This window comes from Rhipicephalus microplus, chromosome 1, assembly GCF_043290135.1.
Source record: "Rhipicephalus microplus isolate Deutch F79 chromosome 1, USDA_Rmic, whole genome shotgun sequence".
NCBI lineage: Eukaryota > Metazoa > Arthropoda > Arachnida > Ixodida > Ixodidae > Rhipicephalus > Rhipicephalus microplus.
In genome coordinates, this window is record NC_134700.1 from 160620564 (window position 1) to 160692652 (window position 72089).

The 72089-nt window shown below is 48.0% G+C and overlaps 1 protein-coding gene across 1 annotated transcript; it reads right to left on the reverse strand.

Moving 5' to 3' along the window:
• Positions 1 to 5809: 5809 nt before the first annotated feature.
• Positions 5810 to 53739, reverse strand: LOC142765906 (sodium- and chloride-dependent glycine transporter 2-like). Its single transcript, XM_075867713.1, has 10 exons — positions 53656 to 53739; positions 50764 to 50948; positions 41850 to 41982; positions 36725 to 36828; positions 31765 to 31850; positions 24421 to 24548; positions 20352 to 20451; positions 10821 to 10921; positions 8803 to 8961; positions 5810 to 6190 (listed from the first exon to the last, which is right to left on the reverse strand). The coding sequence occupies exons 1-10, from the start codon at positions 53737 to 53739 to the stop codon at positions 5810 to 5812; spliced, it is 1461 nt and encodes a 486-aa protein (XP_075723828.1).
• Between the last annotated feature and the right edge of the window lie 18350 nt (positions 53740 to 72089).

The following is a 72089-nucleotide window of genomic DNA, read 5'->3' on the forward strand; positions in this document are numbered from 1 at the left end:
ACAGACCCCAGCCTACCAACAAGGCTTGGTACATCTTACTGCTGGGATTCCACCCCGGACCTTACATTTGTAAGGAACATCAAGAAGGCCTAGTGGATGAACCTTACTGTAGGCCTAGGGAGTGACCACTGCATTCTTGCCACTATCTTCTCCGTGGAGCGTAAAAAGCACAGAGAATTTTACTTCAGAGACTGGGATAGGCTCAGGAAGATAAGGATGGAAAGGGAACAAGATGGCCACAGACAAGGCTAGGAGCAGTGGGTCAAACAGATTAAAGATGACATCAAATCCGTCTCCTGCATCATTACCATAGATTTTCCGGTTGAAAGAATGGATAGCCGGCTCGCTCATCTTCTTGAGGCAAAGGAAGCACTACTGAACCGTTGGAAGGGTCAGCGCATGAACCGAAGACTGAGGAAGAAGATAGCTGAGGTAAACAGATCAGTCGAGAAACATTGTCGCGCACTATCGAGGCAGCAATGGGACGAAATTTGCAACTCCGTCGATGGTCAGATGCGCAATGGCAAGACATGGAATATGTGAAAGCATCTCCTCAATGAAAACACCACCAAAACAAATCAAAAGCTTGTTATCGCTCGAATTTAGCATAAAGAGATAGGGTGCACTACAGAACAGCAAGTTGTGCAGCGGCTCGTGCATAAGTACCTCCCAATCAAAAGAGGATTGGCACCACCAAGTAGACAGTACCAGGGCAGGCCCAATCCAGGTCTTGAGGGCGACTTTAACATCGAGATCAGAAAAGCCTTGCATGATCTCAACGGCGGGTCGGCCCCTGGCCCGGACGGTATATCAAACAAGGCCCTTCGTAACCTTGATGACGATTCAATTGAAACCCTGAAGGATATGATCAATGCAGCATGGAAAGAAGGCAGGGTGCCAGAGCAGTGGAAGCTGGCCAGGACGATCCTTATTCCTAAGCAAGGAAAGCCCCCTAACTTGGACAACATGAGGACAATATCCTTGACATCATGTATCGGCAAGGTTTCAGAACATGCCATCCTGCACAGAATAAACAAGTACTTGGAATATAACGACATATATACACACAATATGGTTGAATTCAGGGCAGGGCTATCCACACAAGATGCATTGAAGCTTATCAAACACCAGGTCATCGACAACAAAACCAGAGACGTGAGAGCCATTCTGTGCCTAGATCTAGAAAAAGCGTTTGACAACATCCACCACTCATTCATACTCGAAGAAATTTCCAAGCTTGGTCTGGGGAAAGCTTTCTAGACTACGTATCGTCCTTTCTTACAGATCGGAAAGCCGTGATAAAGATTGCAGATATCGAGACCGCAGCAATCAAACTAGAAGCAAGGGGCACGCCGCAAGGGGCAGTGATTTCACCAATGCTGTTCAACATTGCCATGATTGGACTGTCAAAGAAATTATCGAGCATTCAAGGATTGAAGCACAGCATCTACGCAGATGACATTACCATCTGGTGCACAGGTGGAAGCGAGAGGCAGATTGAGAGAGCCCTGCAAGAGGCGATTGACACCGTAGAAGAGTACCTTCGTCCTTCTGGGCTCAAGTGCTCCTCGAGTAAGTCAGAACTTTTACTGTATCAGACTGCACGCCGGGGACCGAAGCCCAGGGGATGGAAGCCGTTAAACCAGATAGACATCCACCTCCGTACAAATGAAGGGGAAGCCATCCAGAGGGTCGACTTCATCAAAGTCCTGGGCATGCTGATAGAGTCTAGTGGCACCAACAGCAAATCTATAGCCAAGTTAACTTGGAAAACAGACAGTGCGGTGCACCTCATACGCAGAGTGGCCAACAAAAAAAAATGGGATCAAGGAAGACAACCTCATCAGGTTGATGCATGCGTTTGTTCTAAGCCACTTCACGTATGAGGCAGCAATGCACAACTGGTCAAGAGCAGAGTCCGAGACACTGAATGTGCTCCTCAGGAAAGTTATCAAGAAGGTCCTGGGCCTACCCATACATACCAGCACCGAGCGTCTGCATGAGCTTGGCATCCACAACATGCTTGAAGAAATTGCAGAAGCCCAAGAGAGAGCACAGTTTGCAAGGTTATCTACAACAAGGTCGGTGAGAATGATCCTGCAGGAGCTGGGCCAACACCCAATGGCAATCAGATGCAATTACAATGGTATCCCCGACAACATCAGGGAGAGTATCACGGTGTCTCCTATACCAAGAAACATGCATCCAGAACACAATGTCGGAAGAAGAGTAGCGAGGGCCAGGACTATAGTTCGTCAAGTCTCAAACGAGGAACGAGAGGTCGTATTTGTTGACGCGGCTTCCTACGCCAATGGGAAAGCGTTTGTGGCTGTGGTGGTTGATGGGGCTGGCCATGTAGTCAACTCAGCGACGGTCAGGACGAAAGACCCAGTCATTGCGGAACAGGTGACCATCGCCTTAGCACTCAAGATGGATAACATCGAAGTCGTCTACAGTGATTCCATGGCAGCACTACGGGCGTTCGCCAAGGGGACGGTCTCTGAACAAACGCTGAGAATACTGCAAGGCAAGAACATAACGTATCATCTTCTGTGTTGGTTCCCAGCTCACCTTGGGCAAATCAACGATTCCCCTCCCAATCTCAATGAAGCAGCACACGAGGCGGCGCGAGAACTCTCCAACCGTGCCTCCCCGGGGATGCGTTCTACCGGTGAAGGGTTTAACCGGGAAATTCTTACAACATATAACGAGCTCACTAAACATTTCTACCTGTCTAGCAGGATTTTCCCTCCACCTCACAAAAATCTAACCCAGCCGCAAGCACGTACATTAGGGCTTTTGCAAATGCGGATGTACCCTACTTTGAAAATGTTCACATCATGTACCATGACCTATACCCAAGTAATCTTTGTCCACATTGTGGGGAAATAGCCTAATTAGAACACATGCTTTGGCTGTGCACCAAATTCGCTCATATATCAAACATCACCTCTGCCAGATGGGAGGCGGCAATCTGCAGCTCGTCCTTGGCTGATCAGCTCTGGGCTGTCCACCAAGCCCGCGAGGCGGCTGAGGAGCTTGACATCTCAGTCCCCACGTGGGAGCTGCCCGCAACACAGTGATCTGTGTTTTGGAGGACCAAATAAAAGTTTATCCAATCCAATCTAATACGAAACAACTAAACGAGGTCGACGCGACCACAGAACACCTACCACGACGGAGACGAAGTCTGGTCTGCATTCTGCGCCCTCTCCGAGTAACAAGTGGAAGAATAAAAAAATGACGTGACCTCCGAAATGGTTAGCGCGCGGCAAGCGTTTGCGTTCTCGGGAGCTTCAAGAAAAAAAAATAACTGTGGCAGTGGTCGAGAGACGAGGCGGAGTTCGGAATGTCACGGGCATTCCAAGCATGGCTTGGGGTAATCATTTTAGCAAAAACCAGATAAGCTTTAGTAATTATTTCGTTCATTATTGTGCAACCGTTAATAAACGTTCGTGTGTCTAAGCATCAGATACATCATATTTACGTGTGCGCATGGGCATGTTGAGGTAGTGCCAGAAAACGTAAAAAAAGTGTACAAAAACGTACTTTTAACTTGTGCCACTAACGTCAGTCGAAATTCATTGCTATATAAGCTTGTGCGTTTTCGGTGTAGGGTGTGAGTAAACACGTCGAAGTGTGTGCCGTTGTGGATAATGATTCATTGTGCTCTAGTTCATTGACTTCCCCTATATGCGTACTATGTGTCATTGTGTGCATGTGTGATTGTATGCATTGCATCAGCATATATTATTAGTCGTCCGGTGTCAGTGAGTAATCCTGAATGGGTTGAATTGTAAATTATCATTAAGAGAGCCGTGATGGTGGGTAGACAACGTACGTCGCCGCAGGCAACTTTTTTACTTCACGACTATGACGCTCTCAACCTCCAGCTACTTATATAACGTTGAGCATTTATCTATCAAAGCTGCACTACAGAGTCGGAATGGTTTCGCTGTGAACGAGTCTACAGTTTGGAGGCACATCTCGTGACCTGCGGCTCCGTAAACGCACGGATAACGTCGCTACAGCCATAGAGTTTCCCACACTACTTACTAGATGGAACTCTGGCGCTAGTGTCTATGGGAGCTGCAACGCACGGTGCTTCAGCGAGCATGGGAATGATGGGTAGTACACACATTTGTCTAATATTCGTACTTCTGGCCTGCCTTTGGCTCCGTGTGTGTTCGTGTGGCTTGTAGCTGTTTTCTTACGAAACAAGTATTACCGAATGTTCAGCGGTTGCGCTTCACCATTTCATTTTTAGACTTATTTTAATTGGCTTACGAAGTTCAAAAGCATTCAATCTTTCTTTCAAAACAAAACCGAAACACAGCAATAAACGAAGCCGCAAGTACGATTCGCCGCCCGCAAGTACGAAGACTAGGCAAATGTGTGTACTACCCATCATTACCATGGTCGCTGAACGATCGCACCGCCAGAGTGCCCTCTAGATAATTTTGAGAAACTCTATGGCTACAGCATGTGAATCTGCGAGAAATAAATACCGAAAGCCTAGCATGCACTCTTCGTGTGAGGACTCTGCAGTATTCGTGTCTTTCAGAGTGAACGTCGCCTCACCTGCCGAATGAAACCTACTTCCTCCATCGTTCTCTTTCGCGATGTTTTCATCACTACAGGTTCGTCTGCTTGTTCTTATTATCATTGTGTTCGATATCAAGCTTTTTGATATCAAGCCGTCGTTTGTAACTTTCAGTGCCATGTACTCCTTATCAGTCGAGAGTGGATGCATTTTCTAAGCCTACTCGCTTCACTAACCTGGGGTCAGCCATGTTGATTTTCATAGGGAGGAACACGATTCTCCGTGGATGAGGGAGCAGGGTTTCTCTATTTAAAGACGAACATTGGGGACATCGCCGTTCCTCCCTAAATGGAGAGAACGTCACTCCATTTTTTTAAGAGTGCACTGCTATCCGTCGTTGAGAGAATTGGGACTTCGCCGTTACCGGCCCCGAGGGACTCGGGAGGAAGACGCCGAGGAATTAGTTTTTTTTTCGTTAGAAATCAACCATTTTTATGCAAGAAGCGCGTTGAAACCAGACGAGTATCATAGGTTTCCGGGCTCTACGTGAACGATTCAAATCCGATTCAAGTTTGAATATCGCATATCCAAGCATTCTCATGCGTCCAATAGATCGCACCACCAGTTTACCCTTTAGGTAAGTGTACGAAACTCTATGCATTACCCCCCCCCTCCTTTTCCGCCTTTTCGCCCTCACATCTGTCCTTCCCTCGCACTTCCCTTGCTACACTATATGTATACCTGGCTATTCTCTATATGGCTGGGCGATGCTTAGTTGTACTTGCGTGACACCAAGCGATGACAAGAAATGGTGGCAAACGACATACGGCAGCCTGGACCTTAAAGCACTCCGCACATTGAAAAAGAACTCAACTGGTCAGCTTAACCCCATTACGGCTCCACCACTCGAGAATGCAGAAAAAAGTGGGGTGCACAGAAAAGTGATAAGCGGGAATGTTTTCCAAGGTGATCATTTCAATGGCGATTGCTGTCTATTGATGTACTTGCACAACATGAAGTAGCTAAAAATTAAAAGGCATTGAATACATTATATCAACAAAGCGTGCACAATTCTGAGCGGCGGCGTATCTTGGAAAACGCAATCGTTCACGGTATAGTGGTGCAAGAGTTATTGTTTCTTCTTATTAGTGCCACGTGTCGCAATATCATTGTGCAGTGATCCCGCAAAGCGTCACGCACAGCACACACACGTGTGTAGCACCTGAAAACAACGCCAGGGGGCGTAACGATGCACAAATGGCACACCTATTTGCACGTCCGGCTCTTCTTCTTGCTTTTTTTCAGCGGGCTACCGGCACCGCTTACGGCAGCGCTGTCGACCGCGACCGCACCGGCTCCGAGCACCGAGCTGCCACAGGCTTCGACGATGCCCGTCGAACTGACGACCACAATCTTGAGCTTGTCCGAGACCACGGTCTTCGATTCAGCGGTTGCGCCGCCCTGCGACGCTCGCAGCCTGCTGGAGGGCACTGGAGAGGCGCCGACCTTTAGCACGTCACGACGACTTTCGGGTGACGCTGAGCATGCCAGCGCATTCCGGTCGGCCAGGTACATGTGGTAGCGCATGAACTCCGCGCGGCCACGTGGCCCGTACGTCGTCTCGGGTTCGAGGGCAGCGTACAGGTCCTGGATCAATGAGTGATGACCGAGTGAGGGGTGAACGAGTGGTGACCCACCAGTGGTGACCCATGAAGTGTGCAGGTGTACTACCAACGACGACTTGCAGTGTAAGCGAATAGTCAAGCGCGCCAAGAAAGTTGTTCGCTTCACATTGCTTTACATGGACACTGATGTGAAACGTTACATCAGTTAGGCTTGCAAACGCCGAATAGCTATTTTGCGTGCATTCGTAAACTACTTGGACAATAAGGCATCGCCTTCGTGCGTTCTCCGTAAACGCCTCCTCTATTTTCTCAATGCACCCAGATGCGCCTGGTCTAGCCATTCACCACACTCTCATCTAGCCCTTTCTACTCTCGCCCATCACCTAGCCTTCTTGGGTGCTTTGCAGTCATGAGAGAAGGAACCCAGAGTTACTCTATATGCTACCTTTAGGTAGCATATACAGTAACTCTAAAAGAACCCATCATGTGGTGCCTCACGACGGAAATCATGTGACGTCCTTTTTAGTTCAGTTGTGTACAGATCCAAGGGGTGGCGTCTTGAATTCTTTGTGTTCACAATGTTGGTGGTCACGCTGACTCTGTAAGATGCACTATGGAGTACTAGAATGGGACAGTGTGCCGTCTTTACAATAAACCAATGGAAAAAAGGTAGCCGTCGCTTTGGCGACGACACAACCTGTAGGGCGCCAGGATGAAATGGTATACCGGCGCGTGTAATTTAAATCTTCGTTGTAAAACTTTCTGCTGTTTTCAAGTAAAATAGTCATATCACGCGATTGAAACTTAAAAGTATCTGCAAGACGAAAACGCATCCAACACATTCATTAATGACATAAAGGAAGCTGCCTCTGCATCTTCCAAACTTACATAATTTCTATCGCAGAACAGCGACCTAGATCATCTGCTTGCTGTTTTAATTGCAGAAGAGATAAAACAAACACCTCGATCTTCATTCCATGCATATGACCATGTAACACCAACTGAAAGTTATGCGACGAAACGAACGAGGAGCTCCAGAAGGACAATGGGATCATCAGGTGAGTTCTACGACCACCCCTCATCAGCATGAGCCAGGAGCGTAACGTAAACGTAAGAAAAGGTGTACGCTCGACGACGAATGCTGCTTCATTTGTTCAGGTATTTTACCGCTCATGGGCACGCCAAAGCACAGGAATGCAGCTAAATGCACCAGGTGTATTCGGGGTACTGTATTTACCCTATGAGAAAATGCCCTTAATTCCAATTAATCTGCAAAATTTAAAATGTATCAGACCTCCTCGCCGAGTGTGCCATGCAGACAAAGAAATTCGCAAACGCATCTTTAGACACAATAGGAAGCAATTAGAGTTTTCGAGGTACACGCACGGCCAGTGCGGCAACTAGAACTATTGATCTCGGGGGCTTTGTATCACATCTTTTTATAAAAGACTTTGGGGGCGGCATCAGGTGGCGACACAGTAGTACGGTGTGCTCTAGCAGCACTGGCCGTCATCGCAAAAAGAACCACGTTTTCGCAGCCACAGGGCACACTGCTCAATTCCAGCACACAATAGAGACATCGTGCTTTGAGATGGCACGTCTCCGTTTGTCGTGCTATGCGGGCAACCAATGGGGACGCGTCACTGTGATGCTGCTGCATCACGAGCGCTGTGAGATGGTGGTGAAATAGCTTCGATCAACAAAAAAAAGAGCCGGAAGAAACGAATTTCACAGACGTATGATTTTGGAGAGGGAAACTCGTCTATCGCATCTTCGTAGGAAAGCACTCCGACTCACGTGGGATGCAAGCAGCCCTACCTAAAGCCCTACCCAACATGTAGCGTCACATCACGACCACTCACCGAACTAAGGCAGACCGACGGCTGCAGTTGAAGAGCGCGCGTTTGCATTCGCATTTAATGAAATAAAAGAAGCATTTGCTTAGATCATGGGCTAGGAGCTCCAATACAAAATACTTTTTTGATTACGCACACAGAGAATTCATGCGAAGTAACAATTCACTGTATTCCTACGTACCAGTGACACTGGGATCTAGAAGACGAAAAAAAGACGACAAAAAATGGACTGGTGCTAGCTGTTCAGATGGGCAGCACTGCTCGCCAAACCAGCCGTAAATACACATGTACTCCCACCCAAAAAAAGGATCGAGACCATGAATCGAGTAAAAAGGGCGTCTTTTTGTCCCACAACAACACTCGTCATCTATCTTGCGTTCCTTTTCTTGCCTTATTAGCACGCTTCCAGTACTTGCATATCATGAATGACATGGGGGTTATCAGCTTGACATTGCGCGCTTGATAGTAAAGTGGGCAGCGCTAATTTCTCAAAAAAGGAAACTCAAGCAAGCCAGATGATTATTGCAGTGGGACAAAAAGACGCTCTTTTTACTTGATCTCTCTTTGGAGTGTACTCCTTCAAGTCTTTCAAACTTGTCTTTCACGTAACAATGTTCTCACACTAAGCATAAAATATAAGCATAGGATTATTCATTTATAATATGGAGTGTGTAACTGATTGGGCGGCCTGCTTTCAAGAGGCGCTTCGTACTGACACCCTTGTTTTAAGTCCACAGTTATCAGCAAGGAGAGAGGGAGAGGAGAAAGGTCCGCTCACGTATCTGTTCTGTGCGAGCGTGCTTATGACGCACGATCCCACGATAACCATTACGAAGGCCAAGATGACCAACTGTCCGATTCCGGTCCACGCTGAGAACGTATGCTGGTTGCGGTACTCGCGGCTGTCTGACATCGTGAACGTGTTCAGCCGGATCACCTGGATAACCAAGATGAAATCAGGGCAAGAATAAACTAGCCATATTGAAGACATACACATAACCCGGCAAACTTATTAATTAATCCCTATTCAGAATTACCCAGACTGAAGCCTAGCCGTGAGTCTGGGCCTGAGTGAGTGTGGGTGAGTAACAGTTTGGTGATTTTGGAACATTTTGGTTCGCTTGAGTCCGAGTGAATTCGGTTGAGTAAAATGTCAGCGAGCCTGAGTCCGAGTGAGCATTATAGGTGACATACATTTCATAAATTAATCTGAGAGAGCTGCACTTTATATTGCCAAACTCGAGTACTCACACATCAGAACGCTGCAGGGTTCATGCGCTACCCCTTGCAAGTTTCTTGCACAAGCAAGAGAGATAAACCACTGAAGCTACGCATTTTCACATAAATACGCAAAGACGTGCGAAAATTTGCAAGTATTGCCGAGCGTTCGTGACGATGAAGACAGTGGCTGTCGATATGTTCTAGACGAAACTCTTTACTGGGCGTAATTGCGCCCAGAAAAGTAAAGTACAAGCAACACACGGAGCGCACCGATAACAGTGATGACTGCATTCGGGAGTCAGTGATCTGATCTGCTGTACGGCAGCACGGCAGCTTTGTTCGCGTAGAATCAGAGATTCCAGCATTATCACTGATGGACACGTTAGTTCCAAACTCCACTGTTGACGTTATAAGTGTGACGAAGTCTGTAGAGCTTAAAACTATCAAGAAAGGTCCCAAAGATTCCGGCTCGACATAAACAAGGCAGTGGTTATGAGTGCGACTGGCATATAGAATCAAAAAAGAAGGGCCATCGCGCTATCGCAATCTGCCCTGTAGTCTGAACTATCGCAATCTGCTCTTGAAGCCGAAGCTCAAGCGTCCTTCAATTTTTATGATCTGAACATTAGATCTACGCTCTACAAGGAATGACGTTATTCCTAATATGTGCCTATTACAAGTAATGCAGTGCATTTACGAACTGGCAAAGTCTCAAGGAGGATTAGCTTTGTGATGACGCCTGTGGATGTAGGCCTTCCAGCCTCACTGGTTTGGCCTCCTTGCTATGGCGTTGCACTACAGTGCTTGAGGTAGTGTATGGGTTGTGGGTTCGATCCCGGCCACTGCGGTAACATTTCGGCGCGAGCGAAACGCCAAAATGCGAGCGTACTCAAATTTAGCGGCACGTCACTCCTGTCGGGCCCAAAACCTGTCCCATCGATATAAAGTGCGTTCTTCTTCGCCCGCTTTAATTATTTTCCATTTATAGCATAACGTTTACTCTTCAGCTAAAAACAACGATTACTATCCGCTATGGCTTGCCAGCAAGCACAGCAACCCGGTCCTGTGCTTGCTGGTTTACCAGCAAGCACAGGATTGGGTTAACTGGCGGAACATGGGAGAGGCCTTTGTCCTGCAGTGGACGTAGTCAGGCTAATGATGATGATGATGATGATGATGATGCTGATGATGATGCTGATAATGGCTTCCTTGGCTTCACTTCTGTTGGTTTCGTCAAGTTATGTCTAAGGAATAAAGCGAGCCGTTGATCGATTCCTTCCTTTAATACAATACATCCTTTGGAACATTTTTAATATTTACGTACTAAAATGTATGAAATTACGTCATTATGTAAAATACCAGGCAGACTTATATAATCAAAGTGTCTGCAAAGAAAGTTTTTCTATCAAATAAACAAGGTCAAAGAATAAAGCGGGTGAAGTCACTATATAACACAGAATCGCCATGTGCGTGCACAGGTCACCAGGGGCCTTCTTCAAGCCGTCGTGAAGCCTTGACGACATTCCCAGTTTTACTTGTAAGTACACCTGAAATTGAACTAGAATTTAAACTCACCGCGAGCACGAAGGGACACATGTAGTGCCAGCAGAACGTAATGAAGCGAGGCGGAGGCGTCTCCAACATGAAAAATATGTCGTTGCGCCGCCGGTCGCAGCCTGCAAAAGCAGCAGAGAGCCATGAAAATCGATGGCCTCCTACCCATCCGTCGGTTAACTCACTCATACGTTGACTCACTCGGGCTCATTCAGACTCAGATCAAGCCGTGAGTCTGAGGAAGTTCAGGTGAGTTATATTTTGGCGAGTTCGTGTCCCAGGGGTGTCCTGTTGAAGCAAATTTTTGTGAAATTCAGTCTGATTGAGTCTGGCTCAGCTGAACTTCGGTCAGTCTGAGGCCGAGTGAGCCCAAAGTGCAAGACATATTTCTTGAGTGCGTATGAGTGAGCTCCACATTTTTTTCCCAACCTGTGGTCATATCTACTCATTTTCAGCATTACTACAAGCGCTACCTAATCTACTCAGACGTATTACAAAACAGTGACGTTCTTTCATCAGAGAATCGAACTGCGTGGGGGAAGGGTGTAGCCTTAACCCCATTCCCCACCGTCTCAATTACGAAGAAATGTTTTGACAAATATAAATCTTATGTTTTCATCTTTTTTCAAGGAACATGTCTCTACTCGTTCGCAATCACTCATAACACTTATATTTGAAGGTGATATATCAGAAGGCGTCAACAAGACCGCTGATTACATCAGATATTGTTGTTAAGAAAGAGATTTGACACTACGGTTGAACAAGCTGATTCTAGGCTAACGGACTCACGTGTCCACTCACTCGTACTCACTGAGACTTGGATCGAGTCTTCAGTATGAGTGGTTAATGGGAAAGTAATGAACCTGTGTCCAAGTGAGTTCGGTTAAGAAAATTTTCCTGTGTGAGTCTGGCTCCGGAAAATTGTGGCGAGTCCAAGCCCGTGTGAGCCGCAAGCAAAAATCATAATTCATGAGCAAGTCTGAGTGAGCGCCACAGTTATTGCCAACCTACGCTACCCTCACATTGAGATGAAGTGAACGTGCGTATATGAACGTAGCTAAGAAAACAAGTGGTCACTTAGACAGCAACTTCGTTAGGTCCGAGGATATTCCTTGTTCAACTGCTCCTAAACATTCCAGGGTGTATCTTACTTCTGTTAAGACGTTTATTGGTGGACACTCGTTGATGATTCATGAAAGCGACAGTCAATGCGGGGACCGACTCTCTACACGAGCTGCTCTTCTTCTTATGAAAAGGGCGACCCACTAGAAGGCACTCGAGAAGATGACCCACTGTTCGAAGGCTTTGCCACAACTACCCCCGGTACGAAAAGGGAGCCGCCTGGCGACCTAACAGGTGGTTACAATGAGCGGGTCATGGTAGGCCTTGAGGCGCTCCACGTTAACAATGTCGCGTCCTCGACGGCGCATGTCCGAAGATGGTTCGATTGGTTCAATCAAGTAGTTGACAGGAGAGGTGCGTTTGACGACACGGTAGGGGCCTTCGTATTTGGGCAATAGTTTTGAAGATAGGCCAGTTGCAGTGGTAGGGATCGAGAGCCAAACGAGCGCTCCAGGGAGGAACGTGGGCGCTGTAGTGCTGGCGTCAGCGCGAATGCTTTTTTGCCGCTCTTGATCGTGCGCAGTAAAGGTCTTTGCAAGCTCTCGACACTCTTCAGCAAGCTTGGCTGTAGCAGAAATAGGCGCCCACTCAGACGGATCTGGCCTGTACGGAAGTATCGTGTCGATGGTGTGCGACGGGTGCCTTCCATATAATAAAAAGAAAGGTGAAAAGCCAGTAGTGCTCTGAGGGGCGGTATTATATGCGTAGGTGACGAAGGGTAGAATGGAATCCCAATTTGTGTGATCGGCGGCGACGTACTTGGAAAGCATGTCGCCGAGCGTACGGTTGAAGCGTTCGGTGAGGCCATTTGTCTGCGGGTGGTAAGCAGCAGTTTTGCGGTGAACAATGTTGCACTCTTTAAGAATGGCTTCAACGACTTCAGACAGGAAGACGCGGCCTCGGTCACTGAGCAGTTCCTGGGGTGGACCGTGTCGCAAAATGAATCGTTGGAGCAGAAAGGAGGCCACATCGCTCGCTGTAGCCGCAGGTAGAGCGGCCGTTTCGGCGTATCGCGTGAGGTGGTCCACAGCGACAATGGCCCAGCGGTTACCAGCCGACGTCAGTGGAAGTGGCCCATATAAATCGATGCCAACGCGCCCAAAGGGCCTGGCAGGGCAAGGTAGAGGTTGCAGACCTGCCGGTGATAGGTGCGTTGAAGCTTTTCGGCGCTGACAATCTATGCAGGAGCGAACGAATTTCTGCACGTAGCGGTACATGCCGCGCCAAAAGTACCGTTGGCGAATGCGGTGGTAAGTCTTCGATACCCCGGAGTGCGCACATTGTGGATCAGAATGAAAAAACTCGCATATGTCAGAGCGCATACTGCGAGGTATGACTAGTAGCCACTGGCGGCCGTCACCGTTGTAATTGCGCCTGTGGAGGAGGTCGTCGCGAATGGCGAAATGGTGGGCTTGACGACGCAACGCGCGAGTGGATGGAGTGGATGGATCAGCCAGTAAGTCGATCAGTGAGGCGATCCATTGATCCTTGCGCTGTTCAGTAGCAATGGTATGAATGCTAATAGAAGAAATGGCAAGGTGAGACGCGGAGTTGTGGGCGTTGTCGTCAGGCAAGGGAGAGCGTGACAGGGCGTCGGCGTCAGCATGTTGCCTTCCATTGCGGTACAGCACGCGGATATCATAGTCTTGCAGGCGAAGTGCCCACCGGGCGAGACGGCCTGAGGGATCTTTCAATGACGACAACCAGCATAGTGCGTGATGGTCGGTGACGACATCAAATGGGCGACCATACAAATAAGGTCGGAACTTCGTAAGGGCCCAGACGATTGCCAAACATTCCTTTTCGGTGACGGTGTAATTAGTCTCGGCCTTAGTAAGCGTACGGCTTGCATACGCCACAACATATTCCGGGAACCCTGGTTTGCGCTGCGCAAGGACAGCGCCAAGGCCGACACCACTGGCATCCGTGTGTACCTCTGTAGGGGCCGTAGGGTCGTAGTGGCGGAGTATGGGAGGCGACGTCAACAAACGACGGAGCGTTGTGAAAGCGTCGTCACACTGTGATGACCACGAATGGAGAGGCCCGTTACTTCCAAGCAGCTTCGTCAGCGGCGATATGATAGTCGCGAAGTTTCGAATGAAGCGCCGAAAGTAGGAACACAGCCCTACGAAACTGCGCAGTTCCTTGACGGATGTCGGCTTGGGGAACTCGGACACGGCCCGAAGCTTAGCTGGATCAGGGAGAATTCCGTCCTTGGACACAACGTAGCCGAGTATTGTCAGCTGCCTAGCTGCAAATCTGCACTTCTTTAGGTTCAGTTGCAGACTGGCGTCACTCAGACGCGTTAAAACATGCCGTAGGCGCTGAAGATGCGTCGAGAAGTCCGGAGCGAAAACGACGACGTCATCGAGGTAGCACAGGCACGTGTTCCATTTCAGGTCACGCAGAACAGTATCCATCATGCGCTCAAAGGTGGCGGGCGCGTTGCACAGCCCAAACGGCATGACGTTGAATTCGTACAAGCCGTCGGGGGTGACAAAAGCGGTCTTCGGTCGAGCGTCCTCAGCCATAGGTACTTGCCAGTACCCTGAGCGCAAATCAAGGGATGAAAAGAATTCTGCTCCTTGCAGGCTGTCAATAGCGTCATCTACCCGCGGTAGTGGGTACACGTCCTTACGAGTGATCTTGTTGAGGCGTCGGTAGTCCACACAGAACCGCACAGAACCGTCCTTCTTCGTGACGAGAACGACAGGAGATGCCCAGGGGCTGCTAGAGGGGCGAATAACATCGCGGCGAAGCATGTCGTCGACTTGCTCGTTGATTACACGGCGTTCTGTGGGAGATACGCGATATGGACGCTGTCTCAGTGGTGGCTGTGTGCCTGTGTCGATGCGATGCGTAATGGTGGATGTGCGGCCGAGAGAAGGTTGGGCGACATCAAAAGAAGACCGAAATTCTTGCAACAGGCCCAGAAGCTGGGAACGCTGGCCTGGCGTAAGGTTGTCGGGAACGGAGGGACCGAATACATCATCGGATGATGAAGCAGATGTCGAAACAGCACTAAGCGTACTGGAACTTGAGCAGTGCATGTCATCGGGTTGATACATAACTTGTTCCATAACTTGTTCGTCTTCGATGGGTTCCACGCTGCCGAGAAATTCCCCTCGCACCAACGTAACGCTGTACGGGGATGAGTTCACTGCAAAAATAGTGGTGCTGCCGTGAGTGAGTTGCACGGTCGCGAAAGGAACCAGCAAGCCTTTTCTGATGAAAACACGATGAGATGGCGAGAGGAGTGCAGCGGTGTCAGAAAGGCTTGCGCAGTAGACCGACACCGTCGCGGACGAGTTTGCAGGCACTTGGGTGTCATCTCTGACGAGTAACTTGCTTGCGGCAGATGGACTGTCGGCCGGCGTCAAAGAAGAGATTTGGGTGAGTTCTATTTCTGCTGGTGCGCAATGAATGACGGCGTCATGGCGGGAGAGAAAATCCCATCCTAGGATGACGTCGTGAGAGCATGAAGGAATTATGATGAATTCGACCGCATACATCACGTCCTGAATCATAAGGCGGGCTGTGCACATCGCCGTTGGGTGAATGCTTTGGGCGCTGGCTGTACGGAGGGAGAGCCCGGAGAGTGGCGAGGTCACTTTGCGCAGTAATCGGCTAAGTTTTGCGTCCATGACGGATACGGCGGCTCCAGTATCTACAAGGGCAGATGCACGAACGCCATCCACAAGTACGTCTATCACGTTCGATGGGCTTTCCTGAGGGCTTCCGCAGTTCGACAGCGTCGCAGCCCTTGCCTCGTGGACTGCGACGACTAGTTTTCCTGGTCGCCCTCGAGAGGACGTGGCCGCATCGGCGACAGTGAGCGACGTCGCGGAGATGGTGAACGGCGGGTAGACGGAGCGGGGCGGGACGACGGTGACATAGGCGGCGGCTGGTCGTAAGGGCGGCTTGATTGGATTGGAAAGTTCGAGGCGACCTGCGGTTGCTGCACACGATTGCAATAGCGTGCTACGTGACCAACGCGACCACATGCAAAGCAGATGGGGCGATTGTCAGCAGTGCGCCATCGGTTCGCGGGTCCCATCCATGTCGCAGAACGCGTTGGGCGAGCCGGCTGCTGATATGAGTGCATGGTGGGCGGCACTCGGGGCACGTGGGTGACGTCGGCGTATGTAGGCGACACAGTTTCTCCGAAGGCGTGGGGCCTCGCGGTGGTTTCGGTGTAACTTACAGGGCAATCCACAGAAATCGGTGGGGGCGGCCTGGCTGCAACTTGGGCGTAGCTGAGTGGCGCAGATACAGGAGGCGGCTGGTGGTATTCTGGAACGACCTGCGCGATTTCCTGCTGAATGGCTCGGCGGAGCGGAGGTACAAGTGTGCTTGATGGCTGCTGAGCATGTTGCGGCGGAGCAAAAGCCAGTAAAGAGACCTGGCGGGCAACTTCCTCACGCACGAATGACTTGATTTCGGCGAGCAAGGTTGTGTGGTCAGGAACCGCTGACAAGGCCGAGAGACCAGCATCACGTGGTGGCGATCGACGGGTCATCAAGCGCTGCCGCCGCAGCTCGTCGTAACTTTGGCATAATGTAATGATTTCTGCCACAGTATGAGGGTTCTTGGCCAGAAGCATGGTGAAGGCATCGTCGGCGATGCCTTTTAGAACATTCGTGATTTTGTCAGCCTCTGACATGTTCTGGTCGACTTTCTTGCACAAGTCAAGGATGTCCTCGATGTAACTTGTGAAGGACTCGCCAGTCTGCTGTGCTCGTTCACGTAAACGCTGTTCGGCTTGCAGTTTACGAACGGCAGGGCGGCCGAACACGTCCACGACAGCGGTCTTAAAAGCGGACCAAGTCGGGAAATCAGATGCGTGGTTATTGTACCACATTCCGGCCACACCCGCAAGGTAGAAGAACAGGTTACCGAGTTTAGCTGCCTCATCCCAATGATTGGGGACGCTCACACGTTCGTACATGGCAAGCCAGTCCTCGACGTCGGTGCCATCCGCGCCGGTGAAGACAGGAGGGTCGCGGATGCGGGGGACACCGGGACATGGCGTCGGTGTAGGAGGGAGCGTTTGCTGAGCGGCGTCCATGGTAGAAGGCACGGTACGGGATCGAAGCTCGAAGGGCATCGAATGCGAAACAAAGATGTTTGAAGGGGACAGCACTCTCCACCAAATTGTTAAGACGTTTATTGGTGGACACTCGTTGATGATTCACGAAAGCGACAGCCAATGCGGGGACCGACCCTCTAAACGAGCTGCTCTTCTTCTTATGAAAAGGGCGACCCACTAGAAGGCACTCGAGAGGATGACCCACTGTTCGAAGGCTTTGCCACAACTGCTCCTAAACATTCCAGGGTGTATCTTACTTCGAATGTTGCTCCCTTCTAAATGCCTGCCTCCCAAAGGCCCATGCTAATTTACCCAACATGCTTCGTGCGACCACTGACTCATTTTTTTTTCTCTCTAAAGTGAGTGTTTACCGGAGTTTATTATTAAATGCACTGACATATTGGCGTTATATATTAGAAAAATATATCAGAAAAATATTGGACCCGTATCTGCATGTTACATTGCAAATGTAGTCGAAAGACGATAATCTTGCGTCTGGAGAGAGTGAACAAAAGGTTTAGTTGATGTTCTGCGCAATTTATTGATTGATATGTGGTGTTGAACGTCCCAAAACCACCATATGATTATGAGAGACACCGTAGTGGAGAGCTCCGGAAATTTCGACCACATGGGGTTCTTTAACGTGCATGCAAATCTGAGCACACGGGTCTACGAAATTCCCGCCTCCATCAGAAATGCAGCCGCCGCAGCCGGGATTCGATTCCACGACCTGCGGGTCAAATGTTCTGCGCAAGAAAATTGGTCAAATGTATTCTGGAGGCACTGCGTCAGGGTGCCTCGAGCGTGCAGCGGAGGCGAACGAGCGCATCAAGTCACGTCACACGTGAGACATGAGCGCTATATGGCAGTTATCTTGGAAAACAAAGTGCGCGACGCGTGCGCGCTCATCTCGGGGGCGATAAGGTGTAAAACGCAAGGCGACCGGTAGGTGCCACCCCCGCATCGTCTTAACAAAGCGTAAACACTTGCCTTTTCATGCAAGCGTTGCATTATCAGTGCAGCGTGATAAACGCTATGGTCCTTAGTATTACTATGTTACTTATGTATGCACACATACACAATATAGCTAAAGTCCTTAAAATTACTTATGTATGCATTTTCTAGTAAGAAGACACACAGAATATTGACGTGCTGTTGTGGTGCCTCAAATATGCGCAATAACTGATTTTTATTTGACAATCACACAAGTATGAACGCTGAACCTTGAGAAATATTGGTGGGCGCTGCGGATGGGGTCGGCCGTTTAGGTATCGCTTGGTGCCGTTTGGAGTATAGTTAAGGACGGACAAACAGACAATTGTACAGACAGACAGATATACAGAGTGACCAAAATTTTTACGTCGAAGCTCCCCAAGAAAGACTATCGTCTTTAAAAGTGAAACGTACTGCCTTTACTAGTACCGATGGTATGATTGAAGTAAGCACAAAAAATTAAGAAAACTGGCATTATGCAAACAATAAACCTTTTAAACTTATATCAAGCTAGATGCGCGAACAGAACCAAACCGACGTCACACATCTGTAACGGGTGTTATACAGGTGCTCTGCAACCAAAGTCAATGCCTCGTCTAACTTTGTGACTGGCGAATTATTATTCATATTTTTTGTATGAAACGCCTTAATGTCTTCCGGTTTCTTGTTTTTGTCTATCTCTTGAAAGAATCTGTGCCTGCGAAGAATGAGCTGCAACTGCATGAACTGTTATATGGTCCAACGGATGTGTGTGTGTGTGTGTGCTGAACTCAATATCACTACATTTCATATTTTCTGATAAACAAGTTGGCGCTCATGGCGTGTCTTTTTACTTGTCTATATGTTTGTTACGGAGTCGTTAATTATGGCCCTGACAGACGCTTCTTCACTGCATATGTATTGCTCTTGGCAATCGGTAGAGACATCCTACTGGATCTTTTTCGAGGAGTACCTTATTACGTTAGCAAGCTTGCCTATACGAAAATATTTCTTTGACTTTTACGATTCACCTAATGGATATAATTTCAGTATATACGTAAATAGTTCGACACTCATTTCGGGCTGACCCTTTCACTTTTGAAAATCATTCAAAGGCTTTGACCCGCTCGGCCCGTTTCTTCCGTCCACCTTTGGAAATAAATGGGTTGACGTCACCAAAGATTACGCCACACATTTTGACATCACTCGAGCACGACCAACATCTTGTTCCACTGACGTCGCTGGGTTTCTCTTGTATGAAGTCATTCTTCATCACTTCATCACGGTGCCCCTTGGCAGCTGCTTATCGATCGAGGGAGGTACTTTCTTTCGCGTGTTGCGGAGGATAAGGTCTGCTCCACTGAGCTTACCACCGCCTATAATCCACAGACGAATGGATTTACCTTGCGTCTAAGCTGCACGTTGACGCAGATTCTCTGAATGTACGTTTCACCAGACCACCATGACTGGGACAACGCACTCCTTTTTATCACCTTTGCGTACAACTCTTCACGACACCCCACCGCTAATCATTCATCGTTTTATTTGCTATGTGGCCGACATCCAGCGTTACCATTTGACACGCTCCTTCCTTTGCCTGCCCCCTTGTCTACTGAGTACGCCAGGGATGTCGTTGCTCGAGCCCATGCCACTCGTCACCTTGCCCATGACCGACTCTACTTGCCGCAAAAGCACCAAGAAGACCGTTATGACAGTCAGCACCAAAGCGTGCACTTATTACCGGGATTTCTGGTCAATCTCTGGACACCAAACCACCGAGTCGACTTGTTACAGAAGCTATTACCCCGCTACAGTGGCCCCTATAAAGTCTTACTACAATTCAGTGAGTTGAACTATGAAATTGCACCCCTCAACACAGCTTGATCGGCCCCCTCACTCCAGACGGGCGTTGTACACGTTTGTAGATTGAAACCGTATCACCCTGCTAGTTCATCCATGCTATACCAAGCGCCGTGACGGCGCTTCCACTGCGGGGGAACGATGTTACGGTGCGTCATGAGTATAACTAAGTAAGGGGCCCTCCGAAGACGATGATGACTGTGTGTGAAGTACTTGCATAAGAGGCCGCGCCGCCATCTTGTTTGGCTGCCCATTAAATGTTTCATGTCATTAAACCTACGTCTCGCCTCTCTCGCAATACGTATATGAAGTAAGTGGGCAAAACGAGATGGTTGAACAAGAACTGTCTTTTCGTTTTCTGCGCTCAGCGGTATTCTTTCAGCTTATCGCAGCGATATCATAACACAGGAACAAATTTAGTCACTTTACACGCTCTGAAATTTTTAAACATGCGTCGAGCCGCTATTGTATACGTCACATGGGTGCCTCGATCACCGCATGTGACTCACCGTATCCATAAGCGATGGCAAAAAGCTCGCCGACACCCATCCAAAGCATGAGGTCCCCGTGCATGATGTCATCCAGTAGCTCAATGATATAGAGACCTCCCTGGTTATAAAAGAACTTTGGATATCATTATCATCATTGTCGAAATGTATTGGCGCCTTGACTAAGGCATGTAGTTATGTTCTCACATGACACGCATCCCATAATTATCATGTTTACACCAGTCACATACCCTGGTCATTCATTGACGTCACGCAATACCAAATTTGGCATATGTGAAGCTAGCGAAACGGCCGTGAGCGCATCATGAGTGTGGCATGTAGTCATGTTGTTCCATGACACGCATGTCGTGATTATCGTGTTTGGATGTGTCATTTAGCTACGGCGTCCGTTATCGTTACGCAATACCGAGTTCGGTACATGTGAAGCTAGCGAAACGGCCGCGACTCCATCATGAGCATAGCATGTAATCATGTTACATGACACGCATCTTATGATTATCATGTTTGCACCAGTCACATACCTTCGTCATTTATTCACGTACTGTTATACCAAATTTCGTATATGTGACGCTAGCGAAAAAGCTGCGAGCGTATCATGAGCGTGGCATGCAGTCATGTAGTTACATGACACGCACGTCATGATTTCCATGTTAAGGTGTGTCGCTTGTGTTCGCCATGCCATCATGCCATACCATACCAGTTTTTAGGGGCGAAGCTCCTTATGGCATGGCTTGTGCGTCCTTCGTAGTACGTAACCACCAGTGGCACATACCCGAAATAGCGGTCCTTACGATTTTGACCTCCAAGGTGGTTCCGGTGAGAGATTTCTTCTGTGCGTTGTTGAACAATAAAAGATAGTGCTCAATGCACATGTTAATGGCTGCTAAGGGGGAATGAGAGACAGGAGCATGCAGCCTTTAGGTAACGCGCACGCTGCGATCCCCATTAGCAGCTATTGGCATGTACATTGACCACGATCTGACAAGAAAGGGTTGCTATGTTATACTCGCTGGGTGTAACCTCCTTGGTTTTAGAAAGGTTCAGCGAGCGTTGGGCCGCATAGCCATGAATACGGTGAACTAGTATATACCATGAACTCGAGGTGGTTAAAGGTGGGAAGTAAACCCGAAGCGCAAGCCGTAAGAAATTGTGCATGTGCCACCTCCCGTTTAGTCCTTGAAATGTGCACTGGATGGCGGTGCTTCTATATGGAGAATATATGATGAAAAGATGCGAGATGGTGGTACTTGGAGTGCTGAATAAATGGACGAACGGACACACAGACAGATGCATGGATGGACGCATGAACGGACGCAGGCGCGGATGCATGGACGAACGCAGGGACGGACGCACGAACAGAAGCACGCACGGACGGGTGGATGGACGCATGGACGGTTACACAGACGTACGCAGGAACGGACGGAAGCAAGAACGAATGGACGGACAAATGCTTCGCCCCACTCTCCATCATTCACTCCGTGGATATGCTGCCATTTTTTTTCAACATGCCATGAGAACGAAACTACCGCAAGAGCTGCAGGACCATGTAATGAAAATCGTGGCATTCGTGACATACACGTCATGATTTTCATGTTATGACAAGTAAAATATGTTTTTCAGATAGTCATGTTATGCCATACCAAATTTGGTATCGATACCATTGTCGAAACGGCTAGGAGAGCTAAAAGTCGTAGGCGGGTAGATAGATAGATAGATAGATAGATAGATAGATAGATAGATAGATAGATAGATAGATAGATAGATAGATAGATAGATAGATAGATAGATAGATAGATAGATAGATAGATAGATAGATAGATAGATAGATAGATAGATACGCTCAAAGTCGCCGAAGTTTGCTAAGAAATGCTTCACATATAAAAACGAAATGTAAACGTCATCGGGAACAATATTCGGATTTTCTACTCAAAGGTGGATGTACTCTTAACAGCAAACGTTTTCGGGACAGGAAATGTTCGATAAAGCTGAATTCCCGCTTTTTCTGGGAATGTAATTTCAAAATATTTGTTCCATAGTACCCTTCGCATTTCAACCTATACAGTCACCAGCTTGATTACGAGCATTAAGCGCTGATACATCAGAAATTCGCATTTGTTGTGGATCCAACGTACCGCAACATTTTGCTGTTGATGATACATCAGCCTGCACCAGTAGGGCCGCTGACTCCGGACTAACTAACGTTACTTGAACCATGTTCTAGTAACGTTGGGACTGACGTCATGAACCGGACGCCCGTTGATCCCGCCTTCACAGAAAACATAGCGGGGTCATCGCCTCGGCCGCATACAAGATCGGGAGTACTCCTTTGGTCGTGAAGGCTATCACCTGCCGCACTTCGATTGTCTTAAGTTGTGTCCAACGACAACGCGTTGTTTTATGTGTGTTGCACGGAAGAAAGAGCGGTGTTCGGGCATCGGTGCGAGCTCGCCTAGCGAGCAGAGGATGGCGAAGTGCAGAATAAGAACAGCCCGTCTAATGAACGGGCGTTGTTTATACCGCTATGTGTCGTCCCTTGACAGTGTCTATTAATGTCCCTGAAGAAATCTAAAGTAGCTCTAACCGCACCCCTTCGCCTCTACCACCTCTGCCAGCAACCACAGCAGCGCTTCTAGAGTGTCCAGCAGGAAACTGCGAATGCGAAAGCACGTGGGTGCACTGCATGTTCCAGACGCTTGGGCAGCTAGGGCACTGCTGAGCGTGTTGGTGGAGCGCGTGCTCGTGAAAGTGGACAAACAATATGGCATTTGCCAAACCTTCACAAAAGCTAGTTCGTCAGGCTGCAGATTCTTAGCACCGCCGAGTTTACACGGACAGCAGTGGCGTTGCCGTCGAGAGCGTCACCGCTGAGCACGTCTGCACGCAAACGGTGGGCTATCGTGTTGAGTATTACATGCTTGCGGTGATAATTTTTGCCACTGCGTGCAACTTGCTTATATACACGTCAGATCATCGTATTTAACGTTACTTTTTATACTTTTTTCTTTCTCAATCACTCTTTTGGTGCATCACCTAGAGCCGCAGAGGCCAAATGAGCTCTAACGGAAAGATGAGCACACGCCCATCTTTGAGGCCAAGAGCCACACAGCCTCTCAACTAGCGTCGTTTACTATCTGCTATGCACGCGAGGGGAGAGGAGCCTGCACATTGACACGAATAGCACTAGTTTAGTTTTTTTCAGGAACTTTGGTGTGTATATACTTGTATGAGAGATGAAGAAAAAAAATGGCAGCATATCCACGGAGTGAATGATGGGGAGTGGGGCGAAGCATTCGTCCGTCCATTCGTTCTTGCTTCCGTCCGTTCCTGCCTACGTCTGTGTAACCGTCCATGCGTCCATCCACCCGTCCGTGCGTGCGTCTGTTCGTGCGTCCGTCCCTGCGTTCGTCCATGCATCCGCGTCTGCGTCCGTTCATGCGTCCATCCATGCATCTGTCTGTGTGTCCATTCGTCCTTCTATTCAACACTTCAAGTACCACCATCTCGCATCTTTTCATCATATATTCCCCATATAGAAGCACCACCATCCAGCGGACATTTCAAGGACTAAACGGGAGGTGGCACACGCACACTTTCTTACGGCTTGCGCTTCGGGTCCACTTCCCACCTTTAACCACCTCGAGTTCATGGTATATACTAGTTCACTTTATTCATGGCACTGCGGCCGAACGCTCGCTAAACCTTTCGAAAACCAAGAAGGTTATGCCCAGCGAGTATGGCGTAGCAAACTTTTTCAGTCAGATAGTGCTGAATGTACATGCCAGTGGCTGCTAATAGTGATCGCAGCCTGCGCGTTAACTAAAGGCCGAATGCCCCTGTCTCTCATTCCCCCTTAGCAGCCATTAACATGTGCATTGAGCACTTTCTTTTATTGTTCAACAACGCACAGAAGAAATCTTTCACCGGAACCACCTTGGAGGTCAAAATAGTAAGGACCGCTATTTCGGGTATGTGCCACTGGTGGTTACGTACTACGAGGGACACACAAGCCACGCCATAAGGAGCTTCGCCCCTAAAAGGCTCCTGTACGCCTATCACTTGCGCTCAGTACCTGAAAGGTCATGGGCACTGTCAGAACGAAGCCGCCAGCGCAAGCAAACAGCGTGGTCTGTACTGGTCTCCTGCACAGCAATGCAATGTTGTCTTTCATGCTGCCGAGGAAACTCCGACTAGACAGGCCTGCGGACGCATTAGGCATAGGAAATCAGTTATACGAACATGCAGTGTGATAAAGATCAAGCGACTTTGTTGCGAAGTAACCTGCAATAATAAGGAACGTTCGTATAAAAACGCTTTGAGTCCACTTGGCTTTGTATAGCCTGTTGACTGGTGACACCCTCTCCGCTATGCACGCACGTTATAACGGATGTTGATAAAAACGCCATTTCTACGGCATGTTTTGAATAATGACTGTCATGTTGAGTCAGAGGGCCGTCGAGGTATTTTTTCAATGCTCCATGTCAAGGAAGGTCAATACAATGACAAACAAGTACGCCCGGGATGAAAAGTTGTGCGTCATACCGAGTACAGCGTATGGAAATGGAAGGCTGGTCGGAAAAGAAAACAACGTGAAAAAAATGTGGACTAGCTCCCAAGAGGGAACCCTGATGGAATGCGAAGCCGCAGCGGTGTGCACGGCATCGCCCCGGTTGAAACGGGTGCCGACGTGAGTGCTAGAAGAACGGTTTAAAGCTAAACTCAGTGTAGCGTTTACTCGAGTGAACATTTGTGTGAAACGCAAAGACACGGGAGGTGGGTTGGGTTTCCTGTAACTTTCATCGCAGAAAAACTGCGCGCTCGTTGTGCGCTCGGGCGTTGCGAGCGGTGCACAGAGTGAAGAGAGTGAAATGACACGCGGTGATAAGCGCCAGGCCAGAGAGAGAGTGACGTCAACGCACGAACACTGCGAAAGAAAGCGTGACCTACTTGGCACCGCCCCGTCACCTGCGGCCAGAGGAGCGTGGTGCGTACCGGGGGCAGCGTTACAAAGTCTAGTCAAAGAGTTGCTTTGCATCTAAAGAACCACAGAAGAGCATAGGTTCTTCATCGATGCATACAAAATATGGTTAATCCTTGAGGCTGAAAAAATATTAGATGTGAAGCAATTCTTTGGCTAGTCTGTGTAACGCTGTCCCTCCGTCCGCCCCGCTCCCCCTTGCCGCAAGTGTTGGAGCGGTGCCGAATAGCTTACGCCCGTCTAGTATAGTAGTACGCGGAGACATCTCTCTCCCTCGCCTGCCACGAGCTCGCCGCGTGTGAACTCTTTCTAGCTACACCCTCTCCACCACTCACAACCCTCGAGCCCTCTCTACACGTGGACATCATCTCACCCGCACCACCTCGCTCCATGTGTCAGCGAGAAAAAGCCGCAAGCGAATGGGCGCGCGCACTGCGCGGAGATTCGCTCGCAGGATTTCAAGCTGGACGGTTGTGCCCTCGTGATCTCCGACGCCAGCGTAGCTCCCGCCGATTGGTTCGCCCTCCGCGGTCTCCTGACGTCGTGCAGCTCTCGCATTGTGGCGCCCCGCCCTTGGACTGCTTCGACCGGATCCCCACTTTCCTATCTCCTTCTTTTTTCCGTCGCTTGCCTCTCTACTTCTTCGTCTATTTTCCTTCTATTCTTTTTATCCCTCCTTCCCCCCACCCCTATAAGGCACTGCGCCGTGTCGCCTGAAGGCAGACAGAAATTAGGTGCCTTTCTCCTCTTCATTCTAACCACTACCACCACCACCACCACTGCGTGCCTCGAGAATCTCGCGGCGCCGACAATGTGAACAGCGCGCCGCGGCATGCTTCCCGCTAGTGTGCGCGTACCTTTCCCGGCTTTCGCCGGTGTTGTGAGGTTTAGTGAAGGCGATCGCGTTCGCGAATGGCGACGTCAACATCGACAAGGTGCGAGCCAGGGAAGCCGAACGCAAGCGTCGGCACAAGGAAGACGAGTGACACCAACGAAGTGCGAGTCAAGAACACCGATGGCGTTCGAGAATAAAGACGGCGCCCGGGTAACACCGACAAGACGCGAGCCAAAAAAAAAAGCCGAGCTCAAGAGTCCTCAACGCATCCCGCCTCCCGTGTTTTTGCGTTTCACACAAACGTTTACTAGAGTAAACGTTTGTGTAAGTAAGCGTTTGTGGGAAACTCGGTGCAACGTTTACTCTAGTAAACATTGCACCGAGTTTCCCTTCAAACCATTCTTCCGTTACCAGCGTTGACGCCCGTTTCAACAGGGTCAACGGCATGCACACAACTCCTGCTTCGCATCCCATCAAGGTTCCCTTCAAACAGATGGTCCATAGTTATTTTTAGGGGTGAAGCTCTTTATAGCGGCACCCGTTCATCCCTCGTAGCCGTTGTAGTATGTAACAAGTATAACATTTTGACCTCCAAGGTGGTGCCAGTGAAATATTTCTTCTGTGCGTTGTTGAACAATAAAAAATAGTGCTCAATGTACATGCTAATGGCTGCTAAGGGGCAAGGACAGACATGAGCATTCGCTTTTTAGTTAACGCGCACGCTGCGATCCCCATTAGATGCCATTGCCATGTATATTGAGCACTATCTGACAAGAAAGGGTTGCTACGTTATACTCGCTGGGCGTAACCTCCTTGGTTTTAGAAAGGTTTAGCGAGCGTTGGGCTGCAGTGCCATGAATACAGTGAACTGGTATATACCATGAACTTGAGGTGGTTAAAGGTGGGAAGTAGACCCGAAGCGCAAGCCGTTAGAAAGTGTGTGTGTGCCACCTCTCGTTTAGTCCTTGGAATGTCCGCTGGATGGCGGTGCTTCTATATAGGAAATACATAATGAAAAGATGCGAGATGGTGGTACTTGGAGTGTTGAATAGATGGACGAACGGACACAAAGACAGATGCATGGATGCACGCATGAATGGACGCAGGGTCGGATGCATGGACGAACACAGGGACGGACGCACGAACAGACGCACGCACGGACGGGCGGATGGACACATGGATGGTCACACAGACGGAAGCATGGACGGACGGAAGCAAAAATGAATGGACGGACGAATGCTTCGCCCCACTCTCCATCATTCACTCCGGGGATATGCTGCCAATTTTTTTTTTCCTAGAGGTTCTGTTTTCCACTAATTTCTACCTCACAAACATTTGAGCTCTCGCTCTTGTATAACACTGTTCGTTTGAGAAATTTCTGCTTGATATTAAACGTAGAACACTTCTTTAACCAGTCAAGTTTTCTTTTCGCTCTTAGAGACTCAGTCCTTCAGAAGCGATCAGTTTATTTCAAAAATTGATCCTTGCTCGAAACAGCATTTATAGTAAGCGCAAGACCTCACTTTTGCTGTGTTCATGCTATTCAAATCTAATTTTATAAAAAGAAAGCTGTACCTCAAAGGCCATTAATCACGCATTCATTGCGACGCAATGATCTTGACCACCGGAGCATGGGTGCAACCCAAGGAAAGTCCGGTTGATCTTGGCAAAAAGAACCGCAAGGCTTGGGGAGGGGCCAGATAAATATAAAAATGATCTCAATTCTCAGCCACACCGGATGGTAGAGCAGCATGTGCTGCTCGTTTAGTCGTGCGACTTTCTAACTCTCAAGCCACCTGATCCGCTGCAGAGAGGCGGTGGGGTTGCGCGCGTTAGGATCCACGCCGTTGAATTACCACGAGATAAGCTGCTGGTGCCTGATAACTCAATCGCGCCGTGGATGCCACGCCAGCTGGACCCTCTGTGCTTGCGCTTCAGTGAAAGCAAAGAGCTGAATTCAGCCATCCAAAAGGTCTAGCATAACGGCAGGCAGTCAAATTTCTTGCGAATAGAAAGTGACCAGCTGAAACACCCAAACAAAGTGAAGCCCCGTACATCAGCCACATTACAGAAAATGTAACCAAAGCTGAAACTGAACTTGAATATAAATTCAGACTGTCCTTGTCTTAGAAGAAGGGGCTAAAGGCAAATTAAAATGCCTAACAAAGCCCCTCCCCCACCCTTATATTGCTCTAGGTGGATAAATCGCGAAAGCATAGAGCAAAAACACAGAAACAAAGTCAACCTCTATGCAACAAGCAATCAAATATACAAATAATAAAACACACTTTACACCTACCATAACGATGTGAAACCAGGCATTATTTATGCATGCAATAATGCTAATCAATGCTATAGGAAACCGCATGAAGGAAACTGGTAAAAAGTTAAAGAAATCAACTGCATGATTAAAGCTGCTGGAGCCGCTTTCTGTACGCAGTCATTGCAAAGCCAATCGAAACATACATTTCACTCGTAGTATCTACGTTAACAAAGTTTAAACTTCAGACTTTTTTTTTCTTTGGTGGGTACATAGGCTACAGTGCGAGTTGGCTCCGCCTGATCTTTTAAATTCTTTTTTTTTCGTTTTAGTGTCAGTCGGTAGGTACCATGATCATCCTAAAAATAGCACACGTACCAGGCTTCAGAATGAGAGGACGAAGATCATGAGGTAGAAGGCTAAACACCATAGTCACTGGAAGTAGTAGGGCTCGTGACCTCCGGGAAGCCGACAAACGTGCAATCGATGCCTGCGTCAAAACTTAGGACATTACGCTCAGGCCAGTGCCGGATTCTCTCTGCAGTCTTCGGATGGTTCTACGTCAAAAAGCGAGCGATGACAAAGTTCGCAGGCAGGGCTTGAATGTTTTCGGGCGTTTCCTTCTGTCTGAATGTGTTTCTACACGTGACAATGTTTGCAGACAAGTTCTCGAGTTCACGTAGTATAAGTAAAACAGATGGATGACTGGGTGAGATGATATTATTTCATGTTTGAAATTTTTGTAGCGCGTAGAAAAGACGGGGAGGCACACAACGAAAGTACAAACGAGCGCTATCTCACAATTGTTTTATTTGTTTAAAATGACTAAACTAACTAAGTACATATATTCAGCACCAAACACACGCGGTGAAAGTCATGTGGCATGTAGGCGGAATACAACAGGTTATACAAAATTTACTTATCAGTAAGTACCACGAAAGGCTGACAGACATATTTTTCCAACAGCTACTTCTGAAGGGCTTCCGGGGCTACAAGTGTAAATTTATCATTATGAACAAAATAAATGCCGTTTTGACATTTTTCATTGCTTTTTCCTCTGAAGTAACATATACAATTAGCGATCATGGGGGTGAAATTATTGCAGGAGCGAATGCGACGTCATAATTTTGTTACAGTTCTTAACTTGAAGAGATATCGCAGCTTTCGGTTACGATGGCTCAGCTGAAAGTATCTTGCAGTCAGAACAAAAAAAAGGGACTGTCTGCCACTCAAAAAAAGTTGTCTGATTGTGGCGCAAGAGAAAAGATTGTAGATCACATCGGAGGCAACGAGCATGCTTCTGTTTTATAACAAAATGAATTATAAGTTTCTTTTGATGCTGAAAGTCGACGAAAAATGACCGCTAGCGTCACCTAACAGCGATGTGTTCAATCAACTGATAGAACAAGGAATCCTCGTAGGTAGACCTAGTTTGCTTTTAAAACAAACATGCGTAACTAGAAATTGCATTTTACGCACTTGAGGCACATTTAAGTTGCGCCAGAGACAGATTTTCGCTTTGTTTTTGTTTTTTTCTCACGCGTTCAAATAGGCGCTCGGTGGCGCTGCCATCGGCGTGTTCACTTGCCTGCATGCCTGCCTGCAAACGGCGGAGAAACGAACGCACAGCGTCCACCGCCACTCATGAGAACAACAGAGAGTGTGCGTGCCTCAAGCTACCCACCAAGATATTTGTTTTATTATTATCCAAACTTGATGAAGGCCTGCGATTTCTCCTGTGAGGAAATAGGTGCGGAAGATAAAGTAGTAGATAGACACAGTGCTGCCATTTTCGTCAGCATCTGCTTGTCAGCAGACATTCTCGGCACTAGCCTATCACAAAAGAAGCACAGGAATCATTTGAATCCAGCAGCCAAAATGCGACCGGCGTTTCTGTTTGACTGAGCGTCGTATCGATTTGTGGGTGCTAGAGAAGTAAGTTCAGTTGCATTCTAGTGAATAAATTTATTATATATTCTTGGTTTTAAATTTCTTGCTCTTGAATGTATTGTGAATGGAACGAAAAATACGTGCAAGAAAGCGTGGGGAGGGGGAAGGTTCCTTGGCATTTAATGAAGTTTGGAAGCGTTCCCTGGAAGCAACTTTCTAGAAAACCCCTGCTACAGCAAATAAATTAATAGTTCATTTTTTTTGTATGGTGCTGAGGAGGTGGCGGCCCTAGGAAAAGTTGCTGATAAGCTAACTATTCACTGCTATCTTCACCCTAAAAAGTATGTTCTATCGGACTCATATTGTGGTGAAAGCAACCAAACTTCAAACCTCAAACACGAAGTTCCCTCTTTCCCAACTTCTACGCGAATTATGAGGTGACACAGTCTTGCAATACGAAGCATGTAACTAACTGTTCAGGGAATCGAGAACTTGTGAACACATATTACGAGGCCAGTATCTTGTAATGTGCTACATTAATAACAGGATCTCATTCATAAACAACATCGGGTTTGTGAAAAAGAAAGTACTTATTGTCGGCTAAGACGTTTCACGGGCTAAAACACTTTAACGTATGGTGAGCAGACCATACGAAACAAATACGTATGTTGCAGAAGGGGTTCTTGAAGGGCCAGTATGTACATCATACTGAGGGGAACAGCACGAAATATGGGACGAAGAAAGAATGAACACACGACAAGAGCACTGACGAACAACTGTGTTTTCAGCTATGTATTTCCAAGTGTAGTAAATTTACACACAGTTGTTCGTCAGCGCTTGTGGCGTGTCTTCATTCTTTCTCTGTCTCGTATTTCGCGCTGTTCCCCTCAGTAAGTATGTATGCGCTATACCTCGAGAACAGTAATACAGATGATCCTGGGCAATTCGGAATTTCGAAGTATTCGACAAAATGAAACTCCTGGTGCAGAAACTTAAAATTAATAAGTAACTCAACACACAAACCGTCCCGTTTTCATTTCAAAACACACAAACCGTCCCGTTTTCATTTCAAAACTTCGCACTGCCTCGCGCTAAAGCATATTGGTAATATGTATAGATTCGGCAAATAAGGAAGGAATGGAAAACTTTATTTGGGGCCCCAAGTCCAGGGCTGCACTAACTGTTGCCGGCTGCCCGATTCGACACAGAAGTGCAAGCTGCACCTATGGGTAAGAGCTGGCGAGCTGTGCCTCCCATTGCTCGACAGTATTAGATAGCGTGTACTGACCTAAAGAAGAATATACATTTGGTGGTCGATTTAGGCATCTCCATGAAATGTGATAGAGTTGCGGCGAGCCGCCACACCACGGACAGGCGTGCCCATTCAGCGTTAGAAGTATTCTTAATACAGCGTGGTTGCGCACATTGTCTCACTCAAACAAAACGCACGCACCATTAGTGACGATGTTGCTGATCTCAATGTTGAACGAATGGACCAGGTTACCGTACAGGCCGAACACGAACAGCGCTCCCACCAGGCTGCACACGAAGTTCACCAGGTACACCGTCACTGCATGGCTTTGGTGGTTTGAAGTGAGGACGGAGTGCAGAAAAACGAGCTCTTGTTAATCATTATTAAGACATCATTATCATCATTCATCATTATCAGCCTGACTACGTCCACTGCAGGACAAAGGCCTCTCCCATGTTCCGCCAGTTAGCCCGGTCCTGTGCTTGCTGCTGCCAATTTATACCCGCAAACTTCTTTATCTCATCTGCCCACCTAACCTTCTGTCTCCCTCTAACCCGCTTGCCTTCTCTGGGAATCCAGTTAGTTACCTTTAACGGCCAGCGGTTATCCTGTCTACGCGCTACATGCCCGGCCCATGTCCATTTCTTCTTCTTTATTTCAGCTATGGATTAGGGAACAAGCGGGGGTTAAGGATTATTAGGACGCATGTGCTTTTCTAAAGAACGAAGCTTCTTTTAGTATTGCTTTGTCCCGCGTCAGGCGTCAGCGGCAGTATATCTCGAACACTACTATAGATGGCACGGTCTCATAGAAGTACATTCAAACTGCAGTTGATTGAGCATGTTCTAGATGGCGCTGTACCACCACTCTGCGATCGGCTGCTGCGCGGGCCGTGCTTGGGTACGGGAAGAACGAGCGCCTCTCTGTCTCCTCGATCGTCACCGTACGTGTCGTATCGTTGGTGGGGCATAGAAAAAGTGGAGAAGCAGGCGCGGATGGCCACGGCGGCTTGTGGTCGTTGCCAGACAGATAGCCAGACAAAAATACAGACAGATGGACAGACGGACGGACGGACGGAAGCATAGATGGACGCACGGACGCACGCATGGACGTATGTGGATGGACGAACGAACACACAGACGGACGGAAGTACGGCTGAATGGACGGACAGACGGACACACATACGGATGCATGTACGGACGCACGGACGGATGGACACTTCGCTCCACTCGTCATTATTCATTCCGTGGATATGCTGTGATATTTTTTGCTTCTTTGTTCGTTTGTGAATGCTTAGCCTCGAACGCAACTCGCAGGTATTTCAAGGGTTTGCTAAATTTCAATGAAGTTATTGAGACTGTTCACTCGAAGCAGAGGCGCTATCACTTTACAAGGCCTCGATACCGGATCAACCAGCGTGCGTGTAACGGGAGGAACAGCTGCATTTGTTAAAACCGGACATATGGTTAAACGGTAATAAAGGGCCGACACATGCTTAGTGCGACGCCTAGATAGTGTTGAGGCACTATGTATGCGTCCTTTATTAAGCTGAATTTTTAACAGCGAGGCTGTTCAACCAAGCTGCAAGAGCTTTGGTGTGCACAGAACGTTACCATGATCAATGTAAATGTGTCAGAGAAAACATTCAAAGCTTGCCCAATTTTATGGACACTCCAGGCCAATTATGCAGTCGCCGTAACGTTCTGTAAAATTCCTAGCTATATCATCATCCCGCGCATCGATTGTAACGCGGTGCTCGTGTCCGTTGTGCTCTTATTCTGGCACGTGTCTCGAAAAAGCCTGTTGCATTAAACTCAGTGATTTTATTGCTGGGCAAAGGCACGCTTCTCCTCCCGTGTAATAGGGCAATCAACCGCTCTAAGCAAGCATTACACCCAACACAACCCTTTCCTAAGACGGTATGTAACACATTTCAACATACGCTCAAAGAGTATCAGGAAAATATGCTTGTAGATTTCATAAAATGGTAAGAAAGCACACACTCTCAATGTGTGATGGCCTTCCCACATTTTGTTAAGAATGTTTCACGAGATTTTCCTGCATTGGTATTGGAGTTAACATATAGGCTTCTTAAGAAAGAATAATTACTACAAAGCTGAACTTGCTTTATACGCTCCTCCCTCCGCCCCTCCTTCTACATGCATCATCATCATTAGCCTCACTACGTCAACTGCAGGACAAAGGCCTCTCCTGTGTTCCGCCACTCAACTTGGTCCTGTACTTACTGCTGCTACTTTATACCCGCAAACTTCCTAATCTCACCTGCCCACCTAATCTTCTGTCTCCCCCTCATCCACTTGCCTTTTTTAATCCAATCTGTGATCCTTGATGACCAGACGTTCTCATGTCCTGCCCATGACCATTTCTTCTTCTTGATATTGAGTACGATGTCCATAACATCTGTTTTTTTTCTGATAAATTCTGCTCTCATCTTGTCCCTTAAGCTTACACCTATCATTTTCCTTTCCATTGCTCACTGAGTACTCTTAAACCTAAGATGAACCCACTTTGTAACCCTCCAGGTTTCTGCTCTGTAGTAAAGTACCAGTAAGATGCAGCTGTTATTTACCTTCCTCTTGAGCGATAGTGGCAATCTACCATTCAAGAGCTGAAAATTCTTGCCGAATGTGTACCACCCCATTATTATTCTTCCAGTTACCTAAATATCGTGGTTCAGCTCCGCGGTTACTACCTGTCCTAACCAGACGTAATCTCCTACAACTTCAAGTGCACTACTACCTATCTCAAAGTGCTGCTCTCTTCCCAGGTTGTTGTACATTACCTTCGTTTTCTGTGGAATAATTTGAAGACCTGCCTTCCTGCTCTCCTAGTCTAATTCACTAATCATGAATTGCCATTCGTCCCCTAAGTTACTCAGCAATACAATGTCATCGGTGAAGCGCAAGTTACTAGATACTCTTCATTGACTCTTATCCTCTACCCTTCCCATTCTAAGCCTATAAAAACCTCCTGTAAGCACGCGGCAAATAGCAATTTGGAGATCGTATGTCCTTGTCTTACACCCTCATTTATTGTTATTCTGTCGCTTTCTTTATGAAGCACTATGGTGGCAGTATCCCCTGTATATTTCCTCCAGGATGTTTATATATGTTTCGTCGACAGCCTGACTCTGCAGTGTCTACATGCCTGCTAATATCTCTACTGAATCAAATGCCTTCTTATAATATATGAAGACTCGGTATAGTGATTGGGTGTATTCCGAGCATTTTTCTATCACATGGTTGTGGTTGATTGTTCAGTAGCCTGTACAAAATCCTGCTTGATCCTTTGGTTTGACTTCCAATGTAGTCTGCATTCTGCTAGCCATTACCTTTGTAAATGCCTTCATACGACGGAGAGTAAGCTAATCGGACTGTAGTTGTTCAAATCCTTGTCTTTGTGCTTATGAATTAAGATGATGTTAGCATTCTTTTAATATTCTTGTACGCTCTCCGTCAAGACACACTTCGTAAACAGAGTGGCCAGTTCCGTCTTTCAGCAGATCTGATGTTACCTGATCCTTACCAGCACATTTGACTTTTTGCATTCTCTCCTAGGCTTTCTTGACTTAATTCTGTCATTACTGGTGGGATGTCATCTGAGGTGCTGTCACTTCTTACATTATCAGCCAATGTCCAACTCCTGCGCTACTTCAATTGTCTTATCCACATTGGTTGTTAATTTGCTTACCGTGTCCCTTTGTACATACATCTGGTTTTTGCCAAATCGGTTTTTGCCAATTCTACTGTTAACTCCCTTCTGACATTTCTCTACCGATGCCATCATACCCCACTGCCTGGTCTCCAGCCTGCTTCATCCCTACCATGGCATTAAGTCACCCATTATTATAGTATACAGTGTTTGTACCTTACTCATTGCCAATTCCACGTCTTCACAGAAGCTTTCAACTAATGCGTCATCATGGCTGGCCACGCCGCAGTGGTCCAGTGGCTCAGGTACTCGGCTGCTGACCCGCAAGTCACGGGATCAAATCACGGCTACGTCGGCTGCATTTTCGATGGAGGCGAAAATGCTGTAGTACCGTGAGCTCAAATTTGGGTGCACGTTAAAGAACCCGAAGTGGTTGGAATTTCTAGTGTCCTCTATGATAGTTTTGGGACGTTAAACCCCACATATCAATTATTCATCATCATCTTGGCTGTATGTAGGCGCGTAGGTTTGTACCACCGTCATCTTGTATCTTTTATTAAGTTTATTACGATACCTGGTCACTCTTTCTCTTTTGATATAGTATTACTCTGAATTATCAGATATATTTCTGGGGGTAAGGAACCCCTACCCAGATTTCTTCAGTCAGCCAAGCCACGATAGCAAAGGACGTGCCCATTCTGTAGCACTGTACAGGCCTCATCTGTCCTCGTAACCACACTGAGCCCTGTCACATCCTATTTAACACCCTCTCGTTCCTCAAATAGCACAGCTAGACTTACCTTACTAGATAAGGTTCTAACGTTAAAAGTTGCCAAGTTCAGGTTCCAATGGCAGCCTGTCCGCACTCAAGAGATTCTTAGCACCATCTACTGTGTCGCAAATCTGACCACCGCCGCCGCCGTGGTCAATTTCTTCGCATGCGTTGGAGACCGAGGTATAATGGGCCTAGCCATGTAGAAGGTAGGGCCCAGATACTGCACCAGAATGGCCAATTCTCTGGTGAGAGAGTGCCGGCGGTGGTTACTGCTTGATCAATTCTTCTCTGGTGAGGGAGTGCGCTACCGGTGGTGGTCACCGGTGAGGCCGCACCCCAGGTCTCTTAATGCAATTCCATCATCACGTGAATAACATTTTTTATCCGATGAGGAATAAATAGCAAGGCACCGGGATTAGAAACCATGAACCTCTCCCACGCAAGACTGACACTCTAACCACTACGCCATCGCAAGCCACTTCCCTCCACATACACACTGGCCTAAATCACAGAGACCCGAAAATGCGTGCCTTTATCAGCGCGTATAATTATCTGTTTCATTTTTTTTTCTTTCGCAAACACGTAGCGATAAACATTGAGATGTCTAACTGCTGTTCGCTCAATCTGTCCTAAACGTTGTTCTTGTCCTAAAAGTCAATCTATCTTTCTACCATTCCCATCAAATGATTGGGAACAACTATGCTAACTGCTTACTGTAACAGGTTGTCCTGGAAGTGGCTGTAGCTGGCCAAGCACGTCGTGGTGCCTACAGAGAGACCCAGGCTGTAGAACAGGTGGCGAGAGGCCGAGTGCCACATCTGCAAAGATTCGCCAGAGATGAATACACCATTGCCATTCAGATCAGCGACGTGGCTAAGGCACATGTAGGGGCTCCAAGTACTCTGGAGATATTCATGACTTACGAGTTGCTAGATGAGTCTACGGAGCACGCACGTGGAAAAATGCGTGGTGGGCTTACGAAGGTGTCTTAATATTTGATTTTTTAGATACCAGCGTGCATATCTGATCTACGCTATATAACGTTATCAGTGTATCGTTGCTATTGCAACAGTACCACCTGGCGAACATTTCCTTACGGTATAGCAGAACGTTTTTCCTTCAATATAATGATGATGGAAACTTATTTGACCAGTTTTTTATTTACGTGTAGCGTATATGGACGGAGAAGAATTCTAGACGTCTTGTACTTTACATTTTCAGTGCATGCTAATGCACTCCATCTGGTCTCACTGAGCCGATGCCCTCCACTACATCATCTTACGTAACCTCGGTCGCTTCGGGATGTTAAACCCCACAAAAACTGTGGACCACCTCCCCGAAGGTAACCCTGATGGGATGCGAAACAGCAGCGGTGCGCACGGCGCTGAACCCGGTTAAAACGGGCGTCCACGCAGTTAGTGGAAGAATGGTTTGAAGCGAAAATTGGTGCAGCGTGTACTGGAGTAAACGTTTGTTTGAAATTCGAGGACATGGGAGGTGGGTTAACTTTAGTTTCATCGCAGATGAACGAGCTGAAAAAGTAGACAGGTTTAGTTGCACGTCTGCAGCTACTATATGGACGCAGCCTCCCATTGCAGCTGGCAGGCTGCGTTCATACGGCTGCTTCGGACGCGCAAATAAACCTGTCGCGTGTTTTCACTCGACCTGCATTCGAGCGTTGCTGCTGGTGGAGAGGGTCAAGCGATAAGAAGTGTGTTACGAGCGGGTGGAGGAGCCGGCATCAGCATGCTGCGGCGAGTGTGCTCCGGTGGGAGAGATTGACATCAGCGTGCACCTGCGAGGGAAGCGTGAGGGGAGCGTGACGTAAACGCTCAGCTGCGGCGTGGCCTACTTGGCACCGCTCCAGACCTGAGGCGAGGGGAACGCGTAGCGACGCGTTCCTACGGACGCATGTACGTTACGGAGTTTCACACACGAGTCAAATAGCTGCTTCGCATTACAAACAAAACCACACAGCATAGACACGCCGTTATATCCATATATAACGGGTCTCATATACGTGGTGTTTAGAGAGATGAGTCCAATGTTATTTAAAAATTACAGAAAGGAATCATCTGCGTGCTACCTGTGGCGTTCCCTTTATATTGGCAGAGGGCACCTTCAGATGTGTAGAAACATTAATTACTGCAGTAAATACAGGAATTAAACAATGAACTTTTTAGCCAGTAGAAATAGCCGGCCAAGTCAAATAAGCGAATGAATGTTGTTCCTACTGTTACGGGGGTTTATTGAAGTACACAGCAACCGGGAAGATAGCAGCAGCAGCAGGCAAAGCGTAGCCAGGGAGCGAACAGCCGAGCGAGCCAGGCGATGGCACTGCGCTTCCGCATGTGTCCATCTTATTCCTCACACTACGAATAGTCTATAAATCCTTAAAAGTTTTGGAAAAGTGGCCACTGGTAATCACCGCGAAGCGATGAATTGTGGATAATTTAGCTGGCGAAACCAATACTGATGCACCAAACAGTGCATCTACTGTTCACTTCGAAAACGCCCTCAATGAAGATGTAATTGATTTAAATTGTCGTAATTAATGTTTGTGCACATCTCAAGACGCTTTCTGTCAAAGTAAAGGGAACGCCGAAGGTAGCACGCATATGCCTTCTTTCTGTACTGTGTAAATAATATTGAAATCATTTCTCGAAACACCCTTCATATGAGACCCGGGCCTAATACGGGCCTGACTCCGGCCCGAGCACGATCTGAGCCCGAAGCGCATGGGCCTGGGCACAGTCCGCGCCCGATCTAACAATGGCTTGCCCGGCCAGGTCCGGCCCGGGGCCTGGCCGGGCCCGTGCCGTGCTATGGCAATGCGCCACAGGTGGCCGACTCCTGCTCTGGACTTCTAACAATGGCACCCCTCTGCCGTGAACGTGTAACGAAACCACGTCAATGCAAACACGATCTGAAAATCTGCTGCTGCCTTACGTGGCTACCGTTAAGAAATGCATCTGCGTTTGTGCACCCACAATCGACTAACTGTGCACCTTGATGTCGATGAGATTCCGGACGTCGGGTTTGAAGCATTCCTGAAGCCCGATAGAAGATCCCTCTAACGCCAGTGCGGCTGCGCACATCGCACCCAGCAGCCGAACGTCGTGTACACAATTCCGACCGAAACCTGCGACGGAGAAAGGGTTTTCGAGCAATATAAAGGAAATTGACGTGCTTAGGGACGATTTGTGCTAAAAAACCATGAGACTGTCACAATAAAAAGGTGCGAAAAACAATATATCACAGAAATGTTAAGTCATGTATGAAACCCACCCCGATACCCTAGGGGTTCTGCGGCTTCACTCATGTCCTAAGGCCGAGGGATCGAATCCCGACCGCGGCGGCCACACTGGGATGGAAACGAAATGCTAGAGGTCGTGAGCTTAGCTTTAAGCGCACATTGATGAGCACCGGTGGTTGAAATTTCCGCAACGCTCTAACACGTCATAGTTCTAGGACGTAAAACCCCATAGGTGTGTGTGTGTGTTTGTGCGGGGGTGTGTGCCCCTGGGTGTGTGCGAAGACACCGGAAATAAATGAAGATAACATTGAGAGCCATTCCACACTCTGAAAACGAAAGGCCATATGAAGCTGTCTTGCATACGACACATGAGTGACAAATAACTTTAAACTATTGCCGGCGTTGTGACTAGGAAACCGGGTATGTGGGCGACGAAGCCCCCTGAAGGGTTGCTTGTGCTTTCGAGAACAACTTTATATTCATATATGTACAGTGAGTAAGATGGTTAGAGAGACATTTGCAAATGTGGACTTCCCCGTTCAAAACCGGCCTCCTCCTCCCCTGGTGTTGTGCGATTGCTAGAGTGAAAGGAGGAATGTAGGATTGGCATGGCATAGTCCTATTGGCACCGGGGCAGCACTTGAGGCACCCCGCTGATCACGCACCGACTTCATGTCCCTCACTCCCCGGTTTATTCCATCGAGACGCACTGCTTTTAGGGGCGAAGCTTCTTATAGCAGCACCTGTTCGTCCCTCGCAGCCGTTGTAGTGTGTAACAAGTATAACAGTTTGACCTCCAAGTGGTGCCGGTGAGAGATTTCTTCTGTGTGTTGTTGAACAATGAAAGATAGTGCTCAACGTACATGCCAATGGCTGCTAAGGGGGAATGAGAAACAGGAGCATTCGGCTTTTAGTGCACGCTACGATCCCCATTAGCAGCCATTGGCATGTACATTGAGCACTATCTGACAATAAAGGGTTGCTACGTTATACTCTCTGGGTGTAACCTCCTTAGTTTTAGAAAGGTTTAGCGAGCGTTGAGTTGCAGTGCCATGAATACAATCAACTAGTATACCATGAACTCGAGGTGGTTAAAGCTGGGAAGTAGATACGCAGCGCAAGCCATAAGAAAGTAAAAGCCGAATTCTTCTGTCTCTCATTTCCCATTAGCAGCCATTGCCATGTACATTGAGCACTATCTGACAGGAAAAGGTTGCTACGTTATACTTGCTGGGCGTAACCTCCTTGGTTTTAGAAAGGTTTAGCGAGCGTTGGGCTGCAGTGACACGAATACAGTGAACTAGTATATACCATGAACTCGAGGTGGTCAAAGGTGGGAAGTAGACCCGAAGCGCAAGCCGTAAGAAGTGTGCGTGTGCCACCTATCGTTTAGTCCTTGGAATGTCCGCTGGATGGTGGTGCTTCTATATGGGGAATATATGATGAAAAGATGCGAGATGGTGGCACTTGAAGTGTTGAATAGATGGACGGATGGACACACAGACAGATGCATGAATGGACGCATCAACGGACGCAGGGGCGGATGCATGGACGAACGCAGGGACGGACGCACGAACAGACGCACGCACGGACGGGCGGATAGACGCATGGACGGTCACACGGACGGACGCATGGACGGATGGAAGCATGAACGAATGGACGGACGAATGTTCACCCCACTCTCCATCATTCACTCCGTGGATATGCTGCCATTTTCTTTTACGTAGATCCCGTTGAAGGGGAAGCCAACTAGACAACGGCGACGTTGTGGCGTCGTTGTCGACGGAATTCGTGGGAAAGCACGTTCGTCGTAATTCACGTGGCCACCGTGGATGGCTCTTGCACACCTATGCATGTCTTTACTTGTCCTCGTTTAACACGAAATTGTTTTATGTTGGAATCCACCACAGCTCCACTGGCGTATTCCCGCCACGAAGGTGACGTCATAAAATTTACAATAACGAATGACGAGGCATAAACTAGAAGAAAAAAATTTGTACGTTCTTCCGGAGTGTCCTTTCTGATTCAGCAGAGAGTTGCTTCATTGGAGCTCCTTACCGTTATACGCACGACGTTGCTATTTTATGCTACAGCATTCATTCCATCGCCTATATGGTGAAACAATGCACATTAAACACTCACTTGCTTCTGTGAAGGGACGTTTCACTTTCGTGTTATACCAATTTTGGTGACAGAGGGATCAGCTATTATTTTGTTTTTCAGAGAATACAGTCTCGTTCCCCGCACCGATCATGCACCCTGCAACTAAATCCTAAATGTATGTCCAAAATGTCCAATTTGACTTCATTGCATGCTTACTTCCTTGGGGTTTTTCGTTTGAGTGGCATGGAACTTGCGTTGTCGACGCATAAAAAATTCATGGTACAAGCACGTCTCCAGAGGGAGGGAGCGCAGGAAGCCCTCGATTATAAGTCTCGGTCGATTTCTCACCGCTCATCTGTGTGATATTTGGCAGATAAAATTGTCAGTGACCGATCCCTGTGCCTCGCTTGTGGGTTTTGAATGGGCTAACCTGGTAAACGGCTCCCTGAAAAAGCGAAAATAGAGGGGTTTGCCATTTGCCTTGCCCAGCAAGTGTGGTCCCTTGCTGACGCTTAGGAAAACGAGGAACCAGCAGCAGGCAACCCCTAGTGCCACGGTCACCTGGAGGGCTTCGAACTCATCGATGCTGGGGCTCAGGTGAAGAACGTCCTTCCTGCAAAAAATACCGAGTGTATTATTCCGGAGAGGTTCATGTAAATAAAAACGTGCAGCTCTGTTTGTAGCAGTCAGACGATGCTCGAATGTGTCCTTCGTTCTATAGCGACTAGGCTGTGTACGTTTGATGCAGAGCTTTAGCGTAGCCAAGGCATGTCATTGGGAGCTCCGACACCCTCCCCGAAGTCTGTACACTCTGCATGTGCATAGATACACGCATGCCTGCTTAAAGGTTTGTTCACATCAAATGTGGGGTGGCCAAAGTGACGTGGCGGCAACGCGGAAAGGGGGAAACCTCCTCTCCAGGTTGCGAAAGCGGGATAAAAACTAGGCGGCAAGGGCGATCATTCTCGGAGCAATTTTTTGCCGCCTGCCGAGGCTCGCCGCTTTGCCGCAGCCAATGAGAATGGCACGCAGCTAAGTCACGGTTGTAGCGCGGGTGTACGTTTGGGAGAAGCATTGAAGCATCATAGCGACACGTGCGCAAAAGCGTGAGATGCACGCCTCTTCTGGCACGTGGCCAGCCGAGGACGAAGAGAAAAACTTTATTTCAACAGAGGAGTTTGAAGCACGCAGGCTCCTGGGCCCTCGCACGATCCCACTGCGCTCAAGCGCTCATTTGGTGGTGCTCTATGGCACTGGCAGCCCGGTCGGCAGCCATTGTCTGCTTAACCGGGTCCTCTGAACGCAGTAGGGTCTCTCAGTTCTCCCAGGTCTTGAGATGTTCTAGGACCCGTGGGGGACGATCCGCCGGTAGTGAGAAAGGATGTGTATAGCAGAAGCATGTGATTCAGGGCAGAGCGTACAGGCTGGTGTTAGGAAAATGGGGTGATAGTGCGACAGAATGAGAGGAGAAGGAGAGTGTGAGTCTGTAGCTGGCGCCAGAGGGTGGCCTGTCGGTTGCTGAGAGACTTGTGCGGTGGAAGATAACGCTGATGCTCTGCCCGATAGGCTTGAGTCAGCTCGTTGAAAGTGTGCGCGCACTCCTTCGTGAGTCCGGGATAGGAGGCCGCCAGTGCCCGGTTAAGAGAACCTCGTGCTAAGAGATTGGCGGCCTCGTTTCCGGGATTCCCGAAGTGCCCGGTCACTCAGATCAACTGCACATGACGGGGCGGGGGTGCAGCGGGCGAGTCCAGTATGCAAAAAAACAGGAACGTGAACTCGGCCTCGCACGAAATTTAGAATTCCGATTTTGTAATCAGATAAAACATACAGTTCTTCAGTGTTAACAATTGCTAAGGCAATGGCAGCTTCCTCTGCAGCTTCGGGGGAGGTATCCGAAGGAAGTGTGTGTGTACATATTAGAGAGTGTGCGATCCACCATGGCGACGACCGCTACATCGCCCACGCAGGCTATGGCGTCCAGTTCGGAGCCATAACACCTGTGTTTCTAGTACGAGCTCGGCGGCGTTTATCATGGTGGCTGGGGTGCATGTTGCGGGGAAGTGGTGTAATGAGGAGTTCTCGGTGCAGTGGTCTTGGCATGGGGAGTATTGTCGGATCATTGGGCGGTATCTGGATTCCAAGAGAATGCAAGATATGCCGCCTGGTGTCAGTTTGTGTGAGACGAAGGTATTGCGCGTGGCGGTGCGCGTCTATAAGTTCCCCGATAGTGTTGTGAAGGTCCGGCTTGAGAAGTCGATCGGTGGGTGTACTTATGGGAAGGTGGAGGGCTACTTCGTATGCCCGACGGATGAGGGCATCCAGGGCGTCAGTGTCTCGGCGAGATAGCTGGAGGTAGGGAGTGGAGTTGATAACGTGGCTAAGTGCGAATGCATACATAAGGCGACATAGGTGACCCTCATTCATGCCCCGGTGGTGGTCCAAAAGCCGGCGGATCAGGCGCGAAATCGCCCCTACAACCAGCTTGAGTTTCCGTAGTGTGTTAGTGTTGTTTCCATCCCTTTGGATATGCATGCCCAATATCCAGAGAGTGTCGACCTCACGTAGCGATCTGCCATTCAGTTCGATAACGATAGCGGAGGAAAGTGAGTTGCGGATTTTGGGACGGATGCAGAGCAGTCCGCACTTCTCTGGAGAACAGGTAAGTCCTACACTAGCTGCATAGTTTTGTGTTTTGCTGGTGGCGGTTTGAATGGTGTCCTGTATGTCATCATCACTGCCATGGGTAGACCATAGCGTCATGTCATCTGCATATAGGGTGTGTTTTAGATGAGGAATAGCTGCAAGTTGTCGGGCTAGGGGGGTGAAGGAGGCGGTCTGAACAGGTTCACGCACTCGCCACCTCGCCGTTTCGAAAATCCCCCTTGGCCGCGCCACCTTTGGTGTGATTGAGCCTTAATTATGCCGGGCCCCCTGCACCCAAACAAAATTCTGACTACAATGCTGGTCATAGTTGGACTACTCATTAAATTACTTTAATCTCAAAAAATACAATTACAAAGTTATTTCGTGTTTCAATACGCAGAATGTCATATCGTCACCGAATGCTATCGGTCACAGTGCCGTGCTCAGCTGCGAGTACGAGTTCACCCTGTGGTCTTGTGCTCAGAAGATGTTGCTATGAAGTGCTTATTTGGTGCGGATGGTACCGTAGAAGACCAGAAACGAGAAACATCGTGAACAGAGACCGACTAAGTGCATAATCCGCCCCGAATCTCGTTTTCTTTGCGCTGTTCGTTTTCAATGGCCTATCTGCTCTTCATTCAACCTATAGTGTGTCGCTTATGTGACTGAATTTCGTAATAAAGCAACGAAAACACCTTCTTTCTTGCAGTCATTTGATCAAGTCAAACTGTCCAAAGTATTATATATAATGAAAACTTGGCGAAAGTTTGACTTGTTGAAATACATATATGTGAAATTCGCTTGAAGTTTGCCACGACAACCTTTCTTCAAAAGCACCGTAGGCGGGTAACTGCACTCAAGACGACGTCTAATGGGAGAGTTATAAGCACATAAAAAAATGGTATACGTCGGGCGCTTTAATTATGTGATGTTGCTACCTGCCTTTACTAGCATACTTTCTTACCCTGCCAGAGTTCACTCTCTTTTTATGTTTCTCTCACTCTCAAAACTTCTTGAAAAAAACATCAATGTTTCTTTCTTTCTTTCTTTCTTGACTCAAATGTAAGTTTATAGGTACCAAACACCTCGTTTTGATTCGTGAGAGTGTGCCGTCCTTTTTCCACATTTACATCATTCAGGAGCTGTCTCGGTTCAATCTCGATCACACGATTCCCTATTTTTGTTTGAGCCTTGCAAACGCATAGAAAGTGTCTGTTTTTACAGTTTGGCCAACTAAAGAAACAGGGTTTCGGATTAATATCACAAAAATTTTAATATTGACACGCGCTTGCGATGGCGAAGAATGAACTCGCCAAACCAATAGACATTAAACAATCAGCTGTTTATAAATATGTAACGGGGACTATTTAATAAGTTAACGCTGGTTGGGCTAACACTGCACACATCGTGCAAGAATGCAGGACAACAGGGCGCAGCCCCACGACAACATCGTCGTCTTCATTCCTTCTGTGTCATTTCGGCGCCTGTGCCTGAGGTACCTTTCCATACCCGTGACATTACCCCGGGGCGGCAAAGCACCGTCCCGGTGCCTGCTGTTATTAGACGGACGGGTCACTGTGGTAGGGCTTCAGACGAGAAACATGCACAATGTCACTTCTGAATGTAACAGTGGGGTTCGTAGTAGAAGAAATTTCATAGGTGACGGGTGTGAGTTGGCGCAGAACTTGGTAAGACCCAAGGTATCGTGATAAAAGTTTCTCGCAGAGGCCAACATGACGAGATGGGAGCCACAGTAGCACGAGAGAGCACGGAGAAAAATTGACATTCGTATGTCGGCGGCCCTAGAGTGACTTTTGTGCTCTCTGGGACGGTGAGAGGTTGGTGCTGGCTACTGTACGTGTGATGAGAGCAGAGAATATAGCATCTTGCGCGTATATAAAGTGGTGAACGGAGGGTCCTGCGCAAGCAGGGTATCGAAAGGTAGTAAGGGATCACGTCGAAAGAGTAGATAAAATGGTGAGTAGTCGGCGATTTCATGACACGACGACTTGTAGGCGAAGGTTACGAACGGAAGGGCAGCGTTCCCATCGGTGTGGTCGTCAGAAACGTACATTTCAAGCATGTCCGTTAGTGTGCGGTTGAGGCGTTCAGTAAGTATTTTAGTTTGAGGATGGTAAGCAGTCGTAAGTTGTGCCGCGTAGCACAGAATCTAAGGAGGTCATCAACAACCCGGGAGAGGAAGCAACGGCCACGGTTCGTGAGTAGTTGAGAATGAGCACCATGCTGAAGGATGATGTCGTAGAGAAGGAAAAATTGCGACGTCTGTCACGCAGCTGGTTGGTAGCACTTTAGTAATTACCTACCATGTGGCATAATCCTGAGCTACTGCTATTCATTTGTTTCCCGTTGTCGATGTGGCAAAGGGACCTAACAAATCCAACCCCACCCGATGAAACGGCTTGGCTGGGCTTTCAATAGGTCGAAGGTGAGCGGCAAGGAGAGACTTGGGGTTTTTCTGGCGCTGGCACAGGTCACATGCAGCAACGTAGCGGCGAACGGAGTGGTAAGGGCTCTTCCAGAATACCCATCAGCGAACGCGGTCATAGGTTCTGGAGACACCTAAATGTCCAAACGTTCGGGCATGGTGTAATTCTTGCAAGATGTTCTTGCGCAGATGACGTGGGATGACGAGCAAAAGTTTCGCGCCATCATGCTGAAGTTGCAGGAGTACAAAACGTTGTCTTGAAGCAAAAACAGGCTCAGTGAAGGGTCTTTATGGCCGGATTGAAGACGGTCAATCATAGATAGCAGCGACGGATCTCAGCGTTGTTCGTCGGCGATGTGCAAAAATTTGTTAAGGCTAGCATGTTGGCATCAGCTTCCAACTCAGAGAAATTGGGTGAATCAACAGGGTGTCGAGATAAGCAGTCGGCATCGCTGCGAAGCTTGCCAGACTTGTACTCTACCTACAACGTGTACTCCTGCAATCACAATGCCCATCGCCCGAGTCTTCCTGTGGGATCTTGAAGTGTTGACAGCCAGCAGAGCACATGGTGGTTTGTGATAACTGTGAGCAAGCGTTGATATAGGTACGGACGGAATTTCGCGATAGGCCAGACGAGAGACTGGTGCTGCCGCTCACTAATGGAACAGTTCGTTTCCGACAAGGAAAGTAGGCAGCTAGCGTACGCTATGACACGGTTTCTGCCGTTCTGAATGTGAGCGGGTATTGCCCCTATGCCATGGCCGCTTGCGTCAGTGTGAAGCTCCATTCGATCGGCTGGGTCAAAATGATCCAACACAGGTGGTGATGTGAGAACAGAAATCAGCGACGCAAAGGAATGTTCTTGGTCTTCAAGCCATTAAAAAGCCGCGTTCTTCCTAAAGAGATCCTTGAGGGGCTGACTAATTCTCGCGAAGTTGCTGACTTTTAAAACGGTAGAAGTATGACCAGAGCCCCAAAAAGTGTGGACTTCTTGCGTGCAACGTGAAAACGAGAACTCACGTGCAGCGCGGATTTGTCAGGGTCGGGTCGTACCAACACCAACTAATTTAGGTGGTGTTGGTCGTACACCAGTAGCGTTAACAAGATGGCCAAAGTAGTTTCATCTGACGGCGTCCAAAAATGCACTTCGACGCGTTAAGCTGGAGGCCAGCACAGCGAAAAACGTCAAGAACGGCCAACAGACGTAGAAGGTGGCTTTCAAAGGTTGGCGAGAAAACAATGACATCGTATAGATAGCACATGCACGTCAACCATTTAAAACCGCGAAGAAGGGAGTCCCTCATGCGTTCGAAATTGTAAGCGCACTTTACAACCCAAAAGGCATGACTTTAAATTGATAAAGCCCTTCGTGTTGATTCCTGCATAATCACTGGCGCTCATAAACGTATATACGTTCCACTTTACGCGCCATTGTTCACGCGTCACTCGAGCGATCAGATTAGAGCTTTGATATGTGAGTTTTAACGTTCCAAAACCACCATATGAATATGAAAGATACCGTAGTTGAGCGCTCCACAAATTTCGACACCTGGAGTTCTTTATCGTGCACCCCAATCTGAGCACATGGGACTACATTATTCTCGCATCCAGCGAAAGTGCAGCCGCCGCAGCCGGGATTCCATCCCACGACCTGGTAGTGGTGGTGGTGGTAAAAAGCAATTATTTCAGAAAAAAGTCTACTAGAGAGTGCCGACGTGGCCCATCGGCGTGCTAGAGTGGCAATACCCTATTCCGGGACGCCAGTGGAGCTGGAAGCTGCCCGTGCGCGCTCCACCAAGGAGCGTTGTGCAGCCAAGGTAGAGCAGCCGAGCAGGTGCTCCTCCCAACCCTCTCTAGTTGGGATAGGAAAAGGGGATGAGAAATGGACGGGATTAACTGGGCATGATGCTACGACGTGATATGTGTCGGCGAGGACATGACAGGTCGAGCAGGTGCCATTGATTTCCGGCAAAAAGTGCCTGGCGACCGCCGGACTGATAAAGGTGTTCGTCTGCAGGCGGCGTAGCAGTCGTTCGTCCGCTTTCTCCAAACCGCGTGCGGGGTCCGGGTAGAGGCGGCGCGAAGCCCGGTAATAAGCCAAAATTTCGCGAAAGCGCGTCAGGTTGGTATTGCCAGATTCCGTCTCGGGACATGGAGGGGCAGCGGCCCGGACAGGAGAAGCGCGGGCAGCGGCATTTGCCGCCTCGTTGCCGGGCAGGCCCGAGTGGCCTGGGGTCCAGACTATACGAATGGGATGAGGGTTAAAGCGCCAAGAGGCTGCCTGTAGTAGGCTAGCCGCCAGCGGGGCAATGGAACCCTGAAGGTACTGAGAACAGGCCGAGCGCGAGTCCGTCAGGATGGTGCGTGAGGCAGGGTGAGAGGCGGCCAAGGCTATGGCAACCTATTCAGCGTGCGTTACTGTGTCTGCTCGAAAGGAGAGGCCATCTACGTGTTTGCCCTCTGTAATCACGGCAGCCGTGAAGTGACCCGAGGGGGAGGGACCCGAGACGTCCACGTAGAAAACACCAGGACGATCGGAGTGTCGCGTATGAAGGGCCGCGGCGCGTGCTAGTCTACGGCCAGGATGGAGGTCGGGATTCATATTACGGGGTAGAGGTTCCACCCATAGCTTTTGACGCCAGAGCTCTGGTACCGGCTGCAGAGGGTCTTGGTCAGATATCGGGTTAAGGCCAAGTCTGTGTAGAAGACGGCGCCCTGAAGGCGTCTGCGACAGTCGATTGATTTGGTTAACGCGATGAGCTTCGCGCATCTCTGCAAAGGTGTTGTGTACCCCCAGAGCCGCGAATCGGCTGTTGGAGGTTGCAATAGGTATGTCCAGAGCGCGTTTGTATACTGAGCGAAGAAGGACGTCCAGATGGTGCTCGTGTCGACGACGCAAGGCGTAGAGGACGCGACTGGTCACAAACGCGTGGGCCAATCGGAGGGACTGAGACCCGCGGAGGCCGCCGCGCTTGGTAGAAACTTGCCGTATCATGCGGCTCACCTGTTCGCTGGTGCGTCTGTGGCCTGCTATTGTGCCCTTTGGATCCAAGGACGATGTGAGGTAAAGGCCAAGAACCCGAATATTTTGCACTGACGGCACGGGCCCGGACGGAAGAAAAATTTGAGGCGGCGGTAGCGGAGAGACTGAAAGAAGAGCCGATTTAGCTGGAGAGCACTCCAGGCCGCATGAACCTGCATAGGTGTCCACCAGAAGGGCAGCCTTTTGCAGGCGTTCTTCGATTTGCGCTAAGGAGCCAGTGTTCGCACGCCCTGCGGGTCAGCAGTCGAGTATTTTAGCCACTATAGACCACTGCGGCGGGGCAATCTGATTAGAGCAATCGAGAAAGTTCTGACAGTTCCGATGCGTGCAACTAGGCATGAATTGCACCAAATGGTTAGTAGCACATGCTACGATTTTAGCGCAGGTCGGGGCACGGGTTCAACTACCATATATAGGGGCTAAATTCAAAAACACCCCTGCGCAAATAGCTGCACTTGAAATAACTCAGGTGGTCAAATTAATCCATACCCCTTCTCTCTTTTTGACGTGTCTCATTATAAATCGTAATTTTTCGGAAAAAGCCCAGAAAATAATAAGAATGAAGTCGCAGCCCTGAAAGATGTGCGCGCATAAATATCGTCACTTCGCTATGACGTGTCAGTTAAAAAGTTTGCGACCTGATCGTAAAAGCGCCGGCGAAAATGAAAGGGAACCTTTTGCCTTCACTGCACCTCGGATCATCAAGACGAAATTGCTCAGTGGGGTGCTGCACTCTCTGTAACACTAAATGCAAGAGCCTTCTGCAGATTTAGTAACGCATTGAGTTGTACGATCTGGGATCATACTTCTTACAAGATGAAACGAGCAACAGTGCGAAAGACACGCACCTTTGAGCTTCTCAGCATTGCGCATTTCATCCTGAGGCACCTCACTTGGAGTTGTGCTTTCTCCTTGATCGACACATCTTTGACTAATCAACGACACCAAATGATGATGCCGTCTAAGGGTGTCTTGATAATGTCCCGGACAGATAAGATTTGTGACGTTATAAAAACGCACCGCAACATGACGTCATTAGTGATGGGTTTTTGTAGAAATTTATTCATCTGCCATGTCTCGCTGTCATCTGCCATGATTCATCTGTCATGGCGCGTTAGTTGGCGTTTATGAGTTTTGGGAACAGTGGTGCAAAACTTAACAAAACATGGACAAATGATCATGACCAGAACAAACATGCTGACTGTGTTTCTCGAAATAGACCGTTCAATCTGACGACCAATCAAGCAAATCTGTGGCCGTACCGGAAGTGGTACTCCTGCGACGACAGGGTGCCATGGATGCAGTTGTTGTGCAGCGCCTCGTATTCGGCCATTGGCACGGCGACCACCCTGCCGCTGGGCGCCTGCACGGCCACCGCGCCTTTGCCCGAGTAGTTGGCCGACCAGTAACGCCTCACCAGCGTCGAGTTCACGCGTGCGCACGGTTGCTGCATTGCCACCGTAAAAACATAAGCATAAACTAGAGAGAACTTCATATAGCTAGCCAACCGTGCTTATCTAAATATATCGGTTGTATGAAGCATTGCAACGTAGTGACACACAGAAGCAGAGGGAAGCCATACAGTGGCATTTGGTCAAAACAATACAAATCGTTAACGTAGTGGAATTGCCCGAGGTGCTCGTTTACTGTACCACACATAACTAATAAATCAACACACTTTCCGTGGCTTAATTAGTTCTGTAGAAGTACGCGTTTCGACATGATACTTTGTTGTACATTTTCCTGAAGAACGGCTAAATTAGCAATGCGACTGTAATTTCACCTGCAGATAATGCGACTGCAGAGATAGTTACGACTTCGTCAGAAAACGCTCGGTCGAAGGAAGACAGAGCGTTTTTGTTTTGTTTTGTTTATTTAACTTCCAGACGAGGCTTTCAAAAGATGTATATAGAAAAAAAACAAGGCCAGTGAAAGGTGACGAACCATTTCAATGTTGCTGATTAAGACTGCATTGACTGTGGTTTGTACGGCGTTGAACAACGCCTATTTGCATAACATGTCATGCAGAATAGTGTTATTCGCCGCCACGTGAGCCTGTACCTTTAGGTTGTGACCAAAAACATTTAACACTTCAGTGTTTTATGCCGGGGTTCACCAAGACTTCACTGACGTATTTCCGTCATTGATATGATATTGTAAAATGTACGCTAACGGATGATTAAGCAAGAAGTAAAAGAAAAAATTACAGCATATCTCGCTAAAATGAACCATGTGTAGATGCAAATCAGCGGCCGCTAATGCTGGTGGAGTGCTGACGCTGGCGCTCATCGCGGCGTTGCGCAGTAGAGAAACCTGGGGAGGCGCACAGCATGCAGTGATGAACCGGTGTTTCCTACTAGAACATGCCAATCGTTGCTGATGGGCAATGATAGACAGAAGACTCCGGTTGGACACAGAGACCAGCAGTCCATTTTAAGTTAACGGGCACGCTGCGAATTTTTATTGATGCACAGGAGAAATCTCTCACTGGCAGTACCTTGGAGGTAAAGATCCAGTGCCTGTATATATGGGCTGACCAGTGAACGGTTGTGCAGCGCGAGGAGACGGTTTTTCATTTCAAAAAGTCCGCTCCATCGATTTTGCTCAGCCATAGTATGAGTACATGCCAGTTCGTTCAAGTGCAAGGTTATGAGCATGCAGGTTTTTTCATTCGTTTGGGCACAAGCTTATAGTCCTGCAGTAGTCCTCGTCCATGCCGAGGAGCACTGATGCTGAATTTCAGACGCTGTTTACTTCCAGTATTTACCCCCGAAAGCCGGACACCAAAGACAGGCTGTTGTGGGAAGCATGCCATCGCTTCATTTTCGGGCTTTTTTTTTCGAACATGACACAGCAGCAAAAGGGAGGGGGGCTGCGGTGACAATTCTCCTCCACTACTGGAGAACCCTGCGAATGCATATGATGTGTGTCAGCTTTCTGTTCCCGTGAAGACCGTATACACCAACAAGGTTTCATTGTATTCCCCAAGGAAGTTCCGTAAGTCTTAGCTGGTTCTCTCTAACCTGGTAACTCTACAATATGGAAGGAGAAAAGGAGACATTTTGTGCATTAGGTAGTATTAAAGTTGGGAACAGGGGGGGGGGAAGAAATGACGTTAGTGCATTGCTATACTGAAGCGTTACACTAAAGCTATTTGTGCATAATCACGTGGTATGGGTGAACAATTAGTTTTGTTGTTTACCTGGCAGCTATGTACTTATCAGGCTGTGCACGAGCCCGGAGAACAACGCCCTCCGACATGTTGTTCGCCAACCCGACTCCTGGTCAGAGACGCCACCTGGCTAGGGTATAGCGTCCGTCTCTGCATTATTACCATGGAATTTAACCAACTAGCCCAAACAGCCGTTCTTCTTCACTGCATTATAGGCCTACAGAGGCTGAGAAACCACACATCCCCAGCAATTTCAGGCATCTGAAACAGCAAGTTCTTTGGTTGGGCAGATGTTTACCAAACACTAATAAACTTATGAACCGTTGCGATAAATCTTTGCTCCTTTTAGATGCGAAGCAGCTCTTTGACTTTCATGCGTGACGCCATATGTACATGCATCCGTAAGAACGCACCGCAGGTGTTGGGGCGGTGCCAAGTATGTCGCGCCGTAGCTACGCGTTAACGTCTCCTCGCAGTGCGCACTGATGTTACTCTCTCCCTCGCCTGCCACGCGCTCGCCGCAGCGCCCGCAGCTACCGCCTCGTCCTTTCGCCCGCAACACCTGCCGGTACCACGAGCACCACTCGCTACACTGCCGACTCGTCGGTTCATGCGCAATTAATCTGACGTGCGCCTAACGTACGCATTGAAACATGTCTGTACGTGTCACAAGACCTACGTCAGCCATCGCTTCAAACGAATCTTCTGGCGCTCACCGCAGCACCTGCTAGCGCCGTTCAACCCGTGGCGCCACCCGTGCGCAATGCTGCTGCTTCGCATCCCACCGGTGTTCGTTTTGGGAAGATGGTGCGAATTTTTTTACAGGAATCCACCAAGTATACCAATTACAACCATCCTTTCTAAAAACATAGCTTCATTTTATTTAGCCCAGGCTGTTCTTGTGTTTATAGTTCGAAACATTATATCAAAGAAATCAAACTGCCTATAGCCCTAAGGTGCGATACCTGTGGTATTCACTGACCATGCCATGCCTGATCTCGTAGCAGCCGTCGCTGGAGCTGAGGTTGCCGGACGACGGAGAGGTCACTGAAGAAGTGTTGTCCATAACGGAAACAGCTACGGACACTCCACTTCCTACGCCTGGGCATGACTGTCACGGCAGCTGCAGCGCGAAGCACTCGGCCATGTAGATGAGGCAGTAGGCCACTAGGGGCGTCTCAAACATGCTCATCAGCACCGCAGCGTACACCATGGTCCAGCCGAGACCTGTGTGCGGGCACGAACACGTGCAGTCGAAAAGCATCTCGGCGTGACCAGGTAGAAATTAATAAGAGGTTATTGACGACACTTTGCGCTAACAACAGCAGTTTGCACGAGACGACCAAAACACAAAGGACGCTTTGCAAGCACTAGCATGCTGAATGCTCATGTTGAGTGTTCGTTTGTGAAATCATGGAGAAGTGTTTTCTATCACTTGTAAGTGCCAAGCAGGGAATTAAAGGAATAAGCGAGCGCACCGGGTAAACGGAGGTACTATCAACCGGGAGGTGAACCCTTCAAACCTGGATTTATCGCAAGAATGGATCGACACAAATTATGGCTTATTACAAAGAACATCACTAAACGTACGTACACTTGCACACATACCTAAGAAGAGAAAGTTACGATCTGGAGGCAAAATTAAACAGATTATTTTCGTAGCCATCATCGGCTGTCAAAAGTTTACTAATATCAAATGCAACTAAACTTTTGGCTTTGCGATTGCATGAAATCTACTCAAAATAGCGTCTCATGGAAATGCAACGGGCACCCTTCTTTGAAGACGAGACTGACAGCTCCCTCCAGCGAGACGTGTCAGTCAGTCTTGTCGATAACCGACAGCCATATTCAGGCAGGAGTAATTAACCGAGGTCAAATTGTCGTGGTAAACATTTAAACACTTCCTTGTAATCACTGGCAACCTTACTTCAACGACCTCATTGTGCCTCAAATACACTTATTTCCTTCCTTCTTTTCAATAAAAGTCATTCATTCATTCATTCATTCATTCGTTCGTTCGTTCGTTCTTTCGTTCCTTCATTTGTTCATTAGTTCAATAAATTGAGCAGTTGATTCCCTGAGAATGAAAACCGCTTATATGTCCAGTGCCTCTTCACCTACTCTTCCTTCTAGAGACATCCCACTGTGCCTTCTAAAGCAATTTTCAGTGCAGAGTTGTTATGATGATAGTCTGCGATGTGTCGTAGACATAAAAATATTATCAATATTAACCTGCCATTATCTGTCAAAGCACACGGAACAAATGGTTAACAAAGAAGCTGTGACCTTACGTAGTTCATGACACCTACTCCCGAGTTCTGCAATTCTTTGTGCCCGTCAGCACCCTCAACTAGATACAGTTATTATATACTCCGTTTTCGCGAATTGCGCCCACTTTACTGCGAAAAATCCGCTATGCCCTAGGGGCACTATATTTTGACGAAGTAATCAAATGCATGCATCTATGCATGTATTTGTCTCCCATTAAGCATTCAATGGTCTAGCCATATTGCCACGTATGTTTTTTTGGTGTGCTCGATTTGAATTCACAAAGACTGTCAGCAATGCTCAGTGCCGATCACGCTTCAGCGTTTGAGAAACTTTACGACTGTAGTAGATCATTTTGTTAAAATTGCGCGCAGGACGCGAACTCTCGAGCTTATTCTAGAGCTAGCGCAACCACCAGGGATAAAGCTGGAAAGTTCGATGCGCGATGTATGCAAGACGGGCACGACCAGGCGATGATCAGTTCATCGACGACCGATGTTCTGTACGCCGATATCAGTGAACAGCGCCTATTGCTTGCTGTAATTTGTTTTTGTCTCGCAGCCACGAGTTCGGTCAATTAAAGAGTTTCAGCTTGAAGAATGGCAGAAACAGACTTCTGCATTCGTCCACGTCACGACCACGTGTCAACATGCTATACTGTTCATGTGACGGATACACTAACTGCAACCAAACACATTGGCATCGCTACCAAAGATAAGCACTACACGATGGGGTGATCTCAAATAGCTTAAACAATTGAGAAAAATCTAACAGCTATCGCTTATTTCTAATTGGCCATCTGTTTCGCGATTCCTGAAAACGACGTAGGGATAACAAGAAAACCAACTTCTGGCCAGAAAGGCACGTAAAATGCGCTTAAGCTCACATTGACAGGACCATAAGTACCTAATGAATGTCTTAATTGTTCGTCATGGGCGGAATCTCATAGCCACATAAAGAAACCAGCGGTGACGTCACAAAAATTCATATAGAACGCAGCCTCCTTGAGCCCGTGTCCGTGGGTCATAGCCACACGGATGGATCAGCCTGCTAGCCGTTACAAAAGTCATAATTGATATTCGATGACATCTCACAAAAAAATCTTCAGTGAGCAAAAGAAACGTAGCCTAAACGAAGAATGATTTCTTAAATGGAAACATTTTCACTGAAATCTGTACTGGTTTCCGCAAAGGATTTCAGTGGGTGTACCTTTGGCCATGGGGAATCCGCCAAAGGCTTGCGGGAGGGACAATCCGGTGAACTGTCCCAGGAAGGTCTCCAGGTAGAGCATTGGAAATCCCACGGTGGCCACCAGAAAGATGTACACTGCCACGAACACCACTACGAACGGGGAGATGTAATACACGTTTTAAATGCACCGAAAGAACTACGAAAGCCATAAAGCTAGTAACTTTAGTTGTACGTTCACTCTTCCGAAGCCTTGCCAATAAGGACGCAATAGAGGTTTCCTTCATCACTCCTAATATATTTATTTAAGAATGTATAACAGTCCATAAACGCGACAGTGACGCGTGGTAAGATAACCTTCCTTCTCATTGAATCTTTCAAGGAAGCGCGCATCAGCAATGAATTGCGAGATACATGTAGCACCTGCTTCATAAGCAATTTTTCACATGAAAAATCAACTAGGCGTTCCATATAAAACATTGTTGTGATATCACTGCTTCACAATTAATACCATCCGATGATATCAACAGCCCTGTAAGAGTTAGGCCAGTTCAAGTAGCTTAGAGCTTTATCCATAACCTTAAATAACCAGAGAACGATGTACCGGAACAGAAACCGAAAAAGGTAGCTGTTTCTTGCAACGTCTACTACGATGATACAACTTTTTCTTCAGTAATGTAATCACAGCATACATATCATGCCGGCACCAGAAACGAACCACTCGCGATGTCATTCGATGATTATTTGAGCTGTGCTATCTTTTTAGGACCTTACAGCAGCCATTTCAGCGATTATTTTTTGCAGGTTTGGGGTAAATTTACATCTGGTGCCCTTTCTCGTTAGTGTCAACATCGTCCAGTCGTAAATGAATGGGGAATAGGAGAAAAATAACATAATGTGAAAAACCTAGCAGTCACTTCACTCTGCTGTGCCAGGAAATACGGAGCGCGAGCTACCGATGAACGCATGGATGGACGGACTGATGAACAGTCTAGTTGGCGAGCTCAAGCGATTCAAGCGCCATCCCACTAGTGACACGTCCCTATAGGAGTTTCCACGCCTTCTCCTGTCCGCCACCTGTGCGTTGTCTGACATCGCGGCTCATCGGGCATGCGCAGCACGGATCTCGATAAGCCACACGAGATTGCTTGACCTCGGCCAGTCTGGCCTACGCTACAAAAAAAAATGATGCCATCTCGCGCTAAAAACAACCATTTGTACATGCTGGAAACCATGGGCAGATGCGAAGGAGCGTGCGCTAACGCTTACACTACTCGCTCTCTGGATTTCGTGGCGACCGGTTGTGCCCTTGCGATCTCCGATGACAGCGCAGCTCTGGCCGACTGGGCTCCCCCTAGGCCATCTCCTGACAGCGGCAGGAGCTCTCGCCGAGTGGTGCCCCGTCCTCGGACTCCAGGGACCGTGTCCACCTTTCCCATGTTGAGAATCGGGGTCTACCCGTTCTCTTGTGGTGGCGTGGCACAACTTCAGGTGGAGGGAACGAACGCTGACACGATGGGGATACGAAAACAAACAGCTTTATGGCACTATTTACAATTGTTTACAGCTTGAGGTTAAGAGTTTCACAAGCCACGAGCGTGGTGGTTGAACCGCTATGGGGTTCACAGCGACATCCAGCACTCTGCGGCGTCGTTTTAAGCCCTGTCGGGCTCCTCCTCCTTGAGTGGAACACCGATCACACACACAAAACACTACCCACAGGGCATCGGTCAGTAACGCACGGTCCGCCAAATAGTTATTCCACCTCTTGATGCAATGCTCTAAATAGAGGGGAAATGGGGTTCCTTCCCGGAACAATTTGGCAGTTGGGTTGCTTCTTCCGCCTTTCCCTGGAAGGGCAGCCAAGGAGTAACAACTTGAATCGTGGAGACACGACCTGTGCGGTCGGTCTGTTTCGCCGTCTCGCTAAACAAGCTGGTCCGGAGAAATTGCTTGTAGGGACATTGGCTCTTGGACCATCTTCTAATCCCTTTGTCGCTCCCCGCCGCTGGACGCTGAAGCGCTGCCGGGCTGTGGTTCGCAGCGACAGCATGGCGCCTACTGAAGCGGGCATAACACTTATCTTCTCCTTACTTCCATCGTTCGCTGTCCCTGTGCCATGCTCTCTCTTTCCTGCTCTTTATCTATACCTTTAATCCTATTTTTTTAATCCCTCTTTACCCCCATCCCTCGTGAGCTGCTGTTGAGGTGTCGCACTATGATGCAGACAGTTACGGGGCTCACTTTTATCTTCTTTCTTTTTTTAAGAATCACATAACGCTTTTACGGGTTGCGACGTTGACGCTGGCGCTTATCACGGCGTTGCGCAGAAGTGAAACCTGGGGAGGCGCAAGGCATGCAGTGATGGACTGAGGATTCCTACTGGAACATGCTGATCACTGCTAATGGGCAGTGAGAGAAAGGATACTCCGACTGGACGCAGAGACCCTCAATCCGCTTTTAATTAACGCGCACGCTGTAAACATTTATTGTTCAACAATGCAGAGGAGCAATCTCCTACGGGCACTACAGTTTGGAGGTCAAGATGCGGTGACTGTATACATACGGGGTGGCCAGTGAACGGTTCTGCAGCGTGAGCAGTTCGTTTTTATTGCCATAGCAATTATATACTCTCCACTGTATTTTGCCGCTGGCATCGCTGTCACTCACTGTATATGTATACGTATCCATATACACGAAAACGCAAGAAAGAAAAATAATCGAGAAAGACTCCGACGCACGGAATCGAACGTGGGGCCCTGAATCTGAATGCGAGGCATTAACCATTCAGCCACCGACGAGTACCTCTTTCAACGTTCAATAGCCAAGCTATTTATATCTACCAGTTAACGCTGTTGAAGGGAATTTCGGAAAGGATCTATCCTGTTTTGAGCATTATCTGCAAGATGGCGCAATGAGCGCGCGTCGCCACATCGCCACGACGTGGCGGCGCGCGCTCTCATCTCCCACGCATACTTTGGCCCGCAGAGAGGAGTGGAGTGGACACTCTCCCGAGTACCTTTATCTTGTGGTGGGGAAGATCGTATGCGTTGGCTGGCGTTGGGCTTTCACTGGAACGATTCTGTTGTTGTTACCGGGCGCACAAAGGTCACTGCAATCATTGCACAGCCTCCGTTTGCGAAAAGGGCGCACTTTTCAGACACAGCAAAGTAACAACTTAGACGCTTATTCGCGTTCATCTGTATCTGTGAGTGTGTTTTGTGCGTAATTTGTTCGTTAGAAACGCGGGGCACGTTTCGATCTGCTTGCCATTCTGCGCGGGACTTTCCAATTTGTAGCTATTGAGCACTATCTGACAAGAAAGGGATGCTACCTTATACTCGTTGGGCGTAACCTCTTTGGTTTTAGAAAGGTTAAGCAAGCGTTGGGCCGCAGTGCCATGAATACAGTGAACTAGTATATACCATGAACTCGAGGTGGTTAAAGGTGAGAAGTAGACACAAAGCGCAAGCCGTAAGAAAGTGTGCGTGTGCCACCTCTCCTTTAGTCCTTGGAATGTCCGCTGGATGGCGGTGCTTCTATATGGGGAATATATGATGAAAAAATGCGAGATGGTGGTACTTGGAGTGTTGAATAGATGGATGAATGGACAAACAGACAGATGCATGGATGGACGCACGGATGGCTGCCCAGGCGGATGGATGCTCGGACGGACGCAGGGGCGGATGCATGGGCGAACGCAGGGACGGACACACAGATGGACGTGTGCGTGCACGAAGAGACGCACGCACGGACGGGTGGATGGACGCACGGATGGTCACACAGATGGACGCATGGACAGACGGAAGCAACGGAAGCAAGAAAGAATGGACGGACGGATGCTTCGCCCCACTCTCCATCATTCACTCCGTGGATATGCTGCCACTTTTTAGTAATATTAAATATTTATTGGAATCACTTCTAAATAATTTGTGTCAACTTTGGTATTTTAGACTTTGTTCATTTTGACCCGGTTTTGAACATTGCTTCTCTTGCTATCACCTAGTATTGGGCGTTTCACTTTGAGCGTGGCCATATACCAAAAGAGGGTGCCCTGATGTGTTGCGCACTAAGATATCTGGTTATGAAAGAGGACTTCAGTGGTTCTACACGCCAGGTACCTGCTGGAACATTTTGCTATGATTGCAGTATTGCGAAATAAACTGCGCAGTATCCCAGAACACTTAAAGGTCAACTGCAACAAAATTTGGCACTCCGCAAAAAGTTAATATATAGGTAGTCTAGCTAGAGGTAGTGCTGCCTACCAAATGTTGCCTTCAAAATACAAGCACTTACCTTAGCAAAAAGCTTGCAAGTGACAGTGTTTTTGAGACCGAAACTAGAAGAAACAACGCCATTACGACTGACCAGAAGTGACGTGATCGACAGAAAAATCGTTTGTTCCGCGCTCCTCGAGCACGCACATCGCGAACGTGCCCCTTTAGTGTGTGCGTTTGTTCTATGTTAAGAAATGTGCGTGAACATGCCTCGTATTCAACCCTGGTCCAAGCTTCCCACTGGTGGGTTTACAGTGTCTTAACCCTGTATTCAGAAACGCGGCTTGACATGAACTTGACTTGCGATCGACTTCAATGCAGCACAAACGCTTTTCTAACGCGCTCTTTTAGGGGCAAAGCCCCTTATGGCGTGGCTTGGGCGTCCCTCGTATGTAACCACCAGTGGCACATACCCGAAATAGGTATAACACTTGACCTCCAAGGTGGTGCCAGTAAGAGATTTCTTCTGTGCGTTGTTTAACAATAAAAAATAGTGCTCAATGTACATGCCAATGGCTGCTAATGGGGAATGAGAGACATGAGCATTCGGCTTTTAGTCAACGCGCACGCTGCGATCGCCATTAGCAGACATTGGCATGTACATTGAGCACTATCGGAAGGGAAAGGAATGCTACATTATACTCGCTAGGTGTAACCTCCTTAGCTTTAGAAAGGTTTAGCGAGCGTTGAGCCGCAGTGCCATGAATACAATGAACTTGTATATACCATGAATGAACTCAAGGTGGTTAAAAATGAGAAGTAGATACGAAGCGCAAGCCGTAAGAAAGTAAAAGCCGAATTCTCCTGTCTCTCATTTCTCATTAGCAGCCATTGGCATGTAAATTGAGCCCTATCTGACAGGGAAAGGTTGCTACGTTATACTCGCTGGGCGTAACCTCCTTGGTTTTCGAAAGGTTTAGCGAGCGTTTGGTCGCAGTGCCATGAATACAGTGAACTAGAATATACCATGAACTCGAGGTGGTTAAAGGTGGGAAGTGGACCCAAAGCGCAGGCCGTAAGAAAGTGTGCGTGTGCGACCTCTCGTTTAGTCCTTGGAATGTCCGCTGGATGGCGGTGCTTCTATATGGGGAATATATGATAAAAAGATGCGAGATGGTGGGACTTGGAGTGTTGAATAGATGAACGAACGGACACACAAACAGATGCATGGATGGACGCATGAACGGACGCAGGGGCGGATGCATGAAAGAACGCAGGGACGGGCGCACAAACAGACGCATGGACGGTCACACAGACGGACGCATGGACGGACGAATGCTTCGCCCCACTCTCCATCATTCACTCCGTGGATATGCTGCCATTTTTTTAGGCGGTGCCAAGGCAGCACAAACGCACAGACGCGTTTCAAACGCGCTGCGTTAAAAGCGGTTTCAATGCAGGAAAGAGCGGTTCTGCGGCAGGGAGGATTGTTCAGAAGAAGCGACGCGGCCATGTTCTGTAGTAATCGTCATATCCGGTTTTGTCCGACTTGCCTGATCACACCGCTAGAGCTATGCGTCGTCTGTTTGCTGGCAGTTAGAGCACCAATTATAAATTATATACGTTACTGCAAGATGTTCACTGTGATTATCATAAGTTACCGTGTATATACTACGTATTTATGACCGTTTCCGCCCAAGTAAACTATCGTTGCAGTCAGCCTTTAAACACCACGTATGACATACACACGGCCTCGCCGTGGTGGTCTAGTGGCTAAGGTACTCGGCTGCTGACACGCAGAGCGCGGGCTCGAATCCCAGCTGTGGCGGCTGCATTTCCGATGGAGGCGGAAATGTTGTAGGCCCGTGTGCTCAGATTTGGGTGCACGTTAAAGAACCCCAGGTGGTCGAAATTTCCAGAGCCCTCCACTACGGCGTCTCTCATATTCATATGGTGGTTTTGGGACGTTAAACCCGACATATCAATCATTATTACATACACACGCTACCGCATTGTACAACTGCCACACGTGCTCTTTTCTTTCTATGTATTTATGTTACCGCCACCTTATCTGTGTAACTGCTGCATTACGCGAACGGCGTCCGAATGAATTGAGACCATTTAGATAACTTTGAAAATTTGTAATGCGATTACGCACGAATTAGTTTGTTGTGAAAATTACGCTGCCGCTAGCGATAACGCTGCAATCTTCGATGGCACATGTAGAAATGCCAACGTGTTTCACCACTTGACAGATTATCGATGGCCGATGTCTGGTTCACCGATATCAGTCGATAGTATGTATTGCTTCTGGCACGATGTTTTGTTTTGTTGTTGGTTTTTTTCCCAAGAATACAGGAAAAGCATTACTGGCCGGCCTTGCCGTCGACGTCCCTCGCTACGTAAGGACATGCCAGAACTCTCAGCGACGCAAAAGAACACCCACAAGACCAACAGGCTTTCTCCAGACGGTCAAACCACCTCGCCGACTATTCTAGCTAATTGGGATAGACTACACTGGAGCCGTCCCCTCCGTCGACTTGCTGAAATGAATGCATCATCCTTCCTACCAGCTGCACACGCACTACGCCAAAACAAAAGCCCTGTTTAATAGCAGTAACGCCGAGGTGATTAAGTTCTTCGTTGGGAAGAACATCGTCCTTCGTCATGGCACCTCAGAGGTCGTCACGACCGACAGAGGTACGGCCGTTACTGCTGACCTAAATCAGGCTATCTTCAGATACAACCAGAGAGCAATTCACCGGACAGCCACCTACCATTCAAAGACCAATGACCTAACCGAGCGTCTAAATACAATCGCCGTCATGGTGGCCATGTATGTCGACGTCAAACACCACACGTGGTATGACATCCTTCCGTACGTTAACTTTCGCTTACAATGTGGCTCTGCAGGAAATGACACAAACACCGTACAAGTTGGTCTATGAAAGGAACCCGGACGTCGCATGGCGCCATGCTGCGCAACGTCACTGAAGAGAATGTCGACATCCCTATCTACCTTAAGAGCACCGGAGAAACCCGACAACTGGACCACCTATACATCAGGAATCAGCAGACGACTGCCAGCTATCCTGAAAATGTCCGACGATGCTTCGGGGAATACCAGCCAGGTGACCGTACTTTGGTCTGCACGCCGGCACGCCAGTGTGGAGTCGGCAAACCGTCAATCATCCACTGGCCACGTCCGTTCATCAGCCCGTCCATCCGCCTGTCTGTCTTTCTGCTTATATGTACATCCATCCATCCGTTCGTCTGCCTGTCTGTCTGTCCGTCTGTACGTCCGTCTGTCTGTCCGTCTGTATGTCCATCCGTACGTCCATCTGTCTGTCTGCCCATACGCACGTCCATTAGTCCACATTTCCGTCAGTCTGTATGTCTGTCCATCCATCCGTCCATCTAGTGAACACTACAAGTACCACCATATCGCATCTTTTCATCATATATTCATCATATACTGAGTACTGCCATCCAGTGGACATTCCAAGCACTAAAATTGTAGGTGGCTACTACATACAGGAGACGCACGATCCACGTCTTAGCGGAATCCGCGCCTAGAACTTCTTCGGCGATACTTATGGCTGTACAAGATACATCGGCTCATCGGTGCTTTAAACTATTAGGTCATCCCTTAGGGCATTACAAACTCTCAGCGGCGGCGCGCACGTAGTACCTGAAGTCATTAAGGCACCTAGATTAGCCGTCAATGTCGTGCGCTCTAAGCCAATTCACGAAAATTAGACGACGCAAAGCTCGACGCTCTTTCCTTTCAGCTATTCTTCTCCGGTGGTCTGCATCGTCAAATTTTCATGGAACATCCATCAACTAGCCCAACAACAAGTTTTAGTAAAGCTATTTCACGCTCGTTGGCCGCCTATAAGACTGTACTTTTTCTTCATTAATGTCATATTGTCACGACGTCAAAACAGAGGTCTTGCCGCAGAGATTGAAACACCAGAAGCAGGTCGGTCTTCTTTACTAGAACGCGCAAGCGAGTTCTTCTTTTTCATCGATTTTACTGTCCTTCATGGCACGTGCACAACTGCCATCGTATTTCTTGAGCAAGCACGTGACATTTGCCTTCCTCCGAAAGAGGCATCGTCCCGATGCGCACCTTAGGCGCTCTACCAGGCGTATGAAGTGGTCGCGCCAACACGGTAACCGGGAGGAAATTAACTCGATAAGTACGGTTTCATACGCACGACGTGCACGACTTCGTGTAAATGCTTTTGGCGCTTAGAACTACAGTCAGTGTCGGGAACAACTTTGTAGTTCACGTCGTTCGAGCGTCGCGTGACGCTGTATGGGCCAAAGCACCGTCTTAGCAGTTTTTCAGACAGTCCACGTCGACGTATCGGAATCCAGACCCACACCTTGTCGCCTGGTGTGTAGCTAATGAACTAGTGTCGGGGGTCGTACCGTTGTGCATCTTGATGCTGTTGGTGACAATATATTTGTGTATGCAGTCATTTTTTTCGCCCTTTTAGCGTTTTGTCACAAGCATCGGGACTATGCTTTGGCAGACGTGGGGGTGGGGGGTGCAATACCACATGTGCTCTTTTCTTTCTAATTTTATATTACCGTCCCGTTAAATGTGTGTGTGTGTGTGTGTGTGTGTGTGTGTGTGTGTGTGTGTGTGTGTGTGTGTGTGTGTGTGTGTGTGTGTGTGTGTGTGTGTGTGTGTGTGTGTGTGTGTGTGTGTGTGTGTGTGTGTGTGTGTGTGTGTGTGTGTGTGTGTGTGTGTGTGTGTGTGTGTGTGTGTGTGTGTGTGTGTGTGTGTGTGTGTGTGTGTGTGTGTGTGTGTGTGTGTGTGTGTGTGTGTGTGTGTGTGTGTGTGTGTGTGTGTGTGTGTGTGTGTGTGTGTGTGTGTGTGTGTGTGTGTGTGTGTGTGTGTGTGTGTGTGTGTGTGTGTGTGTGTGTGTGTGTGTGTGTGTGTGTGTGTGTGTGTGTGTGTGTGTGTGTGTGTGTGTGTGTGTGTGTGTGTGTGTGTGTGTGTGTGTGTGTGTGTGTGTGTGTGTGTGTGTGTGTGTGTGTGTGTGTGTGTGTGTGTGTGTGTGTGTGTGTGTGTGTGTGTGTGTGTGTGTGTGTGTGTGTGTGTGTGTGAGGGAGAGATAGGTTATTGAAAGAGGAAGAGACAAAAATGACCCTATTTTCTGCCTCCCATCGAGGGGGCACGATTCGGCCTCTTTAGAGCGATGGGGAGGCGGTGTGTGTAAATGCACGTTCACACCGAACGCGCATTGGAAAAGCGGAGAAGCGCATTATAGCACATTAGAGCCCACTGGTTGGCAGCATAACCAACTGCGCTGAACAGTGGTTGCGAGATGTTCCATGCTGCACATTTACTAACAGCCCCACTAAAAGGGCAGGCGGACGCTGCACCACGCCTATACCCACTCTCTCTGCCACTTTCACCTCTCCTCCGCTGTGGCTATTGAACCAAAGCTAGGGATGGAGGAAACGTTTACGTGTGTCAACAGACAAGATAGTTTGTCGAAATTCATGCTATAAAACCTTGCTTAATAGGCGTACCTCCTTCTGTGAACAAAGTTATAATTGCAACTCACGTTTCTTTTTTTTTTAACAAAATGAAAAAGGAGAAGATGGCGCCTATATGGTGGCAACCAGCTACTCCTTCTCAATCAGCACACAAAAATGTTGTAAAAAATAATAAGGGCCCAAAATTCAATGCAGTAGAACATACGATGTCAAAGTAAACCACAGTCAAACATCACACGACACGTAAAATGTTCTTTCTTGCCTGGTCCTTTCTTCGCATGGTTTTGCTAATTTCGTCATCGTAAGTAGTAATGAGTTAACCAGCTAGTCGAGGAACGATTTAGCACGGCAGTCGCAGCTCTGTGCGAAGAGACGTCAAATGTGCCGAATGTACGCATACTCAGTAACACCTTCGAAACCGCGTTGCATCCATATTGAGCAAATGTCCATAATTTAATGAAATCAATGAAGTTTTGCTCAGTAGTGCGAGTTGAAACGGGAAGAATTTCTGGCCTGTATTGTTTCTGTTTAAGCTGCCATTACTTTTCAACTCTAAAAAACTATCCCAATAAGAGATGCCTTAAAAGAATAATAAATGAGCCGTGCTGTGATGTTATCCCTTTCATTCAGTAATGGTTGTTATTCAAAATGCTGAGCAGCTGTTGAAAGTACGAGTAAATTGGTGTGGTTAAGATGAATTATTACTCTTTTTTTGCGAGAACCATGAATGGCTTGTTCTCAAGCCTTCTTTGGTATCACAGCTACTGAGATATCTTCGTGCTCGTGCCTTTATACAACACAGCACGCGCACTGTTTTCTTTTAGGCGTACGCGTCTGTGCTTACCTCCTCCATTGCGGTAGACGAGGTAAGGAAACGTGACCACCTTGCTGGGGCCAAGCGCGAAGCTCACCAGGGCGAAGGTGAGCTCGCTTCGTTTCTGCCATTGCTCCCGGTCGTCTGCTGGCACCATGACGCGGGACCCTAGGGCAGCCCAAGTCCACGCTGTATGCGACGATAGGGGACCTCAGCACGTCCTCTAGTGAACGAAACGTCGGGTTTCGCGAAAGAGAGGCGCTCGAAATTCACCGGTCTCATTCGTCTTCGTCTTTTTTTTCTACTTTGCTCTTTTGTTCTTTTAGTATTTCCTCTTCACTAAACGCAGATTTTCACATATCCAGTCAGTGGTAGTGGTAAAAACATTTATTTAAAAAAAATGGCAGATCCCGCATACAGTGAGAATCAATGATGTGCGAAGCACGGTTAAGAAAGGTTGATATGTCACTCTAAAATCAGCACAACGTTACCAAGTGGGCGTAAATTATGTCGTACATGACTTCCGTGTGATGATTATCATGTTTATTGTGTCGTTTACATTCTTCATCTATTCACGTCACGTGATGCTAAATTAAGTATATGTGAAGCTAGCGAAACGGCCGTGAGCACGCTATGAGCGTGGTATGTTGTTATGTTCTTACATGATACGCGTGTCAGGATTATCATGTGTGCACCAGTAATATATTTCGTCATTCATTAACGTCACGTAACACCGAATTCGGTATATGTGGAGCTAGCAAAACGGTCGCAAACGCATCATGAAGGGCCCAATATACTCCAATGTAGCGTTGACGCGTGCGCACGTTGGCACAGCGACGCTACGTTAGCAAAACGCCAGCACTGTATAGTCTGTCGCTGCAGGCGCGACCGGCGCGACCAGCGTCCGTCGGCGCGGCCCGACGGCAACCGGCGCGAAATGCGGCATACTGCACTTCACGCTGATGCGTTACCCAAACAACACTGTGTCTCCCTCTTTTCGTGACGAAGGGACGCCGGACGCACTGAAACGCGCATGCGTCGAAGCAACACAGGGCGGCTTGCGCCTGAGAGTATATGGCAGGACCGGCGCCTGGCGTGGCAACGCCGGCGTGACGCGACGAAGTGAACGCCGGCAAGCACGCGCACCGCGTCACGTCGAAATGTATTGGCGCCTTGACTGCGGCATGAAGTCATGTTCTCACATGACACGCATCTCAAGATTATCATGCTTGCACCAGTCACATACCTTCGTCATCCTTTGGCGTCACGTAATACAGAGTTTGGTACGTGTGAAGCTAGCGAAACGGCCGCGAGCTGATCATGAGTGTGGCATGTAGTCAGGCTGTTACATGACACGCATGCGATGATTATCGTGTTTGGATGTGTCGTTTACCTATGTCGTCCGTTCGCATCACGTAATACCGAGCTTGGTACAAATTAAGCTAGCGAAACGGCCGCGAGCGCATCATGAGCGTAGCATGTAGTCATGTTGTTACATGACACGCATCTCATGTATATCATGTTTGCACCAGTATCATAACTTCATCATCCATTCACGCCCCGTAATACCAAATTTGGTATAAGTGAATCTAGCGAAGTGGCTGCAAGCGCATCATGAGCGCGGCATGTAGTCGTGTTGTTAAATGACACGAGTGTGATAATTTTCATGTTAAGGTATGTCGCTTGCGTTTGCCGCGCAATCATGTCATACCATACCAGTTTTGCTACATGTCATGTGAACGAAACCACCGCAAAAGCTCCAGGACCATAATATATAAATCATGACATTCATATCATGATTTTCATGTCATGACTATTCAGATATGTTTTTCATGCAGTGATGTTATGCCATACCAAGTTTGGTATCGATACCAATATTGAAACGGCCAGGAAAGCTAGAAGTCGTAGGTGACTAGATAGATAGATAGATAGATAGATAGATAGATAGATAGATAGATAGATAGATAGATAGATAGATAGATAGATAGATAGATAGATAGATAGATAGATAGATAGATAGATAGATAGATAGATAGATAGATAGATAGATAGATAGATAGATAGATAGATAGATAGATAGATAAATATGCACAAAGTCGCCAAAGTTCACTGAGAAATGCTTCGCATTTAAAACAAGAGAGGTATGCAGGGACCGCCTACTATTTGCGAACGGCACCCGCAACTAGAAGGTGAGGATTTCTAGTAAGGGACCCCATTGGCGTCGGCTGCTGTTTGGGCTCGTCAACCCAGTCTTTTGGGCCTGAAGTGCAATACAGCCAAGTCGGGTGGCCTCCCATTTCTCCCGCCGGATTGCGTTGGGGAAAAAGGGTATAGCAGTGTTGCAGGGGCAAACGCACACCATGTCAGTGGTTAATTATTATGAAGTGAACGAAATTAAATTAAATTTTTTTTATTTTTCCGGTTAAGCTTACGAGGACGCTTGAATAGAATAGCGAGAAAAGCGCAGACACAATAAAAGGAGCGTATATAAAGAACATAACAAGCACTGACTCTCGACGAAATTTATTAACTAAAGAAACGTAACTTATACACACCCCAAAAACACGCAACAAGAGAAAAAAAGCAAACAGTAGTAGACGTCTCACATATTAATCGTAAGGAGGAGAACAACACATAAACCAGCCTTCCATTGCATTATCATTTGAATAAATTGCATTTTTGAACTTGCTACTAGATTTTGCTTTGTGCAGGTCCATGATATTTTTGTCTTGTCGCGTGTGTCGGGTGTGTATATGTTACGTGTTACGCCTCTTCCGTTAATGAATTCAGTTGAGAAGCAACTGCTGTCCTGTTTTAACGCGGAAGTGTTTTATGCCGGGGTCCACTAAGACTTCACTGACGTATTTCCGTCACAGATATGACGTTAGTAAAAATGTACACTAACGAATGACAAAGAAAAAAAGAGAGAGAGAGAGAGAATTTATTTACAGAAAGGTAGAGAGGTCGGCCTGAGCTATAGCTTGCTCTGGCCTGCTACTCTACACTGGGGAAGGGTGACTGGGGAGTGAAAGAGTGATGAATGACGATGGTAAGGTAGTGAGATGATATGTTCTTGTTAGGCTGGGTAACTCTACAGACACTCATTCAGTCCAGTGGCTTTTAAGAAAGCGATGTGGCTCGTATACCCACATGTGTGCTACTGGCGTCAGGCCAAGGACCTAACACAACCTCATCGGTTAATGGTCGACTAATATATCGGCCAATCGAAGATATCAGTTGCTGACGTTCGCTTGCATATGCTGGACAGTTGCAAAATATATGTTCGAGCGTTTCTGGCAACCGACAGTGACCACAATTGGGACCTGCGTCATTACAGCCAATGAAGTGGGTGTAACGTCTCGTGTAAGCCACACCGGGGCGAATGCGGTGGATAATGCATGAGATGCTTCGATTTAACTTGTAAGGCATACGGAACTTCATTTCCGGGTCCCATTTGTGCAGCCGCTTGTGCTGGTGTTCTGGTTTCTGCCAGTGTTCTAAGATGGAGTTGCGCATTACGCGCCGAAGTAGGATGTTAGTATATTTTCGAGAAAATGCGATGCACACTTCCGGGGCACTATTTAAAGCTTTCTTAGCTTCAGCGCCCGCCTCTTCATTGCCTATTATGCCACAATGAGCAGGTAACCTTTGAAATGTTACATGATGTCCATTTTTTGTAGCAATGCCAAGAAGCTCTGCAATTTCAATCGATAAAATATGATATGGACCTTGTCTCATGAAGACATCAATTATTTGAAGAGCAGCTTTGGCATCGCACAGTATCGTTCATTTACGAGCGGGTTCTGTCGACATGAAACGTATTGCCTCCCGAATAGCAACAAGTTCCGCGGCTGTTGATGTGGTCTTGTGATATATCTTGAAACGTCGAGCTATCTTCATCTGCGGGATGACAAAGGCTGCGGTGGAGGTACGCGTTGTGGTAGATCCATCAGTATATACGTGCGCCACACCGTCGTACATAGTGTAAATGTGCAGCAGTGTAAGTTGCTTTAGGCCGATCAATTATACAAGGGACTTCTTCATAATTCCAGGAATCTGAAGTATGACAAGTGGTCTAGGCAGGAGCCACAGATGTGTCGCAGGAACACGTGGAGGAGAGAATCTTGGCGGTATGATGCTCTCGAGCCACGATATAGCTCTTCAAAAACTGCAGTCTCGGTGGCTCGCAGGGAGCGCTGGTAGGGGATGTTGCCTGTGTCAACAGGCGAAGGTGGACTCGAAGAGGCTCGCAGAGCACATATACTTTGATTGGACAAGCCCGAGCTTCGGCGAGAGTTCCCTTGGTTGATGTGCATTGAGGTAAGCCCAAACATGCGCGCAACCCTTGAGCTTGGATGCTTCCAAGCGTGCTCGCACAACTGGGCTTCATGCTTGAAAGCACGGGTATGCTGTATCGTAAGTACCCTACGAATAAAGATTGGTACAGTTGCAGGAAAGCTGCCTCCGAAGTGCCCCATCTTGCTCCAGCCATGACCCGAAGAACGTGGACAAAACTCTTGAGCTTTGACTTCAAGGCTGTGACGTGTTTTAACCACTAATGAGAAAGAAAAAATTAAAAGATGAAGTTCCATACTACAATGGAACCCACGACCTCTCAGTACGGGACGATAAGAGATGGGCGTTTTGCCCGTTTTGTCACTAACGCGCATGGAAGAGGCTCCACACACGTGCCTTACATCTTTTACACAATCTCTCTCCTCGGTGTTAATGATTTGCAACGTTGAACACTTTTCAATGCCGCCAGAGAATCACATTACTATGAGACTCTGTTGTTTCGCGCTTATCTTCGGCATATTTTGCTCCAATACTTCGAGTATTAGGTGAGCCGTCGCATGAGAAAGCCCTTTCGCTGTTCTTTCGTCACCAAGTGGGCGCGGGAAGCTACACCAAAGTATAGTGCCTCGAAGCATCGTTCAATAGAGTTTACTGGCGCTCATCTGTCTTCCTTTTCCGTTTTCGAGTTCCAAGCTTTGCACCACAGATAGCATGTTCAGCAAACTTGCGCACCAATTCACCCAAGAAAAAGTTCTACTAGCTTGCATAGAGGCCCCAATACCAGGATTGCCGTCGGAAAGATTTGAAAAGGACTCAAAACTCAAGCTAAAATTTGCCGAAGTATACCACGCCAACTCTTTTTAGCGCCAAATTCATAGCCAAATAGAAGAAAGTGATATTTATAGAGTTATTTCAGTATTCAACAGTAAATACTATTATCGTGAATATTGGAAAACCAAGTGTGACAACCACAATACTTTTTCGTCTTGCCGAGTCTCCAAGCCACAGATAAGTTGCAAAAATTATTGCACTTTCAGTTCGCCTACGCATGAACGGACGCAGGGGTGGATGCATGGACGAACGCAGGGACGGACGCACGAACAGACGCACGCACGG

What these genes read in the sequence shown, in the direction of transcription:
- LOC142765906 (XM_075867713.1), bottom strand. Translation starts at nt 53,739, where the DNA reads ATGGACAACACTTCTTCAGTGACCTCTCCGTCGTCCGGCAACCTCAGC. An exon ending in CAGCAACATCGTCACTAATG is followed by an intron (nt 24,549 to 31,764) that starts GTGCGTGCGTTT and finishes ATGCGTCCGCAG; the next exon opens with GCCTGTCTAGTCGGAGTTTC. An exon ending in TGTGTCCCTTCGTGCTCGCG is followed by an intron (nt 8,962 to 10,820) that starts GTGAGTTTAAAT and finishes TTGGTTATCCAG; the next exon opens with GTGATCCGGCTGAACACGTT.